Consider the following 67,226-nt stretch of genomic DNA (forward strand, 5'->3'; position numbering starts at 1 on the left):
TAAAGAATACCTTTGTATAGATTTACGTACACAGTGTTGCTCCCTGCCTGGAGCTGACCCCGTGACAGGCACTATCATTTGCATCTCACTCCCAAAGTTGCTTCCTTTTGCCTAAAGTTTTTTCAGCTGGTTTTTGTTGTTTTTTTTTTTTTCACGAAAGCCTTTTTGTCAAAATTATTTCTAGGATCCAAGGGACATATTTATCTGGTGTCGTGTGAAGGAAGCAGAAGGAGGCGGCAGGAATCGCCCGAGATGAGCTGTGTGGGGGGCAAATGCTGCAGGTCCCGCGGGGCCCGCCGCCCCGCGCGGCCCCACCCCCCCATTTCCCGTGATGCAGCGCGCCGGCCCCGCCCCAGGACTACGCCTCCCATGATGCCCGCCGGGCGGGGCTGTGCGCGGTGACGGCAGGTGGCAGCGTGCTGCCGTCACTGAGGCGGCGCGGGGAGGGGGGGGGGCTGTTTACGGCGCGGGTGGGGCGCGCAATACCGCCGCCAGCGAGGCCTAGTCGGCGGCGGGGGAAGCGGGCTGGGCCCGCGGCCGCACCATGTCCGCCTGCCACAGCTGTGCCGCCGCCGCCCGCCTCCTGGGCTCCACGCTGCCCTCTGCGCGGAGAGGTAACGCCGTCCCGTCCGCCCACCGACGCCCGGCCGGGCGCTGCCCGCCGGCGGGGCTGGGCCCTCCGTGGGGGCCCGAGCGCCGCGGCCCCTTCCGCTTCTCTGAGGGGGAGCGCCGTTCCCTGTGGCCGCCGCGGGCTGGCAGCGCTCCGCCGTGGCGCGCCGGAGCGGGGTCAGCGGGAGCAGCCCCCCCCCGGGGCAGGGGGAGGGAGAGGAGCCCTCCGGCGCCCAGCGGCAGCCGGCCTGGGCCAGCCCGGTCTGCGGCGCTGCGATAAGGGCTGCGACTAGGCAGTGGGTGCGTGTCTCGGCCTTGTCGCCTTTTTGTGGGCTACTTACCTTTTGCTAGTGTCATCCTGGGTGGTGTGAGGGGGCGGCCGGTGTTGTGTCAGAGTTAAGGGCAGCGTTAGGTGGTGCGAAGTTCTGGGAAACTACCCGGCATTGAAATATCTCCTGGGAGACGTACATAGAGAGTTAATTTCAACGGACGTGATTTTCGGCAGCATTTGCCTAGTGTGTGTTACCCTGCAGTGCTAGCAAATGAGCTTCATTAACTGACTGATTAAAAGCCTGCCTGTTCTGCAGCCTGAACTCGAATTATGTCTTATAAAGGACTTGCCCTCAGTTAGCAAAAAGTAATTATTTCCAGCTTGGTTGAAGTATGAGACTGCACAGACAACTTACTGGAAGTTGAAATGGAGGAAAGCTGCTACTTTTTTACTACTTTTGTCCTTTTCATGGTGGTGTGGGTGGTGAGAGTTGACAATACCATGTGCTGCTTTTGGTGAAAGGCAGATGATCACCCCCAAATTGTGCTGAAAATCTCTGCTGTTGCCACGTTTGCAACAAGATTTTGAATGATTGTGCCCTCAGTAATAGCCTGATGAGTCCAAGGTGATTTATTGCCTTCAAGAGGTGAGTTAACTCATTGCAGTTGACTTTACATTTACATCTGCATTTCATGATGTCATCTGCGATGAAAGGTTTAAACCAGTACTTTCAACTCCAGCCTGTCTGGCCTCATGTAAACTGGAGAAACAATAAACTTTAAAGCAAGTAACATTCTGGGTTGACTTAAGAATTATCTTTTTTATTTTTCTTTTTTTTGGTCAGAACTAAAATCTAAAAGGTATATAAAAGAACAAATAAGATTAAAACACAGATACAGAGTAATAAGATCATTTATGCATCAGCTTTCCACAGAAGTTCTTCTAAAAAAGAATAACCTTGGTGCATTTTTGTTGTTGTAACAGATTACGTCTTCTGCCAGGTACTTTGTTTGTTGTTGCTGGTTGGTACAAATGTGAGAGTATTCAGAGTACGTGGATCAATCTAGTCCGTCAAGCGTTGTGTGGGACAAGGAGGAGACTTCTGTCAGTCTCCCTGTCACTTCCTTATAGATTAGATTCTATAAGGCAATAGATTCTTCCAGGATATTTGAGGCTCGGCCCAAAAGTCATGATTTCTTTCCTCAAGTATCAACTAAAGGTTAATAAGGTGTGAAGGAGCCTCCCAGTATTTCTTAACACACTAATCTGAATGCCTTGGATAGATGCCAATTTGCTGTTTCAAAAAAAACCCCCAGCTCTGACTGCCAGCTACGTGTGTGAGTGAATACTGCTGTGCTAGCCAGCTGTTGCATATTTGAACATTTATCAGTATCTGGAAGTTGCCGGACATTGGGCTGGACTGTTGATTTCTCCTGAAAATCTGCCTCTGGGCTTATTTATGCAAGAAAGTAGTTGTGATAACTTTCTTACTACTTTATTCTCTAACTGTACAACTGTATTTTATTAAAAATAATCACTCGGACCTCATGATAAGCACAGGGACAAAGCATTTTGTGTTTAGCCACAAGGTGTTGTAGCAGTAATATGTTTGGGTTTTTTTTTCTGGTTTAGCCCATCTATACCCTTTAGAGTTCAGCATGTGTAGCAATGCTCCCCAAAGGCTGGCCAGCTAAGACTTTTGTGAAAGTGAATTTAACAGCAACAAAGGCATTACAGTGTGGGTGTAATGCTGCTGGCTATGGATCTGCTGCCAGCATCCTGTCAAATGCTGGAGGTGAAGCCCCACAGCTGCGGTGTTTCTGATCAGTAGATGGGCACAGTCAGTAATGTGGCACTTACTAGCTCAGTACTTGATGCTGTATATAGTTTCATAGTTTATCCAATACAGTTTTCAGTATTTTCTGTGTCACAGGAGTACGGTGGATCAAAATCAGTCATCTTTAGTCCATGTGCAGTGCTTAGTGGTAAAACACTTAGTTTCTGTATTACAGATTTTTAAAAAGATTACATTTTTAGTTGTTAAAAATAACTGCAAACGATCCTCAAGTTCAGGAATCTTAAGCAGCGTATAAGTTAATAAAACAACTTCAAATCTTATTTGACACTGTCATCTTGGTTGTGGCTTTGCAGAAGCCTGTGAGGGTTTTGCTGATAAATTTAAGCTTGTTCATAATGCTTTTCTTTATTTTTCTATTTTTCCGTTATAGTAGCAAGGTGAATTTTCTTAAGTGTCCTCTTTCAACTAAGATTCCAGCTCTTGGTTGTCATTATTACCTCTTTCAGAGCAGATTAACTGTACTCTGTACTCCTCTTGCCATTCATACTGTTCTTATTATTTTTTTAGAAGATTTTTTTGCATTTCTCTAGGATTCTCTCTAATAGTGAAACCATGTATTGTCAGCAATTTTGTAGTTGTCATTGTTGCTATATAGCTCTTTTGTCAAGTAAGGCACAGAGTTCTTGCCAAACCAGAGAGCAAGTGAGAATTTTGCCACTTGAGATGAGAGATAGATTCCAAGCTCTTGTCTGTGCTGAGATGTTGAAATCTCAAGCACAGTATTTGTTGATTCACATCATACCTAGTCATGAAATGTAATCCTGCCCGCTGTTGCAAGAGGAGGAAAAGGCTGTTTAGTTTCTCAATGAGGTGTTTTTTTTCATGTTGGCAATAAGCTATTTCAACAAAGTTAAAATTACAGTGAATTTTTGCTTGTGTGTGTCTGTCAGCATGTGCCAAATATAACACTACCTTTCAGTTTTCCTCAGGACAACCTTTTCTGTGAAGTGGTACCTCAATTCCTGGAAACTAGTTTTTAGTAGAGTTCATGAGTGAAAGCCAGATCCAGACGTGCAGTCTGTGAGTCTGAGGCGCTTTTTTGGTAATTTTTGCATAATAAGGGGACATTTCAAAGGTCTCTTTCTGACTTCAGGGGTTGAATTATTTCACAATAAATGCTGGATGTTGATCGTATTTATAATTCTGAGGATTGATTTCATAACTGGGATGTTCCCTATTTCATGACACAATGGGACTCTCAGTTATCTGATGTTAGAGGACCTGAAATTACTTTTGGGTCATTTTTGGACAATCCAGGCAGCTTTTAATGTGATGAACATTAAGGTGGTAAAGAGAATTTATTTTGGATAACTGAAATTTGGATGTTGATTTCTGTTGTGGAAGCCTTTGATCTCCATTTAAGGTAAATAAATTCTGGGGTTTGGTGGCACTTGTATTAGAACTAGAGTATTTTTGATGTTTAATTTTCATGTGTGTTTGGGTTTTTTTTTAGGTATTACTTGTGGTCGTACACGCATCCCTGTTTTAGGAAAACTTGGGACTTTTGAAACGCGTTCCCTAAGACGAATTCCTCTTAGAAACTTCTCAGAAACACCAGCGTATTTTGCTTCAAAGGATGGTGCAAGCAAGGATGCTTCTGGCGATGGAAGCAAGGTAATCTCATGCATTAGGTTTTTCAATAGTTTATATAAAATGTTTCTTTAATTTTTTTAGTAGATTATTTCCTTAGAATATTCCTGAAATTTTTTCTAACTTGACGTTTCTGATCCTTCAAATTGCTACAAGTGATGGTGAAGAAAAATGTAATTTGTTAGCAGACAAACTTCGTAAGCGCCCCATAACACTTTTCCCAGTTTTATGAATCTTTTTGCCTAGTGTAAAGGGACACTTGAAAATTTCGTAGAATGTTACAAATCCACAACAGGTTTCAATATCTCAGGAAAAAGTAGTAATCAGAACTATTCTTCAAAAGTCTGCTACTCCAAAGTAGGCTTTTTAAAGTAAGTACATCTTGAAATTCTTTTTTCAGCATTGATTTGTTTATACTAAACAAGACAAGTTTGTGAGGAGGCTAGCTTTATTATTGTTATATTGTAGTCTATTTTCATCCTAGTCTTTCTCTATAGTTATAGTTAATAAACAGCTTCTTCAGATAAATGATTACCTGAGAATAAAACTGCTCTTTAGTCAGCAAATAATATTCTGAGAGTTCACAGGCAGTAATGTCGCCTTACAATGGCATATTGTGACATCTGAGGAACTGTCTGGGTGACACAGGTGTGTTCTGAAGGTTCAGATTAAACTTTTTTTAAAAATAAGAAAGATAAACCTTTTTTTAATAGTCTTTTTTCTTGAGAAGGTTTCAAGGAGAACTGAGGTGGTAAGCAAGGTTTAAAAAAAATGGGTGACTGCCTTAGAAAAGGGAAGAGAGATCTTTGCTGTTTACTCAAATATAGTAGCTTTCATTAATAACCAAAGTATGAAGGCATAGAATGGATATAGATTTAAAATTTTTTAACCTTGAACACCACTAAGCAGGGTAACACAGGGAAAGATAAGTACGTGTCTGTCAGGGAATTCTGCTGTAGAAGTAAAAAAACATAAGTATTCCAAGCAATTTCTGAGATGCTTGTTTTATAGGCCATATGTACCCTACAGCCATCTGCCAGCATAGCTACATCTGTCAAGGACGTGAGAAGAGTTGTGGCTTCAGAAATCCTTAGAATCAACACAGTTGCGATAATGAAATTACTCTCTCTATAAGTATGACTTGTTTTTTTCTCTGGGGTTAGTATAAATTACATGGAAATATACTATTAAAACGTTCTTGCTGTAGTTTAGCTTGTTATCATTCTAGTGTCAGTCAAGCGGTTCTAACATAGATGGGTGTCCAAAATTGGCAGACCTGGGAAATGCAGATGTGTGTACATTTCAAAGTGTTTATATCCTGTTTTTCTAAGTTTTTGAAGTCTTTAAAAAAATCCTGACAATAGTTATTTTGTCATTCAGCTGTTGCGGTATTCACATTAGTGGATTCCATAAACACACTGCTAAATGCCTGATGTTAACAGCTCCATTGTTTGGGGCTAATTGTCTGGAAATCTTTTTTAGAAGTCTGTCGGTGAGGGAGGTGGTAAAAAGTCAAGTTCTGGAAGCTCTGGGAAAGGAGGGAACCAGCTGCGCTGCCCGAAGTGTGGTGACTTGTGCACACATGTGGAGACTTTTGTGTGTAAGTTGTAATGATACTTTCTTTTTTAAATAGCCACAGATGTGACTGTATTTGTGATCTAATGTAGTCCTGATAGCTAAGTTTTAGCCTACCTAATTATACAATGTCAAAAAATTTGCTATGTGTGGTTGGGCCACGTTGGCTTGATCATGTATTGTCTCTGTGGATATGTTTGTGTAATTTCCTGTGATGTGTGGTGGAGCAAAGTATGGCCGTGGAATTCAGACTGCAACTGTGAGTATGCAGTTTTATCCAGGTAGGAGGTTGTAAAGTCCAACTAGAAAATCCAAAATGTGTCAGGTACCTGGTGTTCAGCAGCAACAGCTGCTTTTTTTGAAGTGCAGTCCAAATTCATACCGGTTCTGCTTTAGGTTCAATCAGACTTGAGGACATTGCTCCTTGTTTGAGTGCTAATGAGGCCAGCTTAGAAAATAGTTGCCAGAAAGCAAATACCCATTGTTAGCTGGTGGGTCTTGAGGAGGAAGTATCAAGTTATAATCAGACTTGTACACTAAGAAGCTTAAGACAAGGTCAGCATAAACTTGTTCAACAGTTGTTAGTATCACAGTTGGTGAAAATAATGAGCGGATGTGCTATTATTTGCTGCTACTTATATAAAATACTATTTAATAAAAATGATCAAACGTCATGAATCACAAGACAATTCTATACTAACATATTTATTTATGTTAGATAAAAGGATAAGTCCTCAGCTGCTATTTTTTTCCAGAAATAATAAGCTTTTTTTTGTTGTTTGCTTTTTGCTTATAGTTTCAAACTTTTCTGCAAAAGCTGGCGCTAGTTGATGTAACTAGAAGTACAACCCTATGTGGTGTTCAGTGTATCAGTCTCTCCTTGGACTAGATGTGGTTGAAAATAGTGGAAGGATTTTTAACCTCATTTTCGTTCTTATCAGATGGTTCATGAGTAGACACAGACATTTTGAAACTCTCCCTTCCCCGTTTGCTCCTCTTGTTACTGGAGTTTGTGCTTTTATCTGGAAATACCACTAAGGCGTTGCCCCGGAGTAGAAGCAGCAGTGTAACAACAAACAACCCAAAAACTAATAGGAAAAAAGAAATCTGTCCTGTTCTGCCCGAAATGAGTGGGTTGCAGGTTGTGTTAAACATACTGTAACTTGATTTGTCAGATAAGCGTTTCATGTTGCTTAGTCAGGAAAAATGATGAATTTGCTCAATTCTGGTTTGAATTACCAAACTGCAGAGCCTTAAGTCAATACTTAAAGCAAAAGGAAAATACGCAATTAGCATTTGTTTCAGTCTTTAAATATTAGGTTTTTCAGTCATTTTGTAAGAAGTAGGGAAACAAAATCCTAACTAAAAGCCACATTTATTAATAAATTAATTGCTATCGAGTTGTAGTGTGACAGGCTGGTTGTCTGGTGGAGTTTGTTTTTAATGGGGCTTCACTTTGTATCTGCAAATCTTGCACAAGGATTTGCTTGGCAATGCTTTTTCCAGTAATTAACAATTAAGGCAGAAGATGATGCAAACCAAAAGGAATTTTGCTTTGACACACTTTCTCAGCAGTTCCTGTATTGGTTTTGGTTGTGCGACTCTGTAAGAAGAGTTTTGTGATCAGTGAAATAAGATGTGAGCCTCAGATATAGGGTGAAATCCAATAGCTGTAAAGCTGATTGGCATAAGAAGCCTTACCTAGGCGCTGCTTTTACTGTCTCCACCTGATGCCGTCAGGTTAGCTCCCATCCTCCAAAGCAAGACTTCCCTGCTATTGTACCTACTTAATAGGCAAGAAGCTTCCCTGCTTGCTTTCCTGATGTGTTTTTACCTTATAGCATCTCAACCCTACAAGTGTTTTTGAGATTAATCCTCTGATTGTTTTTGCTTCCTGTATGTATTTTGGAAATGCGGCCTTTCTCTTTGATAAGGTCAGCTTGTATGGTATTTAGAAATCTCTTTGAAATGCAGCCTCCGTGGTAACGTTGCCTGAATCAAAAACCAACACTTGACTTGAATTTTAGTATACTGTAAATATTTGCAGACATCTTAATGACAGTGAAGTGGTTTGACAGGAAGCTCTTTGCTGTGCTTTCATGTGTTTGCTAAAAGAACTTGCGAAAACATGCCAGTATTTGAGAATAGCAAAGTTGCTTGCAATTTTGAGTTTTAGGGAGATAGAAGTACTTGAAATTGGTTTCCTTGCATTTCAGAGCAACCTTCTCAGTTCTCTTTGTTCTGTTAAACTTACATTGATACTTTTTCCCAGATTGCTGTGTAGATACAGAAACTGGCCAGTTTTACAGCTGTGTTTTGATAACTAAGTCTGCTCCCCCAGGCACCCTGTACATCAGAGTTTCTCTGTAACCATTGACCTTACTGGTCTTGCTGAAAATTGGGAAGATCTCTAATAACCTTCCTCTGTGCTGCCTGGAGTAATTGATAAAAAGTGTACTCTAAACAATATTTTGTTTTTGGTGAATGATGTTTTGAAGATGCACAATAGTATTCTTACAGCCTGCTATTTTATTTTCTATTTTTTTTAACCGTTCCGGTGGACCTAAAAAGGGGGCAAGTATTCTTGTGGCGCTTTCATCCTAATTAAGCTGACTGTTAGCATTGTATAAGGAAGGACAACCACCTCATGGCACTGCAGTCATCAAGAGTATCAGAGGTGTTTTGAGTGAGCACTGGGAGAAAGTTTGGGGGGTTTCCCGACAATTTTCCCTACAAAATTGTTGCTAAATGATAGTTATGTAGGAGCAGTGGGTGCTTGCAAGTGGTTCTTCATCTTGTCCCATCAGGCAGATAACCCAGGAGAACTTCCTAGTATTTATATGAATTTTCTTTGGAGTAGAGTTAATAAAGCTGTGATGGTCACAGTGTTATGTGCTACATTCTTAAAATAATTTGCTGGTCTTACTTATCCAGTCATAAGGTATGCTTAGTATTAAAAAAAACCCCAAACAACAAAACCCAACAAAAAAAACCAAACAAAAAACCACACCTGCTCCTCTTTTGCTGATGTTAGATCTATGGGAGGCAATAACAAGTTATAAATAAGCAGCTTGTTTATTGCTAGAGGCTGTTATTAAAATGAGCTGGTTCAAGCTGTTTTCTAAAAACTTCTTATGATTTCAGAAGTTTTGATGTTGAAGCTTTTCATGTGGTGGTTTTGCTACGTTTACTTTTAATTGAATACATTTACTAATTTATTTACTTTAAATCAGTCCTGTTGCACATGATTTGCATTTAATAGCATAGTAGTATGGTCAGAAAAGATCTATTTTTGATTACAATAATTACAAATTTATTCTTTACTGTCTATTTTTGTTTATTTCAACTTTGCTTTTCCAAAGGGAGGAAAAAAGGTAGTGCAAGTTCTAGTTCGCAGGCTTTTGAAGCCAATCTTTGCAGAGAACATGATTTCTTGAGATACAGTTCACAAAGTCAGTGGTAGAAGTGTTTGGCTTTTGGAATTTGAAAGAAATTTGTTCTGCTCCTGGCAGTAAAAATAAATAAGCAAAAGATCTTGCAAAACATCAAAGTCCTGATCATCTGTTGCATACCACAGCTGCCTCTTGTTGGGATGAGCCCTTTGTGTGACCCCACTGTGCTCTGTGTCCTGGGCTTAGGTGACTGAACCATGCTCCATAGTGTTCCACAGCCAGTGGGATGCAGAGACTGGGAGCTGCCACAGCTGTCCTTTCCTGAGTCTGCTGCATGCCGTCTTTGAGATTGACGGTGTAGATTGCTTCCTGTACTTTAGAGTAGTCGGTCCCTAACCACAATTACGTTTTTGCCTGCTAGTTTGAGTTAGGAACTGTTACTGTGTAGTTAAAGCCCTCGTTAATTTTACATCGCTCTGAGATGCAAAGTTTCCTCTTCTGAGTGTAGTGCTATTGAAGAAGTATGAAATAGATTTTTACTTTTTAATCCCTTGTTTGGTTGCTGCCCTGCATTGTGACTTTTTGGGCAAGTTGTATTCCCTCTGTGTCAAATTTCATAGTCCAATAATTTGTTTTAAATCTTCTAAGGTAAAGGAAGGGGAAGTGTGTAAACAAAGAGGTGACTGTGCTGTCTTACAGGTGCTTGCCCTTTGTATGACAAATGGGGCAGTTGAATGAATGCTAAGCAGTTCCTCTTACTGTTTTGTTTTACTTTTCTGTAGCTTCCACCCGTTTTGTGAAGTGCGAAAAGTGTCACCATTTTTTTGTTGTACTGTCAGAGGCAGACACAAAAAAGAGCATCATTAAAGAGCCTGAGTCAGCAGCAGAAGCAGTGAAATTGGCATTCCAGCAGAAGCCACCACCTCCACCGAAAAAGGTATGGTTCTTAATTTCATCCCAGTGTTTCCTTCTGTTACAGCCTGGTGAAATGCTTTACTTCTTAATCTGCATCAGGTGTGTAACAGTTCACTTTGACACAGCAACAAGCAATAAAGAAGATTAGCTCAAGATTAAACCTTTGAGAGCTATATGACCCAGCAGGACTCTGATAAAAGGAACAAGTAGATTCGGTAAAAGCAGCTGGGCTTGTTTTCCTCTGCCTTTGTCTTGTGACTGAAGTCCAGTACCTTCATTTTCTCCTTGTGGCCCTGCTAACCTCAACCCTCACCATCCATAGTATCTTCCATTTCCTGCAATGGCCTCGTATTCTGCACCCTTAGGTTAGCAGCTTCCTTCTGTAGCTGCAGAACCTTTTATTTGGCCTGTTTGTGGGTGAGAACTGTGGCTGGTCAGCTTGTGGCAATGACCCATCTTAAATCATTTGGTTTCCCTCTCTCGAATAATGCAGGAGCTTGTTGTGTTTCTCAGTTTCTAGTGCACTGTAATGGTTTCTGAAGCTGCACGTGGCTCCTGGTTAGGCCTCTTTTAAGAAATTTAAGTATGCTTGAAATTTCTGTTCCTCTTACAAATTTGGGTGAAAATGACAATGGATTTAAATATTCTTAGGGGAGAACTGACAGACACAGCATGATTGTGTAAGCACCGTGGTTTTAAGTAAACTCATCAACAGCAATGTATTTTGTATTTTAGATGCAGGGCTTCTGTTTCTTAGTTCTGTAATGGTTGGTTTAGACCAAAGTCCATCTTTGGCACAATACACTATTTTTTCTTTTCTGCTGCAAGATGATTTAGAAGTGTTACTAAGATGGAGTTACCTTTCAGATTTATAACTACCTCGACAAATACGTTGTTGGTCAGTGTTTTGCCAAGAAGGTGCTTTCAGTTGCTGTGTACAATCATTACAAGAGGATCTACAATAACATCCCAGCTAACCTGAGACAGCAAGCAGAAGTTGAAAAGCAGACTTCTCTAACACCAAGAGGTTTGTATGATGTTTTGTACTTTTTCTGGTCAAACAGAACCCATCATTTCATGGCCCTAACTTAACAAACCTGACAAAGGTTTTACCTTGATGGTAGATGTTCTGTATATGTAAAAGAATTTCTATCAAATTTAATTTTCACTGTACGTGAACTTCTGTGATCTATTTAAATAGTAATCCAGAAGGTTTATAGTGCCATGGGTATTAAAAGTTTAGTGGTTTTACTGACACATTATTAGATATTTAACTTTATAAAGTGAGTCTCCTAAATTTTTCTTTCTAGTCTCATTTACTGCTTAATGGTAAATCTGCTGCTTAATCTGCAAGCAACAACTAAGACAATATTTTGCATAGGTAATTTGATGAATAATTAGCTTTCTAACCTTACTTGCTGCTGTTGGCAGCATCTGTTGGTGACCATAGTATTCATAGTATTGTTCCATATCTAGCAGGTGTAGATGGAGTTACTCTTGGCAGTACTTTTGCTACTAAGTGTGTAGCTATGTTGATCTAATTTATTTTTAGAAGTAGGATTCAGTTACTGTTTCTGATTCAAAGTGTACCTTGATTTTTTTTTTTTAAGGTGTTTTGTTTGGTCTTGCAAAAAATAGTATGCTAGGCAAACAGAAAAGAAATCTTCCTTTTGTGAATTTACGTAAAGAAGTATTTTAACTGAGGGGAAAACACTAGTAGCACTGGCCTGGCAATGGTAGAGAGCAGTTGTGTACTTGGCACTGGAAAGTTCCCAACCCTCCACAGAAAGATAAAATGGTGCACATCCAGAGAGACTGGCAGTAAATGCTTATGACAGATAGTACTTTGAAATATGTGAAATCCTACATTATAACACTTGGATATAAACGTGAGAGTTTAAGGCAGCCTTTTCAAACCAAAATTATATTTTTGCATTTTTCCCCCTTCTAGAAGTGGTTTTAAAATTAAAATCTAATCAGAGGTAATAATTGTGACAGTTTTCAGTTGTAGAAAGCTTGCTGTCATTTTAAAAGCATGGAAGTTGGGGTTTGGATTAATTTTGGCAGCAATAAAAACTAATTCATGTGGGAGTGTCTTGTTAGAAATACATTCGTACACAGTGATGAGATATTCAGAAGAGGGCAAGAGGTGGAGAATTTATAAACTTTTTATAAACCTATATTTTATTACTGTTTTCATCCTCTCTCTTAGAATTAGAAATCAGAAGACGGGAGGATGAGTACAGATTTACAAGTAAGTGAACTCTCTCCTCATGTCCTCCTCTGCAATATTTACTCTTTTGATGTTAACATAGAATAGTCTTTAGTGACTGCTAGTTTTGAAATGCTGGGTAAACTTCTCTTTGCTTTTCTTCTGCAAGTAAGTTTAATTGAAGGCATTGAGTATGCTTTTTAACAGAGGTGGCTATGATTTGACTCTTTTTATCTAGTTCTAGGTGGAAAGCAGGTAAATTGTAAAATACAATCTTTTATGAAGTTAAATAATCATCTGTCCTTAGAATTATTCTCAGTAAACCAAATGAAATGTAGATTTTATTTTTTCTTTACTTAGATCTGAGGTGAGATGATATTAGTAATGACATACAGAATATGATGTGAGGTAAATAATAAAGGAAGTTATGCAACTGTTTTCTGCAGGGTATTTGCACTCTTAATATGCGCTGTCACCTTGAAATTCAGAATGTTGCTGCTTTTTGTCTGGGTGATGTCAGTTATGTTTATTTTCAGTCCACTGGTGCTCTCACTGGCTATTGAACTTCTTTAGTCTGTGAACTTATTCCTTAGTCTAGTGTAGGTCATTTGGAATCACGGTTATTGTTCTTGAAACCAATTTTCTTGATCTTCAAAATTCTACCCTGCAAGCCAATTAAAAAATTGCTCTGAAATTAAAAAAGTGCTCTGAAAAAAGAAAATCCAACTGAATGTCTGTATCCATGTGTAGAGACAAAACCTGTAACAACCTGAGGCAAGTCTTTAACTCTCAAGACTAGAGCTGTGCATTGCTTTTGTAGTTGTTACAGTATGCCAATTCTTGTACTTTTTCATCATAGAGAGCAACAGTTTGGGTTTATTTCTTGTGTTAAAAAATAACTCATTTTAACTGTAATTTTTTATAATTTGTAAAAACTAAAAATGTCTCTAGTTTTTAATATAGAGGAATATTTTTAGATAATCCACTGTACCATTGGAAACTATTTTTGTATATATAAATATATGCTTGTGCAAAAATAGTTGGAACTCATGTTTTGGTACTAATTGTGCCATATTGCTGTTGCAGTCCTATCTGTAAACTTCTCTACAGATAGAATTATAGATTTGCAGAACAAAACAGAAGAACCAAGCTTTTATTGTGCATGTAAGGTAATGACAGACCTTGTGAGCGCTCAAACAGTACTGTTATTCTCTTCAGAACTACTGCAGATTGCTGGAATCAGTCCACACGGTAATGCTTTAGGAGCATCGATGCAGCAACAAATGAACCAGCAGATACCTCAGGAAAAACGGGGAGGAGAGGTACTAGATTCGCCCAATGATGACATAAAACTTGAAAAAAGTAATATTTTGCTGCTTGGACCAACTGGATCAGGTATATAGCTGTGTGTTTTTATAGGTGTCAGATTTTTCTTAGAATTGATTATTAACAAGTCATTTTCCTCTTTTGTGAATATTCCAGTCTGGTGTATAAAAAGCTGGGGGTTTTGTGCTTTCATGCCATGGTAATAAGCTGAGCTAAATGACCTTGAAAAGAAAGCGGATCTAGTCATGTGTGGGGTTTTTTTGTTTTGTTTGGGTGGGGTTTTTTATACTTATATTTACTGGCTGATTAAAAGATGCAACTTCCACTAAGCTAAAATAAAATACATTTAAAGTTTCTGTTACATGTTAGTTAGATGTTAGATGGCAAGCTGAGAAGATGCAGTTAGAAAGTGTTGGTTAGCGCCTGGGACAGATCAGTTGCAGGGGAGATAAAAGAGAAATTATATTTGTATGTTCATAAGAAGTGGAAGTGTTTGTGCTGAAGACAGCATTTTGTAGACTATTTGGGAGAACATTCACTGAAGAATTTTTTAATTCTGTTTCTCCCCAACTTCAAAGCAGGAGCACTGGACTTTGCACTGCACCCTGAGTGTCTGCAAAGGTCTACTGATTTATTTAATGTTTAATCTATGCAAGTACATGTATTCTGTTTTTTATATTGTGTGACATCTTATTTGTGATACTGTATGCATTTCAAGCTGCCTCAAATGTGTACTGTTAGTCTAATTCAGAAATAGAGCTTGCCAATGTAAAAAACACTGTTGATGAACACTAGCTCCCTTGAAAAATGTTCTGATATGAATATATGAACATGCTGGCATCATTCAAAAAGTCTACTAACAGTAATAATGATCCTATGGTAAATATTTTGGTTTGTGTGCTCTAGAGAAATGTATGGTAGTTGTAACATGGTTTTTATTTTATCAGGTAAAACCTTGCTGGCTCAGACTCTAGCTAAATGCCTAGATGTACCTTTTGCTATCTGTGATTGTACTACCTTGACTCAAGCTGGCTATGTTGGTGAAGACATCGAATCTGTCATTGCAAAACTCCTGCAAGATGCCAACTATAATGTAGAAAAAGCTCAGCAAGGTAAACTTTTACAGTATGTTTTCTGAAGTTCATTCATAGACTGTGTTCATCTCGCCTAAGTGCTCTAAACTTTGAGACCACCAGTACTTCTGTAATATATATTCCTGTTGCATGTACTTGAAACTTTAACTCACTAAATCAGAAATAATAAACCTGAAAAAAGCTTGAAGCATATCTTGTAGTTTTTTTACGCTTGTCCATAGTTGGACAGGATTGCATACATTTTTGCAATTCATAGTATGGAGGTAGAAAAGACTGCTGCTGTATTAAATTATGTTCTTCCCTGTGTGTAAGTTCTTGCTTCTCTTTGAAAAGTGGAGTCTTCCTTAAATCCATTTGCTGTAACTGCAGGAATTGTTTTTCTGGATGAAGTAGATAAGATTGGCAGTGTGCCTGGTATTCATCAGTTACGGGATGTCGGAGGAGAAGGTGTTCAACAAGTAGGTATTTTTTGTGGAGTAATTTTACTTCATAAGTGAACAGCTGGTCAAGTCTATGTATCATCCTACTATGTGTCAAATATCATGGGAGTTTATAGAGTCATAGTTCTTCAGTTCCTTAATTATTAACCTTTGAAACCCTCATCTTTCCTTTTTACTTTTTTCATTCAAAAAAACTCTAAAAATCTCAAAAGTAACTCAAGACAGCTTCACAGAAATGTTTTAATTGAAAAACATCTTCATAGCATTCACATAGCAACTTGCATAACATAGGCAAAAATAGATAACCTTTTCTGTTTTGACAAAACTTGAAGTAACTTGTTAGTAAACGCAGCTCATGATGTTCATGGGAGTCACTTTAAAGGAAGACTTGTCTGTCCCTGAGTGGAATTGTCTTACATGGAGAACAGATTCCTTTAAACGCTTACTGTTACTGTAAAGGCATAAGGGAGCAAAAAATGTAAGTACATCTGTGAAAGTAACCACAGTATGGTGTGCTGCCTTATATGATGCTACACATTAGAATTTTATATTTCTTCTTTCTTCTTTCTTCCTTAGGGCTTGTTAAAATTACTAGAAGGCACAATAGTAAATGTTCCAGAAAAGAATTCTCGTAAACTACGTGGAGAAACGGTGCAGGTTGACACAACAAACATCCTCTTTGTAGCTTCTGGTGCTTTTAATGGTCTTGACAGAATTATCAGCAGGAGGAAAAATGAAAAAGTGAGTGCATCAGGCTGTGTTTGAACTGAAAAATTATCTTAATTACTGTTCGCAGTACTGACTTCTCAAGGTCTTGCTATATTTATACTCCCGCTGTTTGTAGAGCAGTGGGTTTCCATCTGTTACCTGGGAGCTTGAGGTCAAGCCTAAGAAAGGTAGCAAAGAACAAGCCTGTTGTTAGTAGGCTTAAGTAGCTTGCTGTGGTCTTCCACAGAGACATTCTTAGCATATGCAAACAGGAAAAAAATAGGGGGTGAAGAAGGTTGAAAACTGTTGGTAGAGAACTTGCTGTCTGTACTAGAGTGGTAAACGCTTTAAATTGTCATGTCCAATGTTTCTTAAAAAGGGAGTATGTGAAACAGTTCTAGCAGTTGTAATAGGATTTCTTTCAGTTGGAGTGTACCAAGTACGAAACTGAGAAAACCTTTGGATGTTAGTAGAAAGAGGCTCTTGCTGTTGATGCTCAGATAGTTTGAGCTATCATCATCTTAAAATACCTAGTCATGCAGTTCACTATTTTTTGTGTTAATGTCTGGGGACAGAATTCTGGCTGCAGCTTTCTGACAAAATGTGCACGCTGTCTTTAATGAGAGTGACTGAAATCCAAATAACAGTTCATGGTAATTCATGTAGCTTTTCATGTAAGCACACTTGCATGCATTTGCTTCACTTCTGAACAGGCCTTTTCAGCATCACTGGTATTTGTAAACGTGGTGGGACATGTTACTACTAACCTTTTTTAAGAAAAACTTGCTCTTAGGCTGAGGTGTTGATACTTTACTGAGGGAATTAAATGTTATAAGAAACTGATTGTGTGCAAGGGGTCTAATTTTAGTATTGGTAACTTCTTGAGCTTGAGTGAGTATGTAATGACATAATCGGTTGCTTCCGTTTTTTTAATGCACGTGGAATGTGATTTAGTTGCATAAAGAAAACTTTAGTAAAGTTCTGTAAGTACAACATGTTTGTTTTGCAGTACCTAGGATTTGGGACACCATCTAACATGGGAAAAGGCAGAAGGGCTGCAGCAGCAGCTGATCTTGCTAATATAAGTGGAGAGTCTGATCCACATGAAGATATTGAAGAAAAAGATCGCTTGCTGCGTCATGTGGAAGCCAGAGATCTCATTGAGTTTGGCATGATTCCTGAGTTTGTGGGACGCTTGCCTGTTGTGGTTCCTCTGCACAGCCTAGATGAGAAAACCCTTGTACGGATTCTCACTGAGCCACGAAATGCTGTGGTTCCTCAATACCAGGCACTATTCAGCATGGATAAGGTTTGAATTTTTATTCGACAGCTCTTCAATATTTTTTGTTTATAAAGCAATCTAAAATATCAATTGGAATCACTTCTTGTCCCTACATGTGCACCTCCCCGCTCTGAAAAAGTAGTAAGCTAATTCGTTAAAACCTGACTGGTTTAGATTGGGTGCTTGTCCTTGTGGGGCAAGTAATCTGGAAATAGTTGGACCATTCTTCATGTTAGTGTTCAAATGAACATGTGTGACCTTGCCTAATAGGCATCAAGAGCCACTTCATGTACTGCAGAGGTATTTATAGTACTTGTAGGTAAAGGGCCGTAGTCCCTACTGGTAATGTTAGTCACAAACAAAGTCTAGCTGAAGGTTTGTATATGCAGCTTAAATGTTAAATGTTCTGGTCTGTAACAGGTAAATATTACTGTTAGTTATTTTCAGTAACGCACGCACTGTTGCACTCAAGACAATGTTGAGTTACAAATGAAATGATGAACTAAGCTTACCATTTTTCTTTATGTAGTGTGAATTAAATGTAACTGAAGATGCATTGAAGGCTATAGCCAGACTGGCCCTGGACAGAAAAACTGGTGCAAGAGGTCTTCGATCTATAATGGTGAGTAAATTAAGTCTCACTGAGTAAATGAAGCTATGTATGTTTGTGTGTATGGACCTAATAGAGACAATTTTCAGTCAAAACCTCACTTAATTCTGGGTCTTTTATGGGTACACTAAGTCTCTTTTTAAAACTTAGTGTATTCAGAGTTCTTCCAAGAAAACTCTCTAGCTCTGAAAATCACTTGCTGACCATGTTGTTACGTAGAAGAAGGCATACAGAAATACTTTTTCCATCTTGCTCTCTTTCAGGAAAAGCTGTTGCTGGAGCCCATGTTTGAAGTGCCCAATTCTGACATTGTGTGCGTGGAAGTTGACAAAGATGTTGTAGAAGGCAAAAAAGAGCCAGGATACATTAGGTAAAACCGTAACGGAAGTATCAGAACAGACTAGTAATGTGGCTAGACAGGTATTCTGATGTTTGCTGTAGGAAGGAGCATGTAAACACAAAACCATGCACACAACCTAGAAAGGATCTGATTCTCTGTATACTGTACACAGCTGAATTAGTGCCTGTTCTGTCCTAGAGACTTTGGGTTTGTATTGCTTCAGTTTTTAATAGAAATTGTAAAATAAAACGATACGATGGTACTTTTAAGTCTTTTCTGTGTGTGTGTATACCTGTAGAAATAGAAATAAATTATAAGCATCATAAGTTAACAGTAAAAACCTGAAGTTTAATTGTGACTGTACTGAAATTTCTGAAATGGAACTCTTTCTTTCCTCCTCCTACCACTGTGAGGTGGCTTTTTTTTATGCAAGCTCCAGGCTGCTGCAGTTTTCCTCTCTGTTGCTCTTGCAGCAGAGGAGAGCCACAAAGGCACATCTATTGATTTGCTGAACTCATGTTAATTAATGTTGTAAAGGTTGTATTATGGTAATGAAGTGGTGAAATGCTGAAAGCACTGGATAAATCTGGATTTTAAAAAAATAATAATTAATTTGAGTGAACAAAAGATGGAGTTGAGAGGGAATGGGTCAGGTCTGAAAACACAGGTCTGAAACTTAGTAACTCTGGCTTGGTTTCTACGCCTGACAACTTACTTTTGAGTGACTTCCTCCGCTGAGGTACATGCTTTGCATTCATCTGTGTCTGTGCCGAAGCTTGGCTCAGCACACCTTGCGTCTCAGAGGGGGTGGTTGCACTGGAAAGTATTAGCTTACACGCATGGCTGCCTTAAGTGATTTTGTAGAGCACCAGCATTCATGTTTGCTGGAAATGTTTGATTTAATCAGTAAATTTATGACTTAACTGAATTCAATAGCCTTTTGATTTTCAGTAATGAGACTCCATACTGGTTGTAAGGTAAATTGGCATAGTGCCATTTTCAGATCAGAAACTCATTTAGCAGATGGATGCTTGTCAGGACACTTGTGGTTGGGGGCACTTTGCAGGTGGCATGTTTACCAGAAGCTATGGAAACTGTCTCCTTCCTCAATTTCTGAAGTATCTGATCAGTTCGTTTTAATTATAGGGCTCCCACTAAAGATTCGTCTGAAGAAGAATACGACTCTGGCGTTGAGGAAGAAGGCTGGCCTCGACAAGCAGATGCTGCAAACCATTAAATACTGTCAGAATGCTTGCCCGCATAAAGCGCACTTGGTTATTTCCTTACGATTGTCTCTGGCTTCAGTCTGATACTAAAGGCATTGGATCTATTGTGGATACGATACATGATGAGGAACTTTATTAGATAAATCAGATCATGTATTTTATTGCAACATCACATAGACTTATTTGATGGGCATTGTGTGGACTTGGATAGCATAATGTTCAAATATGAAATGTATATTACACTTGTTCAATTAAAATGTATAGCAAATACAGCAGCACCTGGATTGCTCTTTCTAGAACCTAAAACAGCAGTGCAGGTGCTGCCAATAGTTAGATTTTACAATAATGTTACTCTACAAATGGGAAATCAAGATTAATAATTAGTAGAGGGTGAATAAACCATTAGCTCCTCATACGGCTGACGGGGGGGTGCGTTCAGGTCAGTGTTAGGTACCTGCTGGTGTTTGAAACCCGATGGGTGTTGGAGTGACTTTGTTACATTGGTGGGGGAGGAAGCCCTTGCAACAGGATTTTGGAAAAACTGGGACACACTTTATGGCACTACTGGGAGATTTTGCTGAAATGCGACACGAGTTTGTTACAGTAATTTGAATGCAATATCAAATAATATCCTTTCCTTCACCCTTCCATTAGGACTAAGTTTTAGTCACCTTGAATACTGTGAAAGACGGTGAAGTCAGTAATTTGCTAATTTTTCCAGAGGGGTGAACAAGGTTTCTAGGAAGTGGTAAGCCATCTGAATTTGGATGAGAAGGAGACAGAAATTTTTAAATATTAATGTTCTAATATAGTACATTTTGTTTAACATATTGGAACTATCATGCATCAATTTTTTGGTGCCAGGTATTTGCCCAACCTATCTTATAATGTTAAGAGATGAAAGAAGTACATGTATAATATTTTTGATGTAATCGGTAGTGATTGTTCACATGACAGTGCTTTTTAAGTTATACGCTCAAATGCTAGTATTGCGTCTTGTGGGTGTCTTGATTTTTTTTTCTTTTTTTTTTAGTCGCACAGCAAAGCAATCCTCCCTCTTTTGTTCTACACCGAAATTAATTCAATCCTTTAGGAAAGTCTTTGTAAAAACACTAAAGGACCTGTATGTCTTTGATTTTCGTTTTAGGAATTATGTTGCTTACAACGTTTTGTCCTTTGGTGATACGTGGACTTCAGTTTTACCAACCCTTTTTTCTAAACTATTAATTCATGCTATTTAAATAAAACTTCGGTCATTCTTTTTGGTCTAGTGGGTGTGTTAGGACAGGAAAGGATACTTGCAGATGTGTTGACCTTGGTTTTGCTGTTAATTTTCTGTCATGTAAATTTTATGTAATACTTGTGATCTTACCTAGCAGTGTGACATGCAGCTGCAGCCAGGTGCAACAGATACTTCCCTTAGGATTTCAGGGTTTTTCCGGGTTAAATGACCCACTAATGGTTCAGACAAAGCTGCGGTTTGGAGTTGAGGATATTCTTGGGAGAAGCTTGGTCCCCTCACAGTGGGAATCTGTGGTGAACTATCTGTAACTGCATCCTCACTTTTCCTCTTTGTAGAGTGGGAAAAAAAAATATAACTGTTTTAATTGAGTCCTTTAATTCACATCCTTTTTTAAATGGATTAAAAAAAAAAAAGAAAACAACAAACCATTTTAGGTGAAAACTGTTCAACAACTTGGTTTTGAAAGTTGTTTGGAATTATGTAATCCAGAATGTTTTTAAGGAAACAAAATGCTGTGTAACTACAGTTTGTACTTCACCTCTGGCGTTTGAATAAAACAAAGCGAATATTCAAGCAGCGGAGAGTTGTCGTCATCCCCAGAAAGTTTAAAGTTTGGCGCTTTAGGAGGGTTTTTTTTGTTTGTTTTGAAGGGTGGGTCTGTACGAAAGGACCCGGCGCTGCGGGCCCCTGCGAGGCGCTGCCCCCGCCCCCCTGTGCGGGCCGCCCCCGGCGGGGCGGGGCGGGGCGGGTGGCGGCTCCTCCCGGCCGCGCGGGGGCGCTGCGGCGCGGCGGCCCCCGAGGCGGCAGCATGGCGCAGCCGCCGCACTTCCCCGGGCGCTTGCCGCCGCCGTTCCGGGCATTCCCGCCGCCGGCCGGGCCCTTCCCGCCGCCCGCCGCGCCCTTCCCCGGCCCCGCCGCCCGGCCGGGGCCCTTCGCGGGGCCGGCAGCGGCGCCGCCGCCCTTCCTTCTGCTGCCGCCGCCGCCGGCCGGGCCCGAGGGCGACGCGGGGCCGCGCTTCCCGCCGGGCGGCGGCCCCTACTTCCCCGCGGCGCCACCGTTCCCGCCGCGGCCGGCGGCTGAGGAGGAGGCGGCGGCGGCGCAGCGGCAGCAGGACGAGCTGTGGCTGTCGCAGTTCCTGGGCCGGCGCCGGGCCTTCCCCCCGCCGCCGCCGCCGCCCGCCGCCAGCCCCAGCAGCGCCCGGCAGCTGGCGGTGGAGGCGCTGGGGCGGGTGGCGCGGCTGGCCGCGCTCTGCCGGGCCCTGCGGCGGCGGGAGGCCGAGGGGGACGAAGCGGGCTGGGCCCAGGCGCGGGAGGAGGCGGAGGCGGTGCGGCGGGAGCTGCGGGACGTCGTGCGGCCCCTGCGGGAGCCCGGCTACCGCGAGGCGCTGCGGAGGAAGGCCGAGAGGGCGAGGAAGAGGCGGCAGCGCCTGCAGCGTAGGAAGCAGGAAGCCCAGGCGGCCAAGGAGGCGGAGGCGGCCCGGGCCGCCGAGCGGGAGGCCAAGATCGACCAGTGGCGGGCCAAGTGCATCCAGGAGGTGGAGGAGAAGAACCGGGTACGGCCTGATCCTGCCTCCTCCGGGGAGGCCCGCCCGGCGGGGCAGCGCGGCGGGGCCGGGGAGGCCTGCGGTACCGGGCCCGCGGCGGGCTCAGCGCGGCCGGCGCCTGGCTTTGGCCCCTTGGTGCGGTAGGTGCCACCTGGGTGCTTTGGTCCCCTGGTTCACTAGTTGCCACCTGGTGCGGTAGGTGCCACCCGGCAGGTTCAGTAGGTGCCACCCGGGTGCTTTGGTCCCCTGGTTCACTGGGTGCCACCTGGGTGCTTTGGCCCCAGGTTCAGTAGGTGCTGCCTGGCTCCGTAGGTGCCACCCGGGTGCTTTGGTCCCCTGGTTCAATAGCTGCTCCCTGGTTCAGTAGGTGCCACCCGGGTGTTTTGGGTTTTGGTTCAGTAGGTGCCACCTGGGTGCTGCACGGCTTCAGCTGGCTTGGAGACATGCAGCTGCGAAAGCAGGCAGCCCTGCTTCTTCCTTAAAAGCCTTGGTGGGCATCACAGTTGTGCCACGCTGGTGTCTGAGGCCTCAACAATTTTGGTTTTAATGTTTCTGAACTCCTGGTTGCGTGAGGAGGGCTTCCTCTCGGCTCCCAAGCCGCCAGCTGGCTTCATCCTTGTAAAGCTCGTCGTTCACAAGCTTTTCAGCCTCACCAGAAAGTAAAATGGCTCCAAAGCAAAAGAAAACCCACAACCCCCACCCCAAGTTAGGCTTTCTGGGAAGTGCTGCAACACCTTTGTGTTGGCTGAAGAGCTGCTGTGCTGGTGGTGCTTGGTCTGCTGCCAGGGTGGTACAGAGCAGCTGTTGGGGAAGTGTTTGTGTTCAACCTGTGGCGTGTTAATGGTCTTTAATTGCTGAGCTGTAGGACGGTTTATGTTTATTGTTAATGTTTTTCCTAACTTTTTGTGGTTATCAGGCTTTAGCCATTTGGCCCAAATCTATGAGTTGGAAATTTTGTTTCCTGAAGGCCATCCTATTCTAGCTTCTTCATAAAAAGGTGTGGTTGGATGGTTGACTTAACTTGCTATGGCTGTGTTACTAGGAAGTTATTCTGATCCCCAGTGCTTCGCTAATCTTTTTAAAGTACAGTTTCATTCTTGTCTGCATGGGATATTTCACACATCATGTCTGGTCTTTTTCTTTCTTTCATAGGAACGAGAACTTAAGGCTGCTGCAGACAGTGTCTTATCTGAAGTGCGGAAGAAACAAGCAGACACAAAGAGGATGGTGGACATTCTGCGTGCATTAGAAAAGCTTCGGAAACTGAGAAAAGAGGCTGCTGGCAGGAAAGGTTAATTATGAGATTTTTATCAAACTTTTAATTGCGTGCACAGGAAATAAGATGATATTTGTTCGGTGTGCAGACTAGCAGGGTGCAGCTTGAAACAGCTGTTTCTTTAGTAGTGATTTTAGTTACACTGTTATGCAAGAATAGCTATGCAATGCTAAAGACAGTGGTTTTGTTCCTATATTTCCAGGCGCTTTCTTGATAGAAGAATTATTCCAGTAAGGTAGTCTTTGGCAAGGTTAAGCTCACGTTCCTCTGAGATTTTGCCAGCTCTGCTGTCAAGTCTGATAACAGGGCCCCTTCTGAATTTGAAAATTTAAAATTAATTTTCTTTCTGTTTAGGTGTTTGTCCACCCCCCTCAGCAGACGAAGCATTTGAAAATCAGGTGGAGAGTCTCAAAACATTGCTCAAAAATCGCACAGAGCTGTATGAAGCTGAGGAGAGAGCATTAAGGGTTATGTTGGAGGGAGAACAGGAGGAGGAAAGGAAGAGAGAAATGGAGAAGAAACAGAAGAAGGAAAGGGAAAAACTGCTGCAGCAGAAACTTGAAATTGATTCCAAGCTGTTTGGGGATCCAGGTAAATTCTGCATGCCGTATTTAACAGTATTTTTCCATACCACATCACCATTTCATAGACACTGGGTTTAAAATGTGGGCATAAAATAGTTGAGAAAGAAACCATCCAGCACAGTAATTTATGGTCTGAGGAAAAGATGGGATAAAAGTAGTGTGCTGTAGCACATGTGATATAAGAAGAACTGTTCAGCTCTTCAGCGTAGACTACAGTATATCTCAAGCTGATTTCATAGTGTTCTGCAAGAAGAGGTTGTAGATGAAGCTGAAGTGAGAATAGACAGAATAGATTGAAGACTTCCAGCACCCAACAGATGCTTTAGTCTGGTGATTTTGGTAGGTGTGACTCAGGTAGTCTGTAACGATTCAGTGTTCATATGTTCCCCTTGTTTAGAGGATGGAGGTGGGAAAAGTTTTGCTAGTCTTGACTTGCCTCTGACAGCTCCGGTAAGGATGAGGAGACAAGCGAAACATGGCAACAGTCCTTACTGTATTACATAGGGAAGTGATTTCCAGTTATAGCTGGGGAGTGGCAAATGAGTTGGCAAATTTGGGGCTCCTAAGACTTAGTAGAATCAAAGGTCTTTCTGATTTATTGAACGATTTCTGTGTTTGATTTAACAGATGAATTTCCTCTAGCCCATCTATTGCAACCCTTCAGAGAGTATTACTTACAAGCTGAGCATTCTGTAGCAGCTCTAATCCACATCAGGTAAACGCAGAGTCTTTATTTTATTATCAAAGATGATGAGTATTGTTTATTGAGATCGTAAATGTGTGGCCCCTTTTGGTTCGTAAACTTCCAAATATGGTTACGCAGTGAATTGTCCTGTTCTGTTTTGGTTAGGGATCAAGCTTCTCGCTTGGTAGAGTTGTATCCAAACAGGTGCCCGTGTGAGGCAGAGTGCACTTCCATGCATAACCATGCCATTTAATAGAATAGTACTTAGAATTTTCACATTTGTGTTTTGAAAAACAAGTTTCAGAGTACAATTTACAGTGTTTTGTGTATTGATGGGTATAGAAAAATACCTGTGTGGGTATGTAATAAATCTTCAAACTCATACCGGCTGTCCTCTCAAACAACGCTCTCTCTGTTAAAGGCATGGATGGGATCGGTACTTGGTGCCAGCTGATCACCCTGAAGGAAGCTGCATCCCTCCAGGATGGGTTCTTCCGAGTCTCCCCACAAATGACACGTGGGCCACTGCGGTCAGATGATTTAGTAATAAATTATTTTAACATTGGAGGAATATTTCATTATAATTGCTTGTGTAGATATTAGAGGGTCCAAAGAGCCTCATCCTCTGTTTCGGTAGCCAGGTACTGGAATGTCTTGAAGAAAAGTGTAAGAATTGCTTTTGCCATCTGACTCTGCAGGGAAGTACCTGAGCAAGCCCAAAGCTGCTAGGCCTATTGTGGTATGGAATTACAATCCCGCTGCGAGTTTTTGTTAACTGATCTCAATCTTAATAAAGAAACATTACTGACCAAGGGTATTTGTGCCAATATGAACATCCTATTTTTAGTGGCTTTTATCTTTATAAGCCTAAATCCAGATGATGAAATCTCCAGAAATAAAGAGGTATAAAAAGAAAAAAAGAGATCATTAGTAAACATGTTTTTAAATGAAGCATGTCAGGCATCACTGTCAAAATAGTTCCTGCATTTTTCTGTATAGATACAAACCTATTACAAGTTTAAACAAATTCTGGAGTACAAACAACACAGGATTTTTCAAGGTTGATTAAAGCAGCTGTTGATGTTTTACTTTTGTGGACTGAAACTGGTACCACAACATGGAAAAAATTCCCAGTTGTGGTGAAATAGGTCAGACAGCCGTGTGAATATGTATGAGTTTGATGAATAAGCCTGGTGGAAAAAAAAACAATAAAATCTGAAGTCTAACCTACTGTAATTGTTTTTGCCTATATAGCTATTTTTGTACAGGGACAGGTCATGTACATAATACTTGATTTAAAAACCCAGCTCTATTTTGTAAGTTGTTTTTATACAGAATAAATTGAGAAAAATTGATGGGTTTTTTTGTTGTTTGAAGCATTTTTACTTCAAGGGAGAGATTTGTTTCAGTACTTGGCACCAAATACAACTCTAGTGTGGAGAGAATTGCTGGGAAAAGGTTTACGTCAAGGAACTTCTCCCTCCTACAAGCTGACAGAGGCATCTGATTTCAAAACCTTCCATGTTCTGGACAGTTTGCTTGAAACAGTGATGGGCCATATGGGTTTGGGGCTTGGGGTGGTCTATGCAGATTGTCATGGTGTGTTTCCAGAGCTGCGGTCGTTATTCTTGCTTAGCCCTAATGTCCAGGAATGGATTTAATCTCGCCGATTCCTTACCTCTTCACATCACAGCGTTGTGTAATTCGTGGAGGAGGCAATGTGTATAATTGCCTAAATTAAACACTTGGGCCTTGTGTAACGTTAATAGTTTCTTGGCTGAAGCTTTGCATTTGTTTCTGTTAGCAAGAGTGCATGAACTAGTAATTTTTGATAGAGTTAGAATTAATCTGGGTGCAGAAGTTTGCAGTTTTTGCTCACTTGTGTATTGCTTACCTGTAGCACCCTACAGATTGCTGTGAAGTCCTCTGGAGGAAAGGGTTCTGATTTTCATGTCCATATGTCTTCCCACCCCTACTGTCACCTCTACATCTCGTTACTCCAAGACCTACGGCTAGGTCAGATCCTGGGGAGTTACACCTGAAGAAAAAGCAGAAGTTCAGTTAGGATAGAAACAATTGCAGAAAAATGCTTTCGGTTCAGGAAGCTTAGTGACCGAAGGATGCTCTGCTTAAAGAGTTAGGCTCCTTATCCCATCAGCACATCTGACAGGACAGGCTAGCCGCTTAGGCTATGATAATCTTAAAACTGTCAAAGCCAGATGCTTGTCTGACGCTGCAAGAATTTGAAGAATGGAGCAGTAGATGAGCAGGCAGCGTAGAAGCAACCCTGTTCTCCCAGCCCTGCAAGAAGAGCTCCATGATTTCGTCTGATGGTAAGGATAACTTCATATTTTTAATAAAAATAGGACTTGAAAATGCCAGGGGATTTTCAACCCCTCAAGCTTTCTGTGGTTTGTTCTACATATTTGCTCTTGTCCTGACATCTGCATTAAAATTTTTTATGTTTTTAGTGAGGAAGATGTTGAAGCCACAGGTGGAAGAGGAATGTTTAAAATCTTAACTTGTAAAATACATGGAGATAGGGTATTCTTAAAAAAAAAAAAAAAGGTGTATTCAGATTTAAGATTCAAATTTGGTTTAGTATTTCCTATTATTTTTAAGTTTTAAAGAATTATTCTAGCCCAGAAGAAGAGAGGCGTTGGCTGTGAGTTTCTGAGACTTGCTTGCATCCTGTTCCTTCCCTGGTCCCAGTGCAGTTCAGGTTTTTCATGCTTTTAAGGCACATTTGCTTCCTGATATTAATTTGTTCTTTTGCCAGCCTATATCTTTGATGTGAAAGCAGCAGGGCTGGCACGAAGCACATGAGGTTAGAACTCCTGGTGGAGTTGCTTTCTGGAGTAAGCTGGTGTTTACAACTGACCCTCTTTTATTCTTTAGTAGCGTTTTCGTTATCATCGCTTCTCACCCCAATGTGCTGCTTTTTTTCGAAATAGTGGTTTTAGGAATTAACACTTGTGGGAGCCTTTCTTAGAGCACGGTATTTAATGCAGTGAAATACAGTGAGATATACTACGGTAATCTCTCCGTATTTTCTTCATTGTGGCTTTGGACACATTCACTACCCATCTCTATCCCTTGAAGTAGCATTTAAACCCCAGTAAAGCTGTTCTAGGTGACGGATGGTGAGATACTCTTTCCCTTTGCACCTTTGTACCGCGTGGCTTTTGGGAAGAGCTGCTTTACAGCATAAGCTGCAAAGAGGGTCTGTCCCTCTTGCAGGCAGGTGTTGCAGGGCCACGTGGAGCAGTTGGAGAAAGTGGGGGAGGGTAGCTTCGCTTACAGATGTTTTCACGCGTTGTCTTTGTCAGTGCTGACGTGGATTGTAACATATGCTAAGCCCTCTTAGGCTGGGGAGCAGATGGCCTGGTGCCGTGCAGGCTCTGGACACGTTGTTTGAGTTGCGTGCTAGCAGCAATGCATGTGTGGGAGCTGCAAAGCTGGTTAGGGGCTCTGCCTGCGCCACAGCCCTGGCTATTAAAGGCTCCTGTTGTAAACAGGCGAGTGACAACTCTTTTGTAGTTCTGATAAGACCAACTGAGCTGTGCCAAGCTATTGTGTGTGTTGCTCTTTCTTTGTGGTCTGGAAGCTAACATAAACTACCTTGAATGCTGTTTCCCATTATAGATCCTCATTTTTGCATTAAACAGGCAGCTTTTTCTGCCTTGTGTACATTCATCTGCTTGTTTTCTTTTTGTGGAGCATTTATCTTCATTGACGTAGAAATAATTTCTTTTTAGAGAAAAAAATAAATTGGTAAAAACTTTTAAGCATGTCACACAGAGCATTTTATTTACTGTTTGTCTCGAGGGTGACTGTTGAGGATTTTGGGAGGAACAGGCACAGGCTGCAGGTACCAGAACTCAGTAGAAGACTGACCATCAGCTCTTCCCAGCTGACAGTATATAAAGGAAATTATTTCACATGCTGTCAACGCTAGGAAGCTGGGGACTCGAGGTTCGTGCAGCAAGTTGAGACATTTATACAGAGCTGATGGCTATGCAGTAAGCGTAGTAATTGTAATGTTTATATAATGTTACATTTAATAATACTACAATTTAATATTACTATTAATATAATACTAATAAAAAAGCATAGTAAGTTGCAGTAATATTTTCCATGCCACCATTCCCAGTTCATCAGAAGTTTTTCCCTCTTCTGCTATTCCTAATCTAAAAGCATCACCGTGCTTAAAACGAATAACTCTTAAAAGCCAGCCTGGCCTTAAAATGGCTCGTTTGACATCCCTCTGACACTGAAGCTTTCCTGACGCACCAGCCTCCTTGTCTGGTGCTCGGTAAGCTGCTGCGGCGCTGGAGGGGATGCCCTCACCCCAGCTTCCCCGGGCTGCTCCGTGTGACAGCTTAGCAGCACGTGGCTGTGTGATGAGCTCCGCAAGCACGAGTGCTCTCGGGTCACAGAGGGAGAGGAGGCCTGGGAGGTGTCCCCCTTGGCCATGGTTTCTGCCTCTGTAACAGGAAAAAGTGCTCGGTCTGTCCCCAGCTTAGGAAAGGGAGTATGCGATGGGCAGCGAGGAGGAATGGAAAACAGCGGGGCACGCATGGAGGTGGAAATGGAGGAGAAAAGCACTCGGGATCTCTCCCAATAAAGCTGTAAGCTTGGTCAGGTTCTTCTGGCTCATGCTCAGAATAGCAAAAGTTACTTCAGACAAATCTTCCCGGTACCAGTAATTAAGATTTTGCAAGTCTGGACATTACACACAGTGGTTTTTACTCGGCTGGCCGCATCTCTAAGGGTTGCTTTCCTTTTACCGGCATCACTTGAAACAGCTCACCTTTCTCTTCTTCCACCCAGTTTACATAGTGCTAGTCCTGCCTTTTACAGTTTTGTTTCATCCCTTCCTCTAGCAGCAAGAAATCAGGCAGCAGCAATGAGCTACCTGGATGAAGTTCCCTTCCGGGCAGCCATAAGCCTCAGTGGAGACTCAGCGGCAGAAAACACTTTAATCACTGCCCCGGCTATCGAGCTCCCCGACTGCACCGACATCCTCATGAGCACCATGGTGAGTCGCCTCCGCTTGCATCCATGCAGGGATTCACTTCTCGGCGGTGCCCAAAGGGATGTCAGTGGTGGTTTCCTTTTCTTGTGAAAAAGGGATGGGAAACCTCTCCTAACTGATCTCCTTTTAATTGGCTGGTTTGCAGCAGGAGTGGGAGGAGGTGAGGATGATTTGTGGTGGGTGGGAGGAAGGGGTTGGTTTGGTGTTGGTTTTTTTTTTTTCAAATCCCATCCAAGCAGGAGGGTTGGGTCTTTCTGGGATAGGAGGACAAACTTCAGATTCCGCTCTGGGATGCAGTGCCGATGCAGCTGCCTGAAATCAGGATGCCCACATCTCCTGTCTGCACCCTCTTCCCTTCCACAGCAGCCAAAGTGACACAAAACCACCTCTGAGCATTAAACACCTGTCAAAAGAATCGTAGATGCAGCTCAGAATAGGAATAAATTCATAGATAGATTTTTCTTTCAAGTATAAATCTGGGGATTCCTTATAGGGATGAGGCTGGCACTGCTCAGTCCTACAGCCTCAGTGCCCGCAGCCAGCCCTGTGCTCAGGGAAGTAGGGGCCAACATGGGAGGGATGCAGCCCTTAAGGTGCCCTCGTGAAGCACGTGGTTTGCTCTGTGCTGCACGGTCTGGGTTCAGATGCCCTCACCACCTGCTTTTCACTCTTCTGCAGCATGACTTCTCACTGGAAAGAAAAGTGCTTTACTGGGTAGAGGTGGCTTCTCAGCAGCAAACCTCCCGGCATCAGGTCACCTCCGAAGTCATCCCCACAGCTCCGCCGTGCTGGCTGCTGCTGGTGGATCCTGCCGACAGCTGCGGGGGGCGAGCACGGGACGGGGCGGTGCGGCGCAGCATCAGCCTGAGCTCTGCCCACAGCAGCTACGGGCACACCGCGGGCAGAGGTGCCTTGCCCGAGAGCGAGAGCTGGCACTCAGAGGAGGACGAGTACTCTGAGGATGATGAGTATTCCTCAACCTCCTGGGAAGACAACGACAAGGATGAAAAGCTTCCCAGGAGGCGAAGCACTGAGAGAGGTGTGGCTCTGCGTCCTGGTTTTTACCAGCCCCGACCAAAGACATCGCCCAGCTTGCTGGAGCCCTCGCTGGAGAATGGTGGCCACAAGCCAGCCAGCCCGGACCCGAGCAAGCAGAGAAGATCCATGGTGATATTTAACAACATGAAGAACGAGCTGGAAGCTGCCAGGAGGAAGCTGGCTGCTTTGGTGCATCCTTTGAACAGAACCACCACGGAGAGCAGGGGGGTCCCGGTGTCCCGGCCGCTGCCCCGGCGCCCCCGCACCAGCCGCAGTGTCAAGTATGGGCCAGCCCCAGATGTGTCCCGGCTGGGGACCTTGGTGCCAGCTCCTCCAGCTGCCCCAATCCCCCCAATCAAACGGCATAAGCCCACGGTGCCGGTGAGGCGTTTTTCCTTCTGGTGGCCCTTTGCTTGTTGCTGAGAGAGGAGGGAGGTGGAGGGCATTGAATTGGTTCCGTTTGCTGTGGTCCCAAATGGAACCGAAACGGGGCTTTGGGAACACTGAATCCATGAGGAATTGCTGATGAGTGAAGTGAAGGAAGGTGGGGGGTTTTTTGCTAGAGTTTAAAGGCAAGCTTTCTGGGAGCACGTTTATTTTTCTCAACAAGCAAGGTGTCTTGATTTTCAATTGAAACACTAAAAAAAAAAGAAATAAGTTTTTTTCCCCTCTTCCTTCTCCGTTCTCCATTTTTGCCCCTCTAACAGATATAAACAGGGTTAATAGGGAAATGCCCCGCTTACAGCCATCATGTCTTCTTTAGGAAACTTTGGACTTCGTAGTCCTACTAGAAATACAGATCATTTAGTGACAGAGACAGTGATGTGAAATGATGGAGTAAATATTGCTTTGTCAATTTAAATCTGAATTACGCCATGTTTTTTAAGAAATCACGTCTTATCCACCTACTTGAGAGATTTAGGAGATGAATTACTCAAAACCTGCAACTGAAACCATTGGACACATGGAAGGCCAGGTTATTTATATGTAGTTGCATTAGACATAGGGTAATTAAGGAAAGATCAGATGCCCTTGTGTATTTGTACATTGCCTACCCTTCTCGGCTGCTGTTCCACATGCATCATGCTGAATGCTAAAGCTTCAACCCCAGGCAAGAGCGTGCATGTGCAAGGTCATTTCTGGAGATGGCTTTGTAACAGAAGCCTAAATATATCTGGCATAAATGAGGCATCAGGGGAGCATCCTCCTGCCTGGGCTGCTGCATCACCTTGCCTCTTGCTTGGCCGCTCAAGGACAAGCATGACATTTGTTGCTGGAGAGATGACCAGGATTCCCGGGGAAAGGAGGCTGGGTTTGCTTACTTTGCTTCATGAACCCTCCCTACTGCTGTTTGATCTGTGTCCATAGCTGAGCCTGGATTTGATTAAGTCCAGTCTCCCCTGATGCCCAGGGGAGTTTGTTCTATGTATGGGAATTTTCTGCTTCTGGAGAGAGCAAGGTAACTGCTGGCATTTGAAAGCTTTGCTTCAGTCTGCATTGTTTGACATAATTTTATGAGCTGGACCAAGAAGACCATCTGCTGTTTTTCTCTTGCAGTCCCTCAGCCCCTACGCCTGCCTCCCCCCGGCCTCCGTGCCTGCGCAACCTCTCAGTTCCCACAGATCCCAGAGGGATTCGGCGGCTGACCTGCTCTTGGCTCTGAGCCAAGAGGAGCGGGACCTCATCGAGCCTGTTATAGCCTTGGGCTATCCCACCCACAAAGCCATCCTCACCCTCCAGAAGACTGGAAGGCAAAGCTTAAGTCAGGTTGGTGGAGCTGGTGCGGCATCGGGCGGAAAGCTTTTGGTAAAGATAAACGTGATTTTTGTGGAGAAAGGCATGGCTGCCTTGCTTGGGGTGGACTTCTCATGGCTTTTTTCTTTTCTCTTGGGTTTCCCACTTTGGAATCAGACCTCAGCTGACAGGGTTTTCCATGAGATCACGCGTTTGTACTTCTGCTGTAATAAAATAGCACTGAGTCGCCCTCAGCTTTTCAGCAAGTAATAACGGCCGGGTAATGTTATCTGATCAATCTGTTGTTTGGAGTGTGGTGTCCTTTTGAAGTACAATTTTTGCCCCTGTATATGGAAACTTTTTGCACATAATTTTTTCCCAGCTGTTAGATTCATGTGATTATTGCCATGGCTCATCCTGTCAGAGCGGGACTGTATAAATACCTTGGAGATTTGTCTGGGCTCTCTCCAAAACACAAGTTTCCCTGCACTGGAGCAACCAGGGACTCCCTGCAAGCATTGCGGCTGGGTCCCAGAGCTCTTTTCCTGAGGAACCCTCTATAGTAACCTGGAATTTATTCAAAATAATGAACGTACAACCCCTTCCTACCCCTGGCGTCAGAGTACGTCGCAGCCTGCTGTGCTGCATCCCAATTCCCAGCGTCTCTGCTTGTCCAGACAAACTTTCCGTGGTCCAGGTGGGCTCAGAGCACCTGTGCGGTGAGGGATGCTGCTGGCTCCGACCCCCTGGCTCGGCGCTGGACCTGCCCATCCCAGTGGAGTGTTCAATAGGGCTAAATTATCCCAGCAGCTCTTGCAGAGAGAGAAGGGGCTCTATCGCAGCTGAGCAAGAGGGATGTCCCCTGGGCTGTCATGCCAGGGAGCAGGGCAGAGGTGTGAGCAGCACGGCACGGAGCAGCCACTGCCGGGGGCCAGTCCCCTTCCCGATCCCCCCCCGGGGAGCTGCCTGTGCTGCATGGGCCAGCTCTTACCCGGCTGGTCGGTGCACGAAGCTGCTCTGCAGCTGAGTCATCCTGCAGCTTCTGGCTCCCTCCCGAGTCGCCCCCGGCTGGAGCAGCCCCCCCATCCCCTCGCTGGTGTTTCAGGCCGGGGTGGGAAGGGAGGCTTTGCATTCTTCGTAAGGGCTTCATCCGGGCGGAGGGAGATGAACAGAGCCCAGCCCACGTTCGTTGCACAAAGCCGCGCAAGGGTGCCTTGTAGCAGCTACTGGCTTCAGTATCGAGAAGCAGCACATCTTCTTGAGGATGGGAATGGTACAGCCTGCTCCCTTCTGTATAAACACCGGGACTCCCATTCCCCTGGAGAAGAGGTTAATGCAGCAAAAGACAAGGTCTGCCTTATATCCTGTGCTTTCTTCACCAGCAGTTTCCATCTTTCCCACCTATGCCCAGTTCAGCCAAGATAAAACATAAAGCCTAGCCCTCTTTTGTATGTGCATCTCTTACAAGTACAAAACTACCAGATTAGGCTAAACCTTCCTGGAAAATACATTTCAACTCAAGTTAAAGGCACAGGAGGAGGCCGTCCCCATGTGCCAAAAGATGAGCTGGTGGGGGAGAAGACTGGCCTGGCTGAACAGAGAGCTTTGGCTGGGACTGGGGGGTGGGGGGTGGGGGGGAAAGGAAGAGTGTGCCACCTTCGGAAGAAGAGGCAGGCAGCTCTGGAGGGCTGTAAGGATGTTAGGAGGTTAGGCAGGGCGAAGATCAGAGAGATGAAAGCCCAGCTGGAACTCAGGCTGGCCACTGCCGTAAAAGATAATAAAAAATGTTTTTACAAATTCAGTAGAAACAAAAGGAGGGCCAAGGATAATCCAATAAGATGCGGCGGGGAGCATTGCCACAAAGGATGAGGAAAAGGCTTAATGCTTTCTTTGCCTCAGTCTTTAATAGCAAGACCAGCTTCCCTCTGGGCACTCGGCATCCTGAGCTGGAAGACAGGGACAAGGAGGAGCAGAATGGAGCCCCCACAGCCTAGGAGGGGACGGTTGACCTGCTGCGCCACTTAGACGTGCACAAGTCTATGGGGCCAGACGGGATCCACCCGAGGGTGCGGAGGGAGCTGGTGGAGGAGCTTGCCAAGCCACTCTCCATCGTTTATCAGCAGTCCCGGCTAACTGGGGAGGTCCCAGAAGACAAGGCGAGCCAACGTGATGCCCATCTACAAGAAGGGCTGGAAGGAGGATCCAGGGACCTACAGGCCTGTCAGCCCGACCTCAGTGCCAGGGAAAGTTACAGAGCAGATCCCCCTGAGCACCATCACACATCTCGTGCAGGACAGCTGGGGGATCAGGCCCAGCCAGCATGGGTTTATGAAAGGCAGGTCCTGCTTGATGAACCTGATCTCCTGTGAAAGATGACCTTCTTAGTGGATGAGGGAAGGGCTGTAGATGGTGTCTACTTGGACCCTAGTAAAGCCTTTGACACCGTCTCCCACAGCATTCTGCTGGAGAGACCAGCTGCTCATGGCTTGGATGGGTGTGCTCTGCGCTGGGTAAAAAGCTGGCTGCCTGAAAGGAGGTCGTAGAGTGGGGGGGTCGGACTCTTGTCCCAGATAACAAGTGACAGGACAAGAAGAAATGGCCTCAAGTCGCCCCAGGGGAGGTTTAGTTTGGATGTTAGGAAAAATTTCTTCACTGAAAGGGTGGTCAAGCACTGGAACAGGCTGCATCAGTCATCCCCACCGATGGTGGCTCCTCAAGCCTCTCCAACGCTTGTAGAAGTTGTGTTCTCAGTGGTGGCATTTGCAGCAGTGAGTTGAGCAGGGCTGTCTGCTGCAGTGCTGGCTGGGGTCTCCCTGTCCCCCCGGAGAGCCTCTGTCCATGGAGGCTAGCACCTGAGCCGTTGTGCCCAGCAGCTTTGCCCATCCTTGGCTTGAACCCCGCTGCAGGACTGGGGAGATGTTTACTTGGTTCCTCCACAATGAAATCAGCGTTCGGGTCTTCGGCGGTGTTTGCTTGTGGTTTTTTCCACACTATCAGCTTATAGTTCATGGTGCAGCTGGGTCGGTGAAGTGGTTGGTGGTAAGGCTTTGCTCTTCTTAAGCAGCCAGTTGTTGGAACACCTGAAGCAGGGACTGCATGGGAATGGGCCTTTCCAGTGGGCGTCAGGGTAAAACCCGCCAGAGGAGGGACTTCCTTCTGTCACTGCACGTGCTTGTCTTTGCTGTGAAAAGCTGCGTTGCTGCACATAGTATCAAATAGCAGCAAATGAGAGAAGAGATAAATGGGCAGGTTACTGATCTACCAGAGCCTGGAGGTCTCTTCCCACATGAGCAGTTTGTGACAAGGTTATTGGTTTGGCTGTGTCATGGATAAAGCCGAGCTCTCCCAGGGGTGCCTGTGCTGGAGGAACTTCATGTTTAAGTGTTATAAGGAGCCTCCTTGAGAGCTACAAGGGGAGAAGGAGCTTCAAGAGGGCAGTGGCACCTCCTCCTCCTCCCCAGTGGGGCCAGTGCTGGACCCAGGAGGTTAGGAGATCATAGGACTGAAAAACCTGATTCTGTTTAGTCTTGCGGATATAGATATAAACGTATGTATTATTTTTTTAATGATAAAAATCATTGATTTGGCAATGGCACCGATTTCATGCTGGGCTTGAGCAGGCTGCCAGGACTGTCTGTGAGCACGGCGAGCAGCTGTCCCGGCTGCGAGAGGGCAAGAAAACACAGCAGTGATGGGGGGTCAGTTAGTGAGGGAGTGAGGGGAAAAAAAACCAGGTTACAAATGCCAATGACAAGTTACTGTCTCGTTTTTGAGTTAATAAGCCAGTCCTTAAGGCTGACAGGTCTTAAAATCCTTGCTCTGCTCTTTAGCCGAACTAGATCAACTGACTGTCTGGGGGACTTTTGTAGCTTTTTCAAGTTTTACGGTCTTTTACTGAATCCTTCTCCTTGGCTACGGCGGTGCTGGGGAGGGTGGAGGTCTGAGTGCTGGTGGATCTGGGGAGATATGAATCAGCTGCTCCTTGGATGAAGACGGCACCGCTTCAGGGGGAGCCGTGGGATGTTTTTATTCCCCCTGCTATTGTATAGCTCATTTATTATTGTCTGTCCCATATGTTTTTGGACAGTGAATGATTCTTCTGGTATTTAAAAGATACGACTGGGAATAGTGCTGTCAGCGCTCCAAGAACAACGAGGAAAGCCAAAAATAACTGTTTACTTTCAGTAATGACAGCACACGGGTCTCCCCTGGGGTGGGTTTTGTGCTTGGACCCTGGGGCAAACCCACGGGTGCCTGAACCCCGGCACATCTAAGGGACGCCGGGTTGGCTGAGGGTAGGCATCTCACCAGGACAGGCTCTGCTGCACCCCACAGCCTGGAGGCCATTGCTCTGTATCTCGCGTGGTTCAGATGCTTGATTTGCCTCCTCATCCTCCCTCCACCTTGTTTCCATTCCTACTTTGGGAGAGTGGGGGGGACCAAGATGTTGTTTTCTCCCGGTGGGAGTCCTGCTGACAGACTGCCCTGGCTGAGCATCGAACGGGAACCAACGCAACAGTGGTGGCCCAGGTCTTCCCCATGAGTGTGTCCCTGGGAGGTGGCAAGGTGGGCTCCTGAACGCGCTCGCTCCCTGTGTCTGTGAGGCTGGATTAACCCTGGTTGTCATCTGCAGTTCCTGAGCTACCTGAGTGCCTGTGACCGGCTGCTGAAGCAGGGCTACGAGGAAGGGCAGGTGGAGGAGGCCATGGAAATGTTCCAGTACTCTGAGAAGAAGGTTAGAGCGGGGTGGCACAGCTCGGCCCATTGTGCTGCGTCCTCTGGGCTGGCTTTTCCAGCGGGCTGCACGCTCTCCTCCGCCTCCACTGCCCCTCGCCCAGCCTCCTGGCACGTCAGACCCATTGCTGTGAGCCCACACTCACAGCAGACCCTGGGGACAGCGTCACCAAAAGGACCCCCTGGGAGGGACACCTGCTCCCTCGCTCTTCTCTATCCATCCTCTCACTCTGCCGTGCAAACGCGATGCTCGCTCAGCCCCTGCGTGGGAAGCCCCCCCTCCCCGATGCTCACTACCTCCCTCCTGGCTCTCCCTTCACATTCACCCCCCAGGGAGAAAAGAGCCATCCATGGTGGCGCGCCAGGCATTGGTCTCCATCACCAGTCTCCTCCTGGGGGTAATGAAGAGCCTGCGGGGGTAGAAATGCTTGAAATTTAGGCGGGTGGTGTTTGACGTGATGCTGCCGGCACGTAGGATTTCCAGCTCACCACACACTGGGGCTGGGGCAGCGGGGAGAGCGCCTGGGTCTCGGTGGCAGGCAGGGTGTTTTTTACTGAGGACACGGCTCTGGGAGATGTCGTGGTGCTGGGGCCCAGCCTGAGCAAGGGGGGAAGCAGGACAAATTAATTCCAGCTTGTCCTTGCTGCCTTTCCCTGGTCTCTTTCTAATGCAGACAAACGCTTGCATGGAATTTATATTAAACTTTATAAGGAATACGTGCAGCTAGAGGCTGACTTTATTCAATATTTCTTATTTAAAAAGTTGATGTAAAAGCACACTTTTAAATGCTAGCAGCGGTATGTGCGCTCTCGGTCCGCTGTTGGAATGCCCTTCAGCGGTAATACAACCCGGCCAGGTCGTCTGGCTGCAACCTCATCACCCAGCGCTGTTCCTGCTGCAACTCTACACTAAATCCATCCTTAACACCCCATGATAACATCGCTCTCTTCTCTTCCTTCTTCCTCCAGGCAGCTGAATTCTTGCGTCTGTTAGCTCAGTTTAACGACATGGGTTTCCAGCAAAATGAAATCAAAGAAGTTCTTTTGCTTTGTGGGAATCAGAGGGAGAAGGCGCTGGAAGAGCTTGTGATGAAAGCGCAGTGACCAGCGTGCTGGCCACCCATCGCCGCTTCCCCTTGCCAGACCGGACCACCGAAGGACTCGGGTGGGTCCGCACACGCTCACCCTTCTGCTCCACCCCCACGCCAGGCAACACGGCTCACCGGGCACAAACCTTCACGGCATGGGCTTGGTGTCTCATCTCGGTTTATGGACATCCATCGTAAGCGTGTTTGTCACTGTACTGGGGCAAAGGCTTTATAGCGGGAGTGTTTCTCTCCCCTCCCCCTCCACCCCGCCCCCATCTCCACCCTTGATCATGGTAGTTGTCTAGATTGGATGTCATAAAATCCAAACCACCTTTGGCTTAGATTTTGCAAAACCCAAACTGCAGTTTTCTCCCTCCACCTGGGATGACGGGTATCGTGTTTTCAATTACAATCAAGTGTGGATTCTTAAAAGATTGTGTAAATCAACAGAAGAGATTGTTTTCTTGAAAACTGAAGGCCTCTGCAGAAACATTTGTTGATCCTTGCTCAGGATGAGTCTCAGTTGACTTGGTTGAATATTGCAATTGAAATCCAGTCCAATCACATTAGCTTCTCCTTTTAAACCAGAAACTTGGGAAAAATACACAATTTAGTGAGGGTGAGGAGAGAAAACAGGCTGCCCTCGCTCTAGAAATCCATGAAGTTTATTCAGTGCAATGAAAAATGGCTTATGCAAGGGTTTGTGCTCGGGGAGTTCAATGAAATCAGAACAGAGAGATGGGGGATGGCTCGGCCATCCTCGTGCTCTGCCCACGGGAGAACTCAGGGGATGCTTCCCTAAACTGCGGAGACAGTGGCTCCACGTGACGTTAAGCACAAGTGTCAGGAACAGGAAAATCTGGGTACCTGGGGGAATTTTTGTATGTAACTGAAGAATGGAGAATGGGAGATTCAGATCACCTTACAGGACGTGTCTCCTGGCTTGGTAGTGGAGCAGTGGGCAGTGTTTTCACATGAAAGTGTATTTTTTTTCCTGTGAATTAGATATAAATGTAATTTCCTTGAGTGACAATGGTTGGAGGGGTGGTTAGGAAACGTATTTGTGTCTTTTCGTGTGAAAATGCCAACTTGCACAACCTAGCAGAGAAAATAGTTAATTAGTTGCATTAGTACCATTTTTCCATTGTATCCTTCTAAACGATCTTCCAGCCCAACGTACTGCCATCGAGCTAAAACACCGTGTCCCCGCTCCCCGCATCTCTAGGTAGGTGCCAGACACCAGCGGGAGGGTACAGCCCACCACGGCTGCCTTCATCCTTGCCTGCGTGCAGCAAGGAAACGTGGCATCCAGGTTTTGGGGGACTTGACCCATCCATACCCGAGGATGTTTTACACCTGTTCGTCTTTAATGGCATTGAAAAGGAAAACGTGGCACCTTGTATGGCCAAGGGAGATAATTTGTGGGGAGCTCACAGGCTCTTCCTGGAGCTTCCAGCCTTGTTTTTCCTCCAGCTTTCCCTTGGTTATACAAGCTTTTATTTTTGTTACGGCCCTTATAAGGCAAGTCCATTCTACAGACAGCTTTTCATTACGTACATCCTTGCCAAGATGATGTCACCTTAAAAAAGAAACTTGCAAAAGGTTAAACTGTGATTAGATAGGTCGCTTTGCCTCAAACTGTAATCTTTGGCGGGGTAAACACCGTGAAGATTGAAAGGGGAAGATAACGGTGCTGTGCTGGTGCCAGTAATGTGTAATGCTGAGGGCTAAATTCTGGTGGAGCGAGGCACGTTGGCAGCAGCGTGCCCACTCACCGTGCAAAGGCTGAGCAGCCTCTCACTCTTGTTAAGAGAGATGCTTGATCCTGGCTCATCGTTTTTTCTCCCTGTTTGCGGGGGTAAGAACTGTTATCTTTTTTCCTCTCTGTGCACCTGAAATTGTCTTGTGTTACTTTCTGGATTGATGGATGCAACAACTCACTCCTCTCTCGGGAGCATCCATGCCATACCCAACGGTGCCTGCCAAGACCTGCCCTCCCCCGCAGGTGCTGCACTTGAAATCTTAAAACCTTTCGCATTTTGTTGGCAAATATCTTTGTAAACCCCTGAACTGTCAGAAAACAGCAGGTGAAGGTGTGGGGAGAGGTTGCATTGCTTGGTGGTGTTGGGGCTGGAGGGAAGGGGAGAGCCTGCCAGGTTCAGCTGTCCCAGGTTAGCCACAGGAGCCCATCATAAATATTTTAGTAGCAGAATTATTTTAACTTTATTTCAATGGTGGTTTAAGCTGTTTTTTCAGCTTAAAATGGCTTTAAAGCAGTGTGCTTCCATGTGCTGCTTTCAGTTAGGAGAAGACAACGTGAAATGTTAATTGGCTTCGTCTAGGAAGGGAACAAGGGTTTGACTTGATGGTCTTTCTGCTAATGGTCTGCCCGAGGGTAGTAACACCGCTCAGCTGACGCTGCAGCGTGGTGTAGAGCTGGGTGAGACCCACCAATGTCCCCTGCCTCCCCCATGCCGCCACCACCTCCACCGGCTGCCGAGCCCACGCCAGCGGTGACAGCGGGTGGTGGTCTGGCCCAGTGGCAGAGGGCACGTGGGGACAAGGTGCATCAAGCGGCTCTCAATCTGGACATGGAGGCGAGCTGGGGTTTTCTTGTTTGTTTTGGTTTGTTGGTTGTGTTGTGTGGGCTTTTTCTCAAATGCGGGAACTGTTTTGAAAATGCTGAGAACTTGGCAAGGGTCAGCAGTGGAGGTATTTGAGGCATCCCAGCTGGTATTCCCTTCCGCTCCATCTCAGCCAGGACGGCACGGGCAGCCCCACGCCTGCCCCACGGATGGGAACCCAGCTTAGCCATGGGCTGGGTTTGCTGCTGCCCTGGTCCCTGCAGATCTCCCAGCACCTGTGGTCGCAAAAGGGAGCTCTGTGTCCTCCAGCCACCCCCAGAGCTGGTGTTGAGGGCTAGCAGCCTTCAAACCCAGCCACTGGTATCTGGCGGGAACTCTCGCCTGGCTGTGGAGCTCTGCTGACAGAAGACCTCTGCAAGCCCGGCGCCGCCATGCCATGGTGATGCTCTTTCCTTCCCTTTTTGCACCCCCTGTATTTCCAAGTTTGCCGCCTCCTCAGAAGACTCTGTCTTGGCTCAAATGAGCCACCACTGATGGCCAGCACTTGCCACCCCCGTTGGGGCTGTGCTGGGGCTTGGCAGACAAGCCTGGAGGAGGCGACAGCTGGCTGATGCTCCTGGGGGGTGACAGGTGGTTCCCAGGCCCCAGAAACCCCTCAGTGCATTAAGCACCTGATGCTCAGGAGATGCTTTCCTTCACCCCCACACCTCCCCTCCTCCTCCCAGGACCCCGCTGTGGCCGGGAGCTGTGGAGGTCTCCCCGGGGAGAGCGGGGCTGCGTGAGAACCGCGCTCCCACGTATGGCTCTGAAACGGAGCCACAGCTGAAAAAGCATTCAGTGGGTAGGAGCAAGCCTTGACGTGGATCCCCATTAGGAGGTATTTTCCTTCAGAAGCGGGGGGTGTGTGTGTGTGTGAAAAAACCCCAAACCCAAGAGTAATGAAAAACACAGGGAGGGTTTATAGCTTTCCTTTTAATTCCAGGATATAGTGAATGATTTCCCGTCGGAGCAGCGAGGAGGTGGGATGCTGCACATCTTCAGAGTGCAGTCAGAATAAATAAAATAAAACCTGTGTTTGCATCTCTCTGGTATCTGTCCTCTGCAGAAGCCATGAAGCCCTGCATGTAGTTGGCTTGTGAGCCCACGTCTCGTAGGATTCTGCACACAGCCTGCAGTGCAGGCACAGGCAGGCAGCAGCTGCCTCCAGCCCCTTTCCCTCTGGCAGCATCTAGTGCCACCTCCAAGGTCCAACATCATGTATCCCTGGACCTGAGCACGGCTCTGTGGAGGAGGAGAGTTGCCCGGGGGAGCAGCAGGTGCAGAGATGAGGCCACATGCACGGAGAGCATCCTGATGTGGGATGGAGGGCCACCTACATCGCGACGTCGTGATTGCGTCTCGGCAGCCGCAGGAGGAAGGTCTGCAGGGAGCCGCTGCGTGGGAAACCTGCCCGCTCCTTCTTGAACCTCCAGGTCTCCTCTTCCACAGAGTAGAGGAGCGTCAGCATCTTGTTGACAGTGTAGACGGTGTCTCCTCTGATGACGGCAGTGAAAAGGGCTCCTTTGCTGTTCAGGAACTGCCCGGGCAGCGCGGTCCACTGCCGTGATGTCAGGTTGAAGCAATCGATGACACAACGCAAGAAGTCATCCGAGGGGCCATTGCGCATGATGTAGAGGTTGTCGCGGTGGGCCACCATGCAGTGCCCGTAGCTCTGGTGCCGCTTGAGCTCAGTGACGGGAAGCCACGTGTCTTGCTGGGTCTCATACTCATAGATGACAGTGGTATCCAGCGGCTTCCACAAGCAAACGAAGATCTGGCCCATGGCTTGGGCACAGGGTGCTGCCGCGCTCGGCTGTGGCAGGTCAGAGACGAATGTCCAGGTGCCGGAGGCCACGTCATACCGCTCCACGGACTTCAGCGAGATCTTCTCGTACTCCCCGCCAATAGCATAGAGGTAGCCCTCGTGGCCCACCAGCCTGACATCGTAGCGCAGCTGGTGAGGGCTGGGGAACTCGCTCCAGGTGTTGGTGTCGGCGTCGTAGCAGAAGCTGCTCTCCACCACCTGCTTGCTGGCCCCATAGACGCCACCCACGATGTAGATCTTATTATCCATGGTCGTCATGCCGGCTAGGAATGTGCTGGCACTCAGCGGAAGGCAGGAGAGCGTCCTCCATGTGTTGGTCTCCTCGTCCAGGTAGCAGATGGTCCTGGAGAGGTCCTCCAAGAACTCAAAGGTGGGTGTGTGGGCTCCTACTGCCACAAAGGTGCTGGGTAGGAGGGCTTCCACGTAGGCCAGCAGGTCAGTGGAGAGGCAGTCCAGGTACTCCTCCAGCTCAGCGTAGCTGTCCCTGATGTAGAGCGCGGCGCAGTGGAAGAGGTCCAGGAGGCCAAATATGGCGGCGGCTTGGTACAGCAGGATGCAGTTGTCGGAGTTGATGGAGTGGATCAAGTACTTGGCCAAGAGCTTCACCTGCAGGAAGGCAGCACACTCGACTGCCTGGAAGGTCTCCTCACTGCTGAGGATGGGCCTCTCACCTGCCAGCACCCGCAGCATGGCGAGGAACCCAGCCGCGCTCAGCTCCCCCAGCCCGATCTCCTCCTGCGTGCTCTCCCTCATGCCTGAGCGGAAGAGGGCACGGAAGTACTCGCTGCTCTCCACCAGCAAGGTCTTCTCCACCCAGAACGACTGCTCCTCCACCCGGATACGCACCCGCTCCGGGGGCCCTGCCGGGGAGCCTTCCTCCTCTGGGGTCATCCTCGCCCAGGGGCTCAGCGATGCTCCTCTGTGCCGTGCCCTGGCGCAGCCCCCTCCTGCCTCCTCCACGCTTCGATGCCGTTGCTGCGCTGCCCGGTGGCCGCCACGCCACTGCCTTGGAATATAAATACCTTCGGCTAAAGATAGCCGAGCTCGTGACAGGGGCCTTTCAAAGGCATCCGCCGCGCTCGGCTGCCCACGCGAAACACAGGCAGGGCTCTGGCGTCACCACCCGGCACAGGTCATGGTGGAGGTGCCTGGATCTATCACGACTGACCCCATGGAGGATGCCCAGCCACCCTAGGGGGAGACAGGTTTTGCTCTCCCTGCTCTCAGACATCCTTCTTGCCATGCCCTAAAGGGACAGTCCCCATCCCAGGAAGGGCAACACGTTTACAAGGCTGGGAAGAGCATGTTGACACTTCCCCCCCCCCCCCCCCCTTAAAAAGTGGTCACAGGGAGGTAACTGACATCAGCAAATCTCGGTGCCATCTGGTACAGCCGTGGGAAAGGGGCTTTGCTGGCCCCTGACCACAGGCAAGGAGAGATCTTTTAGGGGCTGTTCCTTTGCGACCCTCCCCAGGGAACCATCGAGCAACCCAGGCAACATCCGTCCTGCGCACAAGGAGCCATAAACCAGCCTGTCCTTCATCTGGGGATCTCGTGGTGAGGAAAGCAAAGTGCAGCGACCCCTTCTCACCAAAGAAGTCCCCTCTGGCCACAGAGCTCGCCCCACACCCTGTAACGCCTGGCTTCAGGCAGAGACGAGTCCCCTGTGACTCATGTAGAGGTTGATGGTGAAGTGTTACTTGGGGCACATCACTTGTTGGTGTGCTATTCACAGCTTTTTCTGGCAAGAAATCCCATTTTGCCTCTGCCGCAGGGATGCCAAGGAGGGCCAGCAACAGGGACTTACCCGGGGGGCTGCTCCCTGAGTCTCCCTGTTGCCACCTGCAGCTGGTGTTTAGTTTTGATGCAGAATTTCACCCGAGCAGCCCACCCTGTTGAAGTTGTATTTTTTCCTCCCTCCGTAGCTTCTCATCCCAGCAGCTGGGAGTTCCCAGGGCACTGGATGACAGCAGAGCCATTGCTCCGGGATTGTGGCTCCAGTGGGTTCCCCACAAAATCCATTTAGGGGAGAAGGTGAGAGCTTTGCGCTTGTGTCACTGTATTGATCTTTACGGGTACCTCACTTAAAATACCCCATTTAGCTCCGATTGCTTTTAAGCATCCTTGACCTGTGTCCAAAGGGGGTCTGGGGGCCAGGGATCCTGTCAGAGGGGCTCTGCTTCCCACGGGGGAGTGATCCCCATCCTTCCCACCCCTGGGGCTTGCAGGGACTTACACACTCCCAGACTATTTTGGGAGGGTTTAAAAATATCCTGCCTGCATTAACGGGCAATAATCCCAATGGCGCAGCAGCCCTGCCTGGCCACGGAGCAGCCTTCACCCCCCAGCCCCGGCTATGGGCCCCCATAGAAACTCCTCAGGGCCAGCCCAGGGGCCGTATCCTGCTGTCCTGGGTGCTGAGCCCCATCCCAAATGGCTGTGATTGCTATGACAACGCTGACTTCAGCCTCCGCCACCTACTCGAGCTGGGAGCCCGCTGGGTGCCAGCTGATGGCTTGGTGCGGGCAGCGGTGAGTACTCCCCGGGCTCCCCTTTCCCCCTCGGGATTGTGCCTTTGGGGAGGAAAAAGGTTGTGGTTTTTTTTCACCCTGCAGAGCCTCTGCCAGCAGCAGAAGGTGTTTGTGCTTAAATGCGCCCGAGGGAGCCGGGCAAGCAGCGGGCAGGGTGGCTGTGCAGGCAGCATCGTTCCTGGGCACCGCTCCTGCCTGCGGGAGGTAGAATGAGTGCGGCGGCCTCAGCCAGGGCAGCAGGAGCAGGCTTTTGCTTGCTGGGGACGTGGCAAGGGGCTAGGGACACGGTGAGGTGGCCACAAAAGCGGAGGCGTGGTGGGTTTTGGGGCTGGGGGTCCGTGCCCCAAGCCCCAGGAGCTCGGGGGGCTGGCGTGGGCCGTGGCGGGGGGACCACCCTTGGGGTGGCGGGGGCAGCGTGGCCAGCCCTGCGCGGCAGCTTTCCTTACAAGGAGTTTGGCTGGGGCCCGAGCAGCCCTTGCCGCTCGCCTCCGCCTGCCTCATTCAGCGGCCGCCCCAGCAGCGCAGGGGCTGCTGCTCCCCCGGCCCCGGCCGCGGCCCCTGCGCACCCCGGCGAGCGCGGCAGCTTCTCCGTCAGCGGGTGCCAAGGTGGGAGGCTGCATTTCTCATCTCTCTGGGCTGCCAAGGGTGGGCAGGGGGCTGGGGTGCGTGTGCGTGTGTGTGTGTGTGTCCCTGCCTTTGCTTGAGCGGGGTGCTGGCTGCCGGCGTGGGATGGTGATGCTGGCTGCCCTGGCTCCAGGACGCACATGGAGGAGAACGGATCCCCCCCCCCCGCAGTGGTGCTGAGTCTCCCCTTCCCCTGGGCTGGGGCAGCCCACGAGCCAGGCGGTGAGGGGCGGTGAGGAGGTCCCCATCCGGCATGGCAGTGGGTGCCCCACGTCCCCCCCCGGCTCTCTCCCGCAGGTCGGAGGATGTCGTCGATGTTTGGCAAACCCCGAGCCGGTGGTGAGCGGCTGCCCCAGAGCCCCCTCGCCGAGTGTAATGTGGCCATCCTGGGGTGCCGAGGGGCTGGCAAGTCAGGTGAGACGGGTGCCCTGCCGCCACGGGGATGGCCGGGCACTGGGGGGTGCTGGGTGCCGGTGCTGGGGGGGACACCCACCTCACCCGCTTCTTTCACCTCCTGCAGCTCTGACCGTGAAGTTTCTAACCAAGAGGTTCATAAGCGAATATGACCCGAACTTAGGTAAGTCGCTTTCTCCAAAACTGGTGTTTGCCCCCAGTTGTCCCCCACAAGCTCCCATGGAGCACCCCTGCTCCCACATTTCCCACGAATATGGCATTTAAGGGGGAAAAAAAACCAACCCAAAATTACATGAAAAACAAGGGAAGGGCTGGATTCAACCCAAACCCGCCTGTAAAAACAGAGGTGAAAACAGTGCTCTCTCTGTGGGCATGTCCCACGGGGCGGCATCGGCTCCTCACATCACCACAAAGAAACTAAAAGCTGAATTACTGGGGGTCCTTGGGCAGCATCTCATGCCTCCTACTCACTCCTGGGGGCATCAGGCAGGGGAGGGGCTGGGGCAGCGAGCGGGGGCCGCAGGGCAGGCAGCACTGGGGGCTGTGCTTTGCAGCAAGCAGTTCTGGGCATTTATTTTTTCCACTCGTTTAAGTAATTAATAACTATTTTCCTAGGCCTGACTCCAGTGTGCAGGGAAGAGCCATGAATGATTTATCAGGGACATTAGGGAGATATGGACCTTGTCCAGGAACTGACTCCAGCCTCTAATAACTCACTGACTCTTAAGAAAGAAGGATAAATCCTTTCCTCCTCAGATCTTTTTTGGGAATGTGGTTTTATCTTCCCATGTCAAAACCTTTCCGAAACGCATCTGTTAGGACCCGGGTGGGAGACGGCATCTTTCTCCCAGGGGAATGGCTCGGCGGCTCTCCCTGCCTGCCTCCTGCCAAAAGAAAGGGGTGCTGCTTTTGCCTGATTTATTGGGAAGCACCCCTGGTTCATCGCTTTATCTCGCTGGGCCGTGGCATTTAGATAAGGGCTGAGCCCTGGGCGCAGTGGTGGCCACGTCGGGCTCCTTCCCTCCCTCCTTGTCCCGCGGGAGCCCACACTTGCGGCATGCGAGGGGAAATGACTGCTCCTAGCTGGGCTTACCCAGCAGCGGCACTGCCAGTCCCCCAAAATAGCATTGTTGGAGGAAGGAGCGAGGTGGAGGCATTGGTGGAAGATGCTCCTCACCAGGGGCTGAGATTTTTCCATGGTGTCCCAAGCAACCAGGGCTTTGCTTGGCTTTGGCGTAGGTGGGACGCCCCAGCCCTTCCTCACAACCACTCTTCTCCTTGCAGAGGACACCTACGCCTCAGAGGAGCTGGTGGACCAGCAGCCCGTGCTGCTGAAGGTGATGGACACTGCCGACCAGGTGAGGCACCGGGGCACAGCTGGTGCCAAACACCCGGTGTGACCCGGCTGGACCGCGGCTGGATCACAGCTCAGCTGCTCCTCTCGCCCCCAGGATGGCCCGGGGAACTGTGAGCGCTACCTGCGCTGGGCCAGCGCCTTCCTCGTCGTCTACAGCATCGACGATAGGAAGAGCTTTGAGGGCTGCCAGCACTACCTGGAGGTCCTCGCCCTGCACGCGAGGGGCTGCCAGCGCCGCTGCCCTGTGCTCCTGTTGGGCAACAAGCTGGACATGGAGCAGTACAGGTACCAGGCGTGCGGCAAGGCTGTCTTTTCCCGGTGGGGGAGAGCTCACAGACACCTCCCCCCGCATCCCTCTAGCTGGGATGCAAAACCTAAATCTAAATTTTTTTGTGGTTATTTCTGCCCCCATTGGTATTTGCCATGTCCTCCCACATCTCCAAGGTTCCTGCTCTCCTGCCTGGGGGATGATGTGCTTATTTTGAGCCCACTGGTATTTTCAGCGGGATGTTTTTCGGCTGCGTGGTAAGGCAGCGTCACCGTCCCCGGGCAGGGCTTGAGCCTGCTCCAGCTCCTTGCTCCCCTCTGGACGTGCCCGCTCCCTGGAGCCCTTTCTCGCTCCGTCACTGCTGCCAGGACTGGATGTCCTCGGTATGTTTTTCTGGCCTTTTGTGCCACTCTGGGGCCGTGCTGAGTGTTGCTCCCACAGGTCCTTGAGTCACGTGTGTTGCTGAACCCCCCTGTGCTCCCAGCACAGAGGCTTCCCCCTCCCCACGGCCAGGACCTGCCGCCTCTTCTCCCCGCTTCCCAGTGTGCTGCCATCGCATGCAGCCCCCTGAATCCCTGGCACACGTCTCTGGCACGGAGGTTGCATGATCCCCCAGCAACCCGCGTAGTCTGTTGCTCCAGGATTTTGGGAAAGGCAAAACTATTTTGGACCCACATCTTCCGCTTGTCGCAGGAGGAGGGATGAGCTGGTGCTGCCGCGGTGCTCCCTGGGAAGCAGGCATGGGATGCAGGGCCTGTTGCCCGCCACCTGCACCCCTCGCTCCCCTTTTCGGGTGGTTGCAAGCGCCCCAAGGGATGCTGCACCCATCCCCTCCGCTCTCGCCAGGCAGGTGCCCGCAGCCGAAGGGATGTCCCTGGCAAGCAGGTTTGGGTGCCTCTTCTACGAGGTGTCGGCATGCCAGGACTTCGTAGGTGTGCAGCATGTCTTCCACGAAGCCGTGCGGGAGGTGCGGCGCCAGGCAGAGTGGAGCTTGCCTGTCCAGCCACTATTCATCACTGAGGAGCGTCCCTGTCCGTCGGTGGCCACGCCAGTGGTCCTGCCCACCCGCCACAGCCTGGCCAGCTGCACCTTCAACACTCTCTCCACCGTCAACTACAAGGAGATCCCCTCGGTGGCCCAGGCCAAGCTGGTCACTGTCAAGTCCTCACGGGCTCAGAGCAAGAGGAAAGCTCCCACGCTCACCTTGCTGAAAGGCTTCAAGATATTTTAGGACACGTCCCTGCGGGCTGTGGAGGGGGTGGTGAGAGACCCCCATCCTCTTGGTTCTGTAAGGGCTGAGACCATCCATGACAGACTCACGGGCACTGCAGCAGCTGCTGGTGGAGAGCGGCCCCGGTCTCTGTGCCAGGGCAAAGCCTGCGGTGGCAGTTTGGCAAGCAGGCTTGGTGCCGAGAGCCTGAAATTGGCTGTGGCACCACTCTGCCTGCCCCCACCCTGGTTCTCACCCGCCCTGGCCGAGCGCTGCCGTGGTGTTTGCAGCCTGTCCTGCCACTGGCATCGGGGGCGAGCCCAGATTTCTGGGCGGATTTGGGCAGTTCCTGGAGCAGCCAGAGCTGTGGGCACCACCGGGAGGATGAGGGTTGGGTGCCTGGAGCACAGCAATGGGAGCCCAGGAAGGGGGAACTAATCAAGCACGGAGGCACCCATCTCGTTTGTCTCCCAGTTCCCCTGACTGAGCAGTGAGTGAGAGGAATTCTTATCTTTCTTTAATCTGAACAAGAAAGGTGCAGACATTGTTTCAGCCAACTAAAGGCCTCAGGTGTCCTGAAACCAATTTCCATGCATCAAAGTAAGTCGTACCAAAATAGCTGGGTTTTTAATCACCTTTTTACACTATAGCGTTCCTTTTCAAAGGCTTTGTTAGGAAGGAGGCTCCACTGACAAGGACACACTCTGAAAAGCCTTTGTTCAAAAGACTGTTGTATTTCCAAAAAGATCTTTAATTATTTCATGCCTTCTACGTGTGCCCAGGGAAGGGTGTGAAGTGAATCCCAAAGCAGAGCAGGCTCTACCTGTGCCCAAGCCAGCGCCAAGGGCTGTGTGTGTGGTTTCATTTGCTCTATCAGGTTAAATGTTCTACTTCTCCCTGGAGTTGCAGTTACTCTGCAGAGTAAAATATCCACGTGTATATTTGTACATATATATAAATATATATATATATATGACCTTACTGATAGAGAGATATTCAATGTGGGATTTCGATCAACCACTTTGGAAAGTATTTTAATAAAGACAATTTCTGCAAAGAACAAAAGTGCCTCCGCTTCAGTGTGGCTGTTTTCTTGATGGGACATGAGGGCGCATTCTCTGGCTGACCGCAGCGTGAGCCTCCCACTTCCCACCTCCCACCCGGCTGGTCTCCCACCTGGTTGCGGCAGAGGCAGGTGGCTTCCGAGGGAGGGAGTGAAGCTAGCACAGGAGAGAAGGCTGGAGGTAGCCAGGAGCTGTGGGTAAAGACCAGCCACCCAGGAGCTGAAACGGGGGAGGCACAGGTTTGCCTCGAGTCCAGAGCTACTCCTACTGGTGCAGCTCTGCTGCTTCCTTCTTTTTCTCTCGTTTCGCCAGGCTAAACTGTGTTTTTAAACCTCCATCACTATGAATAGAGACATCCTGATATGTTCCTTAGGGCCTAAATGGTTTGACTTCAGCTGCTGTTATATGGCATCCTCAGACCTCTCTGTGTACAGAGACGTGACGGTCCCGTCCTTCCACTGGACCATCACTTCTCCTGATCTCTGCTCCTGAGGCACTGGCTCCTGCTTTTGCGGCTCGGCGGGGCTGTATTCCTGCACAGGCATCAGGGCTTGCTTGGCCTCCAGCTCTGCCTGCTGCGCAGTTTGCACTGCTTCTCTATACATTCTCTTCCTTTTTCTGCAGGGAAGGCATGGAAAGGAAATGCAGCATGAAGCAGCAAGCCCGGCCCACCCCTGGGGGCAAGTTCCTACCCCTGGCGATGGTTACATCCACCTCCTCACACCTTGGCCCTGGGAACACGTGAGCTGCTTACGTGCAAACCCTGCCAGCTGCACTGTCGTGTAAGTGATCTGAAGCGTCTGGGTACACGCAGCTGTGGGGTTTGCCCTCGGAGAACACACAGCGCCCAACGCGAGGCTGGAACACCCAGCAAGCCATTGCTAAAATGACAGCATGGCAGAGACTATAACCTTAGCTCTTTCTCTCATTTTAAGATGAAAGCTCTGACCCAGATGTAAGTTTTCATGCTGTAGAAAACCGCGAGTTGCTCCTCAGCCGCAGGGTTGTTGTGCAGCAGCACAGCCCAGGGGAATATCGTGGGAAGGCAAACAGGGAAAGGCTGGGGAGTTGTCCTCCAGAGCCCCTGTACTTGCTGGAGAGCATCTCACACTGCACATTTAATGTCACTTCCCTCCCAACAGCCCTGTCGGGCTGGGCAGAGCTGTTGCAGATACTCTACTGGTGAGGATCCACGGCCCAGAGAAGTGGCAACACATGGGGACAGCAGGGAGTCAGGCAAGGTTTTACAACGAAGCATTGTTCAAAGGGAGTTTGTCTTTGCTCTTTTCCCCATCACTCAGGGCTTGTCCTGCTCTACATCTCAGCATGCTGCCCTGCCCTGCCAAACCCACGTCTGTCTGCTTGGGCTGGGGGTGGGGGTGGGGTGGGGTGTTCAGCACACCATCACGCACCAAACTACCCCCAAATTTTCCCGTCTCACCTGTTTCGCACAATGTTAATGGCCAGAAGGACAAGACCCAAAATCATGGCCACAAAGGAAAGCGCGAGGATGGAGTAATTCCACGTTGATGCTGGGGGAAAGCAAAGAGGCAGCATTAGCATGCGCAGAGCAGTGTGACCTGCAGAACCCAGCCAGGTGTTTTCTGAGGATGCCCAAGCTCAGAGTGCTGTGGCTGGGCCACAGGATAAGGGCAGAGGCACTGGTATCCAGCTCCACACTCAGAGCAGAGCACCCATGTCACATTTTTTGGGATAACCTCAGGTGACCCTCCCTCCCTGGGCAGGCGACTTGCACAACTCCTTTCTGCTGCTCACAGCCCCCTGCCTTGGGCTCTGTATGGCTCACGCTGACGCCAGCTGCCACGCATGGCTTTTCAACCTTGCCCGAGAGCTGTGAGCGGCTGTGCCCGAGGGTGGGAACAAGGCTGAGAGCTGCAGCATCCCACCATGAGAACTGCTAGAAAGGCCCCCCCCCCCCCCCTCCGCCCCTCTGCAGCCCTTCTCACTGCTGCCACACCCAGGCAGGTAGACTTTGCCTTTGAACACCAGCTGGGGTGCGCAGCACAGAGGGCAGCCGATGCTCTGTCCTTGATTTTTGTGGCTTTGAAGTTGATCATCGTGGCACTGACCTGCTCATATCAATCTGCTCCCTCCACCCTGCCAAAATCACTGGTCATCCCAGACCTTTGCTCTCTTGGCAGGCTATGCCTGGAAAGAGGCTGAATCCCTCTCTGAGAGGAGATGCTATCTCAGCAAAGCCTCGTGCCTGCCTTCACCTGTGGCCTGCTTCTTCTGGAGGCAAGACTGAGGGTTTATGTATCTGGGGTAAATCACCTCCTTGGGTAATTCCCTCCATCATGTCCATTAGGCAGGAGGGTTAACAGCCAAGGACCGCATACCTCTATTTCAACTCTCAACCCAGGAACATCAACAGGACTTACGGTCTTCTCTGCGGAAGAACCAGAGCAGCTCCTCCAGCTCTTCTTGATCTATACCCAGTGCAAGAGTCACATTCCCTGCTGTGTGGTCATACATGTGTGTGCTGGCAAGGGCTGCAAAGAAGTAGCTGTCTTGCTCTGCCTTGGCTGTGGAGGAAAAGAGCAGAAAGATCAAATGGTCACTCGCTGCAATACTTCAGGCTAGAAATGGCCTTCTCCTCGGCTCCAGGGCTGCCCAGCACATCTCTCCAAGCAGGCAGAATGCAGCCGTGAGGGCACAGCCTTATCTCATGCACTGAGAAGTGGAAAGCATTTCTGCCTCACACTGCAGATGCCGTTATGGTGGGGCACCCAGGGCTGGAAAGACCCCAGGGCACTGACTGTGCCTTTCTGCATTCCCCAGCGGTGTGTGTGCATGTACCACTAGTCCCAGGGTGCGTAGCATTTACCTGGTTTCTCCTCACACACGCTCCTGTCTGCAACATCTTGCCATTGGGCCTTAAGGCCTCTCACATTGTTGAGAGTGACTCCTTTCCTCTTTGCCACCAGGTAGCCCTGGCTGCTGCCCACAGGAGAGAGCAGCGAATTCGAGCAGTCCCAGCTCATGTAGTCTGCGCTGTCGCAGAAACTTGTCTGCACTCTGTCAGCCCCAACCACAGAGAGGCAGCTCTGCGTGCCATGATTCATCAAAGAATCGCCTTGCCAAGACCAGTCCTGGAAATCTGACTCTGGATTACAGTCCTCCAGCAATACATTCCCATTCATTGGGCTGGCTTGTAAACACAGCTTGACGTTAGCGTTTTTCATCAGAAAAGCTTCAGTGCCTGCAAAGAAACGAGCATATGAGATGGTCACCCCGTAAGGATGGGACATATATGCATACCAAGTGTATAGGGCAGATGGGAATGACACTGAGCTCTGGCACTGGGAAATCAACGCAGGGCAAAAGGCATTCAAGAGGCAAACTGCCTGCAGTCCAGCTGCTCTTTGCCAGGGCTGCTGGGCTTGTAGCTTTCCCTAACCCACACCTCTCAGCAAACATGGCTCAAGCACATCCTTTTGGGTGGGTTCTGGGAAGCCCAGTTAGACCATCCTTGCAACTGGTGCTGAGCTCCGGCTGAAGCTGTATCTGTATCTGTTCCCCAGAAAAAGATGGTGAGCTCCTCTCCTAGACTTGAGCTCTGCTAGGTCCCTTGGTGGGCTGGCAGCTGTCAGCTCACAGCGCCACACAGCCTGACCCACGCTTAGCCCCTTCTGCTGTTCACGGGAGGTGGGAGGCTGCTCTCCTGGTTTGTTCGAAGAGGCAAAGGCTCAGACCCTTTGGTGGGCCTCACTGCTGGCTTCTGCTTTCCCTCTGGGAACAGACATGCTGATGTCCTGCTCCAGCTGGATGAAACTAGACACTGTCTCCAATGTCTCTGTTTCTGGGGAACCACAGGGGAAGGTTTTGGGGCTCAGGTATTTCTAGTTTGGTTGTCTAACCTTAAAGCGTCAGCTGAAACATCCCTGTGCACAGCATTGGTGTGGAGAGGCCCAACAGACATTGATATTGGGTTTAAAAAAACCCAAATCCCCATAAGTCAGGTGTCTTCCTTGGTGTCAAAAAGATGGCAACAGTGCTGGAAGCACAGTCTTAGGGTGAAACTTTCCCCATGGTTGAGAGTGCTATATACTGAGGAAAATGGGTCCCAGGAGAGGAAGAAACCATATTCCCAAAAAGTTTAGGTCTTGAATGCATGTCTTTGCCATAATGCTATCTGTATGTGTTTTCCCTCAGCCAGTGAGGTGTTCATAAGGTCATACAACAATGATGTAAACTCTTGCACATCTAGCTCCCATGAACCTGCCTTGCAGACAATGTCTTGCTGTATCCCCTGCTGAGCCTGGTGTGGGTCAGAGCCTGTGAAGAGGCACAGACTCAGCATGTGTGACCTGCTTCACCAACACCATTATCCTCTAAGCCAAGACTCTACCTTGCAGCAGCAAAAATGAGATTATCCAGAAGAACTTCATATTTGTATGTGCAGCTGGGATGGATCACGTCTTCACCAGTATTTCTTCAGTGCACAAGTGCCTGGAAAAGAGAGATGAGAGGTAAGGGATAACCTCAAAGCATCCTTTGCTAGCACAGTGCCACTGGTTTTATCACTAGGAGCACTGAAAGTTACACGAGTTATTACTGAGAGGGACTGGAGACAGCAGGCCAGCACGTTTCTGCTCTGGTGTCTACAGCAGCTGAATGGAGGCAAAACCACAAGTGGAAGCGATGATCTTTTAAACAACTCAATTCCCTTCTCTGCTCCAGCTTTGTACTCAGAGAGGGGACCTGATGTACCGCTGCAGCTGTGGCATCTGTTTTCTTCTGTGAACATGAGTCTGAGCTGCCAGGACAGGGTGCAGACATCCTGGGAGCCACTGAGGTGACAGCAGAGTGGGTCTGGCACAGGGTCTGCTGCCTGGGGCTGGAAGCCTTGCCTAGGTGACCCTGTGCAGATGTGAGCCTAGCTGCTGCAAGCCAGCCTCTCCCCAACTAACCTTGCTGCTTCCCTCCTTGCTCCCCCACCACAGTCCTTAAGGAATACATACTCTGTGACTACCTGCTACCAATCCTTGTATGGCAGAATAAGGGTGTGGAGATGATGAAGGGCTCAGCCCAAACAGGAGGAAAAGCCAGCTTGTCGTTGAGGCAAAGGTATCTCCCACCCCTCAGGGAAGCAGAAAGCTCCTCCTTGACCTTTAGTCTCTTATTTGTCAGTGGCATCAATCTGGCTTTTATGGCTGTTTGTCCAATTCAGTTCTTCAGCCTCCTTTGGAGGGACCTGACCTAAGCAGAAGGTTCCCATCTGTCCACTGTGAGTTACTTTGAGATGGTTAGGTGGCTCTCCCCAGCCCACTGCTCTGCCTCTGCTCACCGGCCTCACCTGAATCGTCACCCACTCGCAGGTGAATGACACAACGTCTGTGTCCCTCAGACATGCTGGCCCCACAGGCCATTACTTATTATGTGAGGACTTAAGACTTTTATGACTGATACTCTCAACTTTTACCTGCCTTGGTAGCATCGCCTGACACTGTCTGAAACTGTTCGCTGGAAATCACTCACAAGCACGTTCCAACATGCCGGTTGTGTCAACAATGCTGCTGCTGACTCCTCTGGGAAGCACTTGTCCTACTGGTTATAGACCTAATGATTGCTACTATTTCCGCTTCCCCCCCCCCCCCCCCTTCTCAATGTCTTCATAATTCAAAGTTCACATTTTATAGCCAACTAGGCATTCAGGCTTGCTCCCTGCTGCCAGAAAACCACTTGTTAGCAGTTCTTTGAGGATGAGACTCTCAAATACATGATCCACTTTGGCTCTGTACTTCAGAAAATATGGCTAAAGCTACTCCCTGCAGTTGGGTATGCCAATTACCTTACCGACCAGGTAACCTTTAGCTTATTCACATGGATCACTCCTCAGAAAGGAGGAAATAAAGTCTTGGTGCCGATGAAATCAAGTTATAAGTCTGCTACACCCTAATAAGAAGTGAATGTGTTAAATCTTGCTGTGCAAGGCTTCTGTCTAATCATTTGCTCAAACAGGAATATTTGACATGCATGTTGCTGATTTTCTCCTAAGGTGTTTCATAACTTGTGGGCCACCTCCTGGTGTCCACACCAAAGCTGCCATGCACAGCAGGGGTGCTAGAAAGCTGCTAGAAGTACTTCAGTACTTTATAAAGCAGTGACCACCAAATCTCCCCCAGATGCAGGAAGCTGGATCTTCTCAGGTAAAATACAGTAGCAGAGTGGATATTTACCATGCATTAACAGGAAATTTAGGTAAAAGAGTTTAAGGGAAACTCCTGTTATTTTAAAGATCTTCTACATCTACATCAAACTGGTTTGGAAGTTTCATTCATCAAAGCTACAAAACAGTGTTCTTAGGCCAGTGTATCTACCCCAGTAGAGAGCCTGAGCAGGTCCAGAACACTGCCTGTACCACCAGTTTCCCCAGTAAGGAAACACTGAGTCCCACAGTTGGGCTGAACATGCTCTGGAGAGTTTGGATCTTCCAGCCTAAAAGATTTTTAAAGACATCTCCTCCAGCTTCCCCCACACAGCTGCTCTGCCCCACTGCCCACATCCCAGCATGGGTGAGCGCTGCTCCACCAAACAAGCTGAGAGAGTGTGGGTGATGTCTTCTCTGTTGCTCTCCCAGCCACACATCTCAGCAGTCACTCTGGCTGCTGTTGGATGGGGGTCAGCCCTTAGATCCAGGCCTTTGACAACTCTTAGACTTTGGTCTCCTACCCTCTGAAGACACCTAAGACCCTTCTGAGGTTGCTTCCCAGCTTGGGTACAACATGGGAAGCTCAAATGAGAGAAAGCTCATGCATTTTATGCTTGTATGGAAAGGAGGCCAGCATCTTCAAAGGAAACATTTTACCAGTGTTATTTTCATCTGAAAAAAATTTTCATTTCTTTCTTTTTGCAAATGGGATATTCATATCAAAAGCTGCACAACTTGTATGCTGCATGTACTTCAGAAACAAAGAGTCACTCACCAGTGCTGTCTCAAATCCTCCTGTTCAAAACCAGGATCTGTGATCGTTGGTGGCATCCAATGAAATCTCAAGAAAATATAGAAAAATGGCAAGTGATTGCTTTTTGCTCGACATATTGATCATGGCACTTAAATGGTAAAATCCTTCCTCACTATGGAAGCCCTTGGAGATCTGAGACCCATCACACACACAAGGCAGAGCTGAGGGATCGGTGCTCCAAGTTGGCATAACCCAGCAAGGGGCCTGTCCTGTGTGGGAGCACACATGTAACCAGCAGCATGTGGACTCTTTCCAGCCAGGGCACAGCACGTGGTGCTGTGAAACCACCATGTGCCCTGTATGTTGGTTTTTATCAGGTCTAATACTCACAGTTGCTTACTAAGCCAGATGTTGCCCTCACTCTGCAAATGAGAAGTCTTGAGATACTGTATTGATACAAGTAAAGATGGGGAAAAAAGTTTTCTGGGAAGACCATCAAGTACAGCTTCTGTTAAAATGATAATGTCCCTCTGGACTGCCTACTCCATATTCACTACACAATACAGGACGATGCACCTACAACATCCAGTCTTTGTAAAATAGTGTCCTCTTGTCATCCAGACTCTGTCTCTGGTGGTTACCTTAACTGATTGAGTTGAAATGTGTCAGTTATTCCAAATACATTACAGAAGTGGGATGCCCAGTCTTTGAGATTGACAGAAGATACACAATGGCACACCATGAAGATACAAATGGATGGATTGGTTTATACAGGTACATTAAGGACTCAGTTCAATTGAGGAACACAAGAAAAACAATTAATATTTAAAATACTAAAGTACAAAAGCAGTCTGTACTATTTTTTAATCTTTGTAAAGTTAAAAGTTAATGAACAAATCTGAGTTGTATTAAATCTTTTCCTTTGATTGCTTTCCAGACTGTTTACATGCAGGAGTTACCCCAGCCTGCTTCTTACTTGCCATTCACTCTCTCCTTAAACAAATGACATAGCCTTCACTTAAAATTTCCCAGAATTCCAGCTTTCTAACGGAAATAAATAAATAAGCCTTTCTTTACAGATAGCTATAAATTAACCCACCAGCTAGCGCAGCAGGAATGTCCGTTAATCTCCGCTAACTCACCAGAAACATGCAGTTCCCAGCAGAGGAAGCTACATTTCTTCAAGCCCTGCTGTCTGAAGACATCTCCTCCGAGCTCTCGTCAGCCCCTTACTATGGTGACAAAGTTGCCTTTCCTCCTATTTTGGTATGCTATGAGCTGTGATTCATTCTGCTCCTGAGTCATGTGTGAATGCTAGTCCAACAGGTGAAGTTCACTCCAGCCCCTGAAAAAAACACACCTCCTTAGTGGGTCGATTACGGTATGAGGTGAATGACCTTTCTGCAAAGTATGAGCTGTAGGAACGTCCCGCTTATTTGCTCAAGCTATTGGCACAATCAGTATTAACAGAGCACACCAAACAGAATGACAGTAATAAGTTACTCTGGGATTAACATAAACGATAACGTTCACTCTGCCTGGCTCGCTCCTTGTTGCAAAAAGGAAGCATGTACTGATAAAGCAAATATTAGCCCCCCCCCTTTTTTTTTTTAATTGTTATTCTAAGGCTCTGAGAGCACCTCACAAGAGCAATTGACTTTGCAGGCAAAGCACAAAGCACTCATCAGAGATTCTGCCATCCCTTTTTTACAGGTACTGACAACAGCTGGCCAAGTGAATAGACTGCTAAGAGGCTTTGCAGTGTCACAAGACTGATGTGCTGCCTTTTTGTGCCAGCCACATTTGGAAAGAATTCCTCCTCCCTGAACTAGCTGATCCATGGATGGAGCTGCGTACTGCAAAGCAAGTGAGATACTTCTCAGTGATGGGTTTGGAGCACATAGCTAGCACTGCTTAGCTTAGACTTAATTGGAGATGAGCGCAGTAATCTTGTGTTCTTTCTGTTGTTGGTGTTTTCCAGCTTGAAATAAAGCATCTTTGGCATTGAAGCCAAGGTGCTTCCAGTGCAATTGATCCTTTGAATCCCATCTCACAGCTGATTCAGAGCTTCCTCTGGCTGCCCCTGTGATATTTCACCCAGCAGACACGCACACTCGCCAAACAGAGATGTTTCACTGTTGAGCGTTAGCCTGGCAGCAAGGGGATGGGAGCTCACGCTCAGAAACACATCCTCCAGGCAACAAGAGCTCCTCTCTGCTGGGGGAGGCAGGTCAAGCCAGGACATCACACCATGCTGTAAATTGGGCTGTCTTTCCTCCTCATTTCGAGTTGGATCATTTGAAAAGTGTCATCACACTAGGGAACGCTTTTCTTCAGTGTCCTTGTGACCCTTCCATTGCCAGGGAAGGGGTTTCAGTGACAGGCCAGCAAGCAGTCTCGCAGCTTACACAACCAAATCCTCTGGCTCACTGCCTTTGAGAAAGATGCAAAGGAAACGCCTGGCTCCTGTAGTGCAGTCTCTGAGTAGAGGGAAGGACATATTAGCCATGGTTAAGAGGTGACTGTGACAGGAGGAGGGTGAGTGCAAAGCCACAGAAGGTCCTTTTTAATCCCAATTTCCTATATAGCTTGAATTACGTATCTATATTTTAATTAAGAAAATACATATAAATTTCCCCAGCTGCTGTGCAGAAGCTGGGCATAACAGCGTAACCCACAATTCCCTAAACTGAAGCCTCTGAAACCAGGTGGGGAAACCTGATCAGAGGAGACAGAGTGACTATAGCCCCTGGGACGTCACGGGAACCTCTGCAGCTCTGCAGTGCCCATCTGGCTCCTGTCCTGCCTTTGGGCTGTTTGAGGAAGAGGTGTCCAACAGCTCCTCCTGTATGGGAGACCCCCAAACCCCTCACGCAGCCCTTGCAAGTCCAGTGTCCCACAGCCAGTGGTGCAGTGATGGGCTACTTCCACTTGCCTCCCTGGGGTGGAGCAGTGTGAGTCAGGGACAAGCCTTAGGGCACCAGCACAGTGGCTCCTATTTCACCCCCAATAACCCCCCAAAAATAGTGTCCAGATGCAGGTAGGTGGCTCAGATGCCTTCAGGACTTAGCATGATGTACATGGAAATAAAACCAGTTTCCTGCTGGTTACAGTTGGCCCTTCTGCCCAGTAATCCTCTCCTTCTCTAGAGGGCTGCGAACACATTCAGGAGCTGTCTCTCCAGCAATTGCTGTGTTTTAGTTCACATTTCCCTTGACGACACTGGCAGCCTTTAATGGGAGATATCTTTTTACTTCTTGGAGACACTTTCAGTGTCTTTGGCTAGGAAGCAAAGTGGAGATATGACATTGATTTGTGTTCTGCTTCCTCCTCAGATTTGTCCTCACTACTCTTAAGAAGAACTTGTCCGACCTTGGTGTTTTAATTGTGCTTATCTTTTTTGATCCCTTCTGTGTCTTTGACCTGAAATGCCTGGTTACAGAATAACTAAACATTCAGGGTTGTTGGTTTTTTTCCCCCCACGTACAAAAGCAGAGTTCAAATGCAGCAGGAAAGCAAGATTTGTGAGCTTCTTTTTGCTTTTTTTTGTTCTGAAACAATCATTGTTGATTTCATTCTGCTGGAAAAATTTATATTGTAATAAATCTTCAGTTAAAATTAATGTACACTGTGTCCAAGACATGATACTAAATAATAGCTGTAATCTGTTTGAACTGCACAGTTGTATCAGAGCCGAGGATTAATTACTTGTGAGCAAGTATACTGGAGTGAATTTAAGTCCACTTCATAAACTCACTGCAAATGAAGCATTAATTACTTCATGAGTAAGGATGGCAAAAACTCAGTATGGACTTCCAGTATTTCCAGGAGCCTTAACGACTGCCAGAACCAAGAATCCGTTTCCAGGGTTTAAGTCCCCTGATGAGCAGCAGGTGAAGCTCCGCACGCAGTGCCGATATGATATACCACTGACACGTTCAGTGCCTCCCGTGCTGGGATCTGATACCTGGAAATTAACACCGAGCAGCAGCTGGATGCAGACTTCAAATTCCCAGCTTTCAGGCAGCATTTGGGCTATCCAGACACGCATAGTATGTCCCTGGCCTTTCTGAATTGCTGGTGATAAATCCAGGGTTTCACCCAAGACCTCAGAGAGCTGGTATTTGCCGGCACAACACAGGACATCTCCTTCCAGCCTGCCTTCCATCAATTGCGATGTCTGCTTCTCGAAAACATGACTATTTTTCAGCATCTGAGATAAGTGGTTACATGCTGCGTGGAATACTGCTTCCTCTTTTGGGGGGCCTAATACCCATAAGTGCCTGTAATTTCTTAGTTATTGTACAACAACTAATTGTTCCCTGTTTACCAGCTCCATACTATTTATAATAAGAGAGACTGCTCGCCTCCTCTTTTCCCCGTGTCCACTTTCCAAGACAAACTACACTGGTTCCTTTAATCTCTTCTCAAACAGAAGTTTTTCCATCATCCTTGTTACTCTCTTTATCTTTTTGTATGTTTACCGTGTCCTTTCATCTATGCGCCCTGAAATGAAGCAGCTGGAATTGAAGTATTCTGCATGCGACTAAATTGAGGATTTTCATGAGGATCCCTGAGTAACAGAGAACCAAGTTTTCTGGAGCAATTGATTTTTATGTACTGATTCTCAGCTAGGAAATTACCTCAGTATTTGGTAGGGTATCCTCCTCTTTCCAGGATGCAGGAATATAAGCACCTCAGTTAGGATGGCCTTACTCATTTTTATTTAACCTGTAACAGCACTTTCTCATTAGTTTTTCTTTGTTTCTACCACTAGAGGTGGAGGCATCTTCCATACCTGAGAGAAGAAAGCCTTATGGTCAATACAGAAGTGAAAAAGGGAATGAACATGCAGTGCCGCTTAGCGCAGCACAAATTTTCACTTTCCTTAGCGATCCTTTCCTCGTGTGGCTGTCTGGCATAAATTCTATCATCCAAGTAATTTACATATTTTCACTGGCATCTATGAAATGTTTCCAGATCCTCACATTCCATGTTTTTGAAATTCCTAGTGCCAAAGACTGCAGGATATACTGTGATTTAGATGTATAGGGAATTTGTGTATGCAATTTACATTAAATGAAACACTACACAACTAAACCACGGGGGAAGAGAATGTTTGTAGGACAGTGATAAAGTATTTTCATTCTTACGTTATGCGAGACGACTGGTTTTTAAGTGGTTATTCTGACCCCATAGTTTACAAGAAAACATTCTTTATATTATAATCACTGTTAGAACAAAGCTGTCCACAGAGGCAGCCACAGAAATTAGCTTTTCAAGCGCTGCACTGGAGCCAGCAGAACATCAGAGGCTGCGGTGTCAACACCCCTTTCTGACCCTGACGTTTTTCCGCGTTATCTTTGCGCAAAGCAGCCAGTTTACGGTCATGAGGGCCAGGGTTATGGGTCCCCCGCCACAGGAGACGCTCGCTCGGGCAGCACCGACGTTGCGGAGAGCCAGAAGCCACAGGCCGGAGGCCGCGCTCGGGGCGTGCAGCCCAGCCCGGGGCTGAGGCAGAGGCCTGGCTCGGCTCCGCTCCCCTTTCCCCGGGCGCGGTGCCACCGCCTCGGCCCCGGGAAGCACAACTCGCGGCCCCTGAGGGCCCCGCCGCTCCCCGCCTGCGCGGGGCTCCGCGCCGCCCCGCCCCAAGATGGCGGCGCCGCCTCAGCCCCAGAGGCCGCCCCGCCCGGCTCGCAGCGGGCTCCGCGCGCCCGGGTGCGTCATCGCCCGGCGCCGGAAGTGCCGCTATGCGGGGCCGGCTGCTGCGCGCCTGGCGTCAGGGGCTGAAGGCGGTGCGCGGGGCGGCGGGGCAGGCGGCCGCACCGCCATGGCGGGTGCTCTTCTTCGGTACCGACCGCTTCGCCGTCACCACCCTGCGAGCCCTGGAGGCGGCCAGGTACCGCCTGCTGGCGGGGCGACGGGCCGAGCGGGCCGTGGCCTGCGGGGAGGAGGCCGTGGCTGTGGTTGAGGGGCGGGAGGGATGGAGACTGAGGGGGGGCAGCAGGGGCTGTCCTGTGGAGGGAGGGGCGGGGGACGGTGAGGGAGGGCTGGGCATCGGGGGGTGGGAGAGGTGGTGGGGTTCAGGGGCCGCTGGGGGATGAGCTGGGGTTGGAGGGGCAGGGACTGTAGGTTGGGCAGAGGTTGGTAGGGGAGAGGGGGTGGAAGGGACCTTAGGGTGGGTCAGGGACCGTGGCGTCGTGAGTGGGTCAATGGAGAGGTATCACAGGGGGTCAGGTCTTGGGGGAGGGGCAGGGACCATGGGGGTTCGTAAGGGGGCTTGGATTGAAAGGAGGAAGCCTTTGGTGGTGAGGGGGCTGGGGCTGGCAGGGTTGGGAGGCTAGGGTCAGTGGGGGGAGACTGGGGACCACGTAGGGGATAGCCGTTGGAGGGGCAGGTGCTGTGGAAGGGCACAGCAAGATGTGGAGGTGACCCAGTCTTTGTCTCTCTCTTGGTCTGCCTGTGTGAGGCCTTCAATGCCTTGTCCACCCTAGGGAGCCCAGCAAGGACTCACTCGTCTCCAGGCTGGAGGTGGTGACCCTACCCTCCCACTTGCCTGGGGACCTGCCTGTGAGGAACTGTGCCCGGGAGCTCCAGCTGCCTGTTCATGAATGGCCACACACAGGACCTGTGGGGCAGTTTGATGTAGGTGTGGTAGCATCATTTGGACGTCTCCTAAGTGAGGACCTTATTCTGCAGTTCCCGTAGTAAGTGAGTTGACCGAATGTCTGTTGCTGCTTTGTAAGCAAAGCTAGACTATGGTTTTGAGTCGGCACCTATGACTTGTAGCAGGCGAGATCAGCTTCTTCTTGGGTTCATCTGCTTAGCCTGAGCCTGCTTCTTTTGTGTGGTTCACTGTTGTTCTTTAACACGCTGATGTAGATCTGTGCAAATGTTCAGCACAATATGTATACCTTTATTCCCCTCATCTCCCTTTCTGTGTTTACTGAGAAACTGAAGGTTATATAATGTGAATTTTCCTTTAAATGTATATTTAAACCAGTAATACTTCAGAAGATCTGAGAATTTAATTCTTAAAGTAGTTTCAGTGTAATAAATGTTGCACACCTGTTTACCTATGGGTTCCTCTTCAGGTACTGTTCCTATTCTAACTTTAAAATATTCAATTCAGTGGCGTGCTGAATGTCCATCCCAGCTGTCTGCCACGATGGCGTGGTCCTGCACCAATAGTCCACACAGTGCTTCATGGTGATAAAGTGGCTGGGGTGACAATTATGGAAATAAGACCAAAGAGGTAGGTTAGATGTGCTTCCCAAAACAATATACTGCTTCTCTTGCCTCTCAGGACTTAAAATCATCACTGCTTAAATCATGTAAATCATTCTATGTAATAACTTTTTTTTTTAAAATGTGTGTTTAATATTAAAATTTGAAACATCTTAGAAACTTTCATCTGACCGTATGAGACTCGCCACAAATACAGTATTTTAGGGAGTGCATAATTTGTACTCTAGACTCTAGGCTTGTTCTCTAATTCTTAGTATTATCACAGGGGGCAGACAGAGAACAAACAGTCACACAGCTGGATGTATAGGCTTGGTATGATGTCACAGAAAAGATCTGGTTTTCAGACTTCAGAGTCACCTGTAACCTCCTGTAAGTGAAGCAGAGGACAAGCAGTTGCCTGTCTAGAGATGGGAGAGATATTAAATGTTTTGGTTTCAGCATAAACTCTGGCTTAAAAGGCTTGGGAAAACACATATAGTTATCTTTTCTTAGATGCTTGTCTGATAATAGATCTCAGGAAAGTGCAAAACAAGTTCCTTCTGAATTCTTTAGGTTGTTTCTACTGAGGTCTTATGCTTCTGAAATGTAAATTCTGCTTTCTAATTAGTCTCAGCTTGCTGAGGTAAATCTTGCTTACCAGGATATATCTGATACTCTTTTCTCTGTATTGTCTTGTGAACCAAACGTTATTTTGATTATGTGTGAAAAATAAAGTTTTAGAGGAGGAAAGGGTAAATAGTAACTGAATTGACTTATCGAATGTAGATGTTTGAACTGCTGGTTGTTATAGCTTCTCTAGTAAGCTTGTATGTTTTCTGCCTGATAGGTTTGATATAGGTCCAATTATTAAGCAAGAAGAGTTTGCGGTTCCTCCCCGCTGTACTGCAAAGGAGCTAGAAGTGATGTTATCAAAGATGGGTGCAAATATGGTAAAGTCATGCAAGCTAGTGTCACTTCTGATTAGTACCTTTTAACATATGTGAACAGAATTCTTTTTTATCTTGTTTTGAGTTGACTGCAACTGTTGAGAAGGTAGTGATCTGAAACTTAATGTTTGTGAGCACTTTGCCTTCTTGAGAGGAAAACTGTGTGGTGTGTGATAAGCTGTCAGTGTTGGTCCTGTGTGTTGCCGTTCAGTTTCTATTCAGTGAAGAACTCAAGTGCTTTGTATGGAAACAGTGCGTGTTTCTTCTTTCATTAAAGGGAATAATATCAGAGGGGAGATCATCCATAAAAAAAACAGTTGGCTTTTTTAATTGTGATTCAGCAGGTAGGATGCCTTTAGTGTGTTTGTGTGTATGATGCAAGTCGTCTTAATATACTGACCGAGTTTTCTAAAAACTCACAAGAAAGTTTCACTGATGAAGAATTAAGTACTGTATTTGTATGTCTTATATTTACTGTTAATAAAAATATTCTACTTAGCTTTGCTAATATTCTGTACAAAATTTAATTTTGCAGCTGTTAGCAGTTTTGAAAAACTTGCCTGAAAGTTTAAAAAATAAAAAAGAGCAACCGAAAGAAGGAGTAACATTTGGTAGGTACACATCATACTTAATGCAACTTTTAAATTTTTTTTTATTATAGCAGCTGGAAGAGTAAGTTTCTTCCTACTGTGTTGGGTTATATATTCTTTAGATACCTTCCTCAGTATGGTCTCTTCACTGCCTTCTCTGGCTTAAAAAACTCGTACAGAGGGGAAAAATGTTTCAGAAATCTTCAGGCTTACTACATTAATGAGTTTTCTCCCAGTTGCCTGTACAATATCAAAATCGCTAGTGATACTGCAAAATCTGAATGAGTTATTCTTCATGGTTGTAATGCAGACAAAAGTGTTACAGCTGTGCTTGTAAATATGTGTTATCAGTTCATAGTGCAGTGGGTAAATAAGAGGACAACTGAGAATAAAGTATAAGTAATTGAGTTTTTTTGCAAAATCTTCTCCAGTTTAAGGTACGTATGGTTAGACAGTAATCCTGCCATTGGTCAGAATAAACCAGTTTAAAATAGTATAAAATAGTACAGCTATTTGTATTTTGTTTTGCACCTTTTTGTAAACAAAGTTTTTTAATTTCTTCTTTTCCCCTCCTAGCTCCTAAAATATCTATAGCTAAGAGTTGTATAAATTGGGAAGAGCAAACAGCTGCACAGATAATTCAACTGCATCGTGCAATAGGAAGTATGGTAAGACAGTGGATTTTTTTAAACCCTTTTCTGTCCTCTGGCATGTCTGGGTTTGGTGGGTTTTAACTAGTAACTAAAACTAATTATTTCAGCTTCTGAAACCTAGCATGTGTTTTAAAATCCCAGCACAGTTCAGCATTAGAGGCAGAATTAGTGTGGAGGAGAATTTTCATGAACTTGATCCCAAGTGTGAAATCTGCTCAATAGTTTTGTATTGTTTCCTCAGAACACTATAATGACATCTTTGCATGACAGTAAACAGTGTGAACGGCGACAGTAAACAGCTATTGTAGGTAGTCACTTTGTGTATGCTAGTGGTTTGCTTGTCAGTGAGATGAGGAATAACAAGGAAAAGTAGATAAAATAAAGTCTCTTATCTGGACATTGACCTAAATTTTCCCCCTAATGTTATTATGACAGATATCTTGTATAAAAAGCCCCACAGCCTAGGCAGTTTTGTGGAAATTGTGATAATTCTTAATGTGTCATCTGCTTCTGTTTCCAGTTTCCTTTGCAGACACTCTGGAAGGGTACTAC

General features: G+C 47.2%; 7 protein-coding genes across 10 annotated transcripts in view; 5 read left to right on the forward strand and 2 right to left on the reverse strand.

Annotated features, from left to right (window-relative positions):
- The first annotated feature begins 454 nt into the window (after nucleotides 1-454).
- CLPX (caseinolytic mitochondrial matrix peptidase chaperone subunit X) lies at nucleotides 455-21,264 on the forward strand. Of its 2 annotated transcripts, XM_055815233.1 has the most exons (14): nucleotides 455-614; nucleotides 4,192-4,352; nucleotides 5,811-5,928; nucleotides 10,078-10,232; nucleotides 11,078-11,237; nucleotides 12,423-12,464; nucleotides 13,641-13,817; nucleotides 14,696-14,860; nucleotides 15,212-15,300; nucleotides 15,859-16,023; nucleotides 17,000-17,299; nucleotides 17,802-17,894; nucleotides 18,146-18,252; nucleotides 19,369-21,264. In XM_055815233.1, the coding sequence occupies exons 1-14, from the start codon at nucleotides 545-547 to the stop codon at nucleotides 19,457-19,459; spliced, it is 1,893 nt and encodes a 630-aa protein (XP_055671208.1). In that variant the 5' UTR covers nucleotides 455-544; the 3' UTR covers nucleotides 19,460-21,264. The 2 variants fall into 2 exon arrangements, with proteins under 2 accessions (XP_055671208.1, XP_055671216.1); XM_055815241.1 differs by lacking the exon at nucleotides 12,423-12,464.
- An 87-nt stretch (nucleotides 21,265-21,351) lies between these two features.
- PDCD7 (programmed cell death 7) lies at nucleotides 21,352-26,134 on the forward strand. Its single transcript, XM_055815275.1, has 5 exons — nucleotides 21,352-22,243; nucleotides 23,387-23,525; nucleotides 23,865-24,101; nucleotides 24,722-24,809; nucleotides 25,201-26,134. Exons 1-5 carry the CDS (start codon nucleotides 21,500-21,502, stop codon nucleotides 25,316-25,318), a joined length of 1,326 nt encoding a protein of 441 aa, XP_055671250.1. The 5' UTR covers nucleotides 21,352-21,499; the 3' UTR covers nucleotides 25,319-26,134.
- A 133-nt stretch (nucleotides 26,135-26,267) lies between these two features.
- UBAP1L (ubiquitin associated protein 1 like) lies at nucleotides 26,268-42,282 on the forward strand. Of its 2 annotated transcripts, none has more exons than XM_005242451.4 (6): nucleotides 26,268-27,112; nucleotides 29,669-29,820; nucleotides 30,496-31,236; nucleotides 32,413-32,622; nucleotides 37,223-37,324; nucleotides 38,293-42,282. In XM_005242451.4, the coding sequence occupies exons 1-6, from the start codon at nucleotides 27,097-27,099 to the stop codon at nucleotides 38,425-38,427; spliced, it is 1,356 nt and encodes a 451-aa protein (XP_005242508.2). In that variant the 5' UTR covers nucleotides 26,268-27,096; the 3' UTR covers nucleotides 38,428-42,282. The 2 variants fall into 2 exon arrangements, with proteins under 2 accessions (XP_005242508.2, XP_027649756.1); XM_027793955.2 differs by having other exon boundaries at nucleotides 29,666-29,820; nucleotides 38,293-42,280.
- An 86-nt stretch (nucleotides 42,283-42,368) lies between these two features.
- KBTBD13 (kelch repeat and BTB domain containing 13) lies at nucleotides 42,369-44,081 on the reverse strand. The gene has a single exon (XM_005242468.3). It carries the CDS (start codon nucleotides 43,749-43,751, stop codon nucleotides 42,369-42,371), a length of 1,383 nt encoding a protein of 460 aa, XP_005242525.2. The 5' UTR covers nucleotides 43,752-44,081.
- A 1,035-nt stretch (nucleotides 44,082-45,116) lies between these two features.
- RASL12 (RAS like family 12) lies at nucleotides 45,117-50,483 on the forward strand. Of its 2 annotated transcripts, none has more exons than XM_055789870.1 (6): nucleotides 45,117-45,391; nucleotides 46,313-46,429; nucleotides 46,536-46,592; nucleotides 47,714-47,787; nucleotides 47,881-48,071; nucleotides 48,901-50,483. In XM_055789870.1, exons 2-6 carry the CDS (start codon nucleotides 46,321-46,323, stop codon nucleotides 49,283-49,285), a joined length of 816 nt encoding a protein of 271 aa, XP_055645845.1. In that variant the 5' UTR covers nucleotides 45,117-45,391; nucleotides 46,313-46,320; the 3' UTR covers nucleotides 49,286-50,483. The 2 variants fall into 2 exon arrangements, with proteins under 2 accessions (XP_055645845.1, XP_027649735.2); XM_027793934.2 differs by lacking the exon at nucleotides 45,117-45,391 and adding an exon at nucleotides 45,777-45,997.
- Nucleotides 50,272-58,600, reverse strand: SLC51B (solute carrier family 51 subunit beta). The gene is made up of 7 exons (XM_027793918.2): nucleotides 58,400-58,600; nucleotides 57,279-57,344; nucleotides 54,701-54,801; nucleotides 53,177-53,551; nucleotides 52,731-52,874; nucleotides 51,770-51,860; nucleotides 50,272-50,946 (listed from the first exon to the last, which is right to left on the reverse strand). The coding sequence occupies exons 3-7, from the start codon at nucleotides 54,738-54,740 to the stop codon at nucleotides 50,730-50,732; spliced, it is 867 nt and encodes a 288-aa protein (XP_027649719.1). The 5' UTR covers nucleotides 54,741-54,801; nucleotides 57,279-57,344; nucleotides 58,400-58,600; the 3' UTR covers nucleotides 50,272-50,729.
- A 4,381-nt stretch (nucleotides 58,601-62,981) lies between these two features.
- The window catches only part of MTFMT (mitochondrial methionyl-tRNA formyltransferase), a 5,893-nt gene continuing 1,648 nt past the window's right edge, over nucleotides 62,982-67,226 (forward strand). Inside the window, exons 1-7 of the mRNA XM_055815287.1 lie at nucleotides 62,982-63,156; nucleotides 63,752-63,964; nucleotides 64,390-64,512; nucleotides 65,332-65,434; nucleotides 65,967-66,042; nucleotides 66,598-66,689; nucleotides 67,195-67,226. The exon at nucleotides 67,195-67,226 is cut by the window's right edge and continues 50 nt beyond it. Of these exons, the coding sequence (XP_055671262.1) occupies nucleotides 63,008-63,156; nucleotides 63,752-63,964; nucleotides 64,390-64,512; nucleotides 65,332-65,434; nucleotides 65,967-66,042; nucleotides 66,598-66,689; nucleotides 67,195-67,226 (788 nt within the window). The 5' untranslated portion in view covers nucleotides 62,982-63,007. The remainder of the gene's footprint in view (nucleotides 63,157-63,751; nucleotides 63,965-64,389; nucleotides 64,513-65,331; nucleotides 65,435-65,966; nucleotides 66,043-66,597; nucleotides 66,690-67,194) is intronic.

The sequence above is a fragment of the Falco peregrinus genome, chromosome 1, assembly GCF_023634155.1.
Source record: "Falco peregrinus isolate bFalPer1 chromosome 1, bFalPer1.pri, whole genome shotgun sequence".
NCBI classification, from domain to species: Eukaryota; Metazoa; Chordata; class Aves; order Falconiformes; family Falconidae; genus Falco; species Falco peregrinus.

Coding starts and splice junctions, on each gene's coding strand:
- UBAP1L (XM_027793955.2), top strand. Junction 31,237..32,412: donor GGCATAAGCCCACGGTGCCG/GTGAGGCGTTTT, acceptor TTTCTCTTGCAG/TCCCTCAGCCCCTACGCCTG. Junction 32,623..37,222: donor GAAGGCAAAGCTTAAGTCAG/GTTGGTGGAGCT, acceptor TGTCATCTGCAG/TTCCTGAGCTACCTGAGTGC.
- PDCD7 (XM_055815275.1), top strand. CDS start 21,500: ATGGCGCAGCCGCCGCACTTCCCCGGGCGCTTGCCGCCGCCGTTCCGG. Junction 22,244..23,386: donor AGGTGGAGGAGAAGAACCGG/GTACGGCCTGAT, acceptor TTTCTTTCATAG/GAACGAGAACTTAAGGCTGC. Junction 24,102..24,721: donor CAAGCTGTTTGGGGATCCAG/GTAAATTCTGCA, acceptor TTGATTTAACAG/ATGAATTTCCTCTAGCCCAT.
- CLPX (XM_055815233.1), top strand. CDS start 545: ATGTCCGCCTGCCACAGCTGTGCCGCCGCCGCCCGCCTCCTGGGCTCC. Junction 615..4,191: donor GCTGCCCTCTGCGCGGAGAG/GTAACGCCGTCC, acceptor GTTTTTTTTTAG/GTATTACTTGTGGTCGTACA. Junction 10,233..11,077: donor CACCACCTCCACCGAAAAAG/GTATGGTTCTTA, acceptor GTTACCTTTCAG/ATTTATAACTACCTCGACAA.
- RASL12 (XM_055789870.1), top strand. CDS start 46,321: ATGTCGTCGATGTTTGGCAAACCCCGAGCCGGTGGTGAGCGGCTGCCC. Junction 46,430..46,535: donor CCGAGGGGCTGGCAAGTCAG/GTGAGACGGGTG, acceptor CACCTCCTGCAG/CTCTGACCGTGAAGTTTCTA. Junction 48,072..48,900: donor CTGGACATGGAGCAGTACAG/GTACCAGGCGTG, acceptor CGCTCTCGCCAG/GCAGGTGCCCGCAGCCGAAG.
- KBTBD13 (XM_005242468.3), bottom strand. CDS start 43,751: ATGACCCCAGAGGAGGAAGGCTCCCCGGCAGGGCCCCCGGAGCGGGTG.
- SLC51B (XM_027793918.2), bottom strand. CDS start 54,740: ATGAAGTTCTTCTGGATAATCTCATTTTTGCTGCTGCAAG. Junction 52,875..53,176: donor CGTGTGTGAGGAGAAACCAG/GTAAATGCTACG, acceptor TTTCCTCCACAG/CCAAGGCAGAGCAAGACAGC. Junction 50,947..51,769: donor ATTAACATTGTGCGAAACAG/GTGAGACGGGAA, acceptor CCTTCCCTGCAG/AAAAAGGAAGAGAATGTATA.